The sequence below is a fragment of the Suricata suricatta genome, chromosome 1 (assembly GCF_006229205.1).
Source record: "Suricata suricatta isolate VVHF042 chromosome 1, meerkat_22Aug2017_6uvM2_HiC, whole genome shotgun sequence".
Lineage (NCBI taxonomy): Eukaryota > Metazoa > Chordata > Mammalia > Carnivora > Herpestidae > Suricata > Suricata suricatta.
In genome coordinates, this window is record NC_043700.1 from 36,560,111 (window position 1) to 36,630,939 (window position 70,829).

Consider the following 70,829-nt stretch of genomic DNA (forward strand, 5'->3'; position numbering starts at 1 on the left):
AATAACCCTAAGTGAAAAGAGTGCTTACCGTCCAGGGGCAAGTTTCATCCTGGAAGCTTCTCAGTAAAGTTCATTTCCTCGGAGTCTCCCGTGCTGGACTGTAAGAGATTTGTCAGAGGTGTATACCTACCAACCCATCTTCATTCGAGGCAAAAAGAAATTCCCTAAACCTTTGAATAAAACTGATGTTGAGGGAAGATGGGCCATGTTGGTCATGTGTGACCCAGTTTAAGAAACATGGCAACTGGGGGAGTGCCTCAGACTTTCCCAGTGGGTAATTTTTATTCTAGTTCAATGTACGGATTACCCATTTAAATATTTATACCCATTTAAATACTTATATAAAAGACAGGTTTTTAAATTATTGCTATAGCTTAAGGAGTGATATTGTGCTCTGCTTCATGCATGGGGAGAAATGAAGACCTATACTCTTCAAACCCTATAATTTTCCTCTAAAGCCCTGTTTCCAAATATTTAAGTAATTTTGCTTTGCTACTTTTATCTCCCTACTTCCTGGACTTGTTTTTCCTGCAGAGTAATGTTGCTTTGTGGTTTTCCTCTGCGATAAATTGTGTTGTATACAAACAGATGTGTTTCATACTCCATCGCTCCAGAATTTTCCTGAACTACTGTGTCCTATACACACCCCTGGCACGGTAGGGGAAACATTTCTGCCTCTGTGATCCCAGGATACTTGGAATTACTTCTCCTGAGGGCTCTGAAGGATTTTAAGGTTTCCTAGGTCATAGGAAACAACCAGTCTTGGTCTTTGGATATTCTTAAGTTTATCAATCCAGCTGTTCTGTTTCCTCCTGGACAGCTCACCCTAATTTCAAGGGAAGAACTTGAGAAATAAAGTATCTGGAGTACGGGGCCTGCAGGCCTTGGTGCATGAGATAGCACGTCACCTGTGTAGCAGCCCGCTGAGCCTGGTGGAGAACATGTGACCATCCAGCGATGTGTTAACGCAAGCAGTGCAGGGGTCTTGATCAAGCTGTCCAATTCCAGAACCTGTGTCTAACGTGTGGAAGTATCTCCTGTGCTTAAATCTTAATAAAGTTGAGCTTTACCAGTCCTCTCTGTCCTAAGTGTTTTGTGTTACCCCAGGCAGGCCTCAGTAGAAGCAGTAAGAAATAAATCAGTTTGGGGAAGGATCTTCTCTTCAACCAGTAGGCCTTTAGGCCGTATGTTATAGTGTGATTCTCTAGTTACCTCTGGAAATTGGGCGTGTTGGAATTAATGTCATTTTTAAGGTTGTAAGAGCAAAGGTTAAGATCACAGTTTTCCCCAGTGTGGAAAAGACAAAACCATTCAAGCTGCTGATGGCTACTCTAGTGCTTTCTCCACTTTCTTGACCTTCTTAGGTTGGTCAGTGCAGGCATGAAAGAGAGCTTCAACATCTCTCTTTTTTTCCTTAAACGTTTTAGAGAGCATGAGTTGGGAAGACGGTCAGAGGGAGAGAGAGAATCTCAAGCAGGTGTCACACTCAAAGCAGAGCCTGATGCAGGGCTCAATCCCATGACTCTGGGGGAACTCACGACCTGAGCTGAAATTGAAAATCAGACCCTCACCTGGCTAGCCACCTAGGTGTCCCAGGTCCTAGACTTCTTACTTGTGATCGAGATTTCTTGGAAGGTAAGTCCCTGGCAGTCTTTGTAGAGATGGACACTGGTCATTGTCCCATATCTGTACAGGTGCCCTTCTGGAAATCCCTCCTGGCCATGAAGAGGACTTCTTTCTGTTTACAACCCACAGTGGTTGGTGTTTATTAATACCCCAGCCCGTCTGTCTGAGTCGTTAACATGTCTTCCCCCTGGGTCTGTCAGTCATGGCTGCACCATGGTGCGACCAGGTGGATTTTGTAAAACTTGTACTTTCCTCTGTGGCCAGTAGGTGGTGACTCTGTGCTAGGATGGGATTAAGTTTTTTTTTAATTGTTAGAATTTTAAAAGGGGAATTGAATTCGAAACTCTTAAGCCTTCCCCCAAGATATCAAGTACAGGCTTGTGCGAGTTTTTGGCTTTTGAAGTGAGACATGGAACCCGAGTTTATGACACTGTGATCAACAGGCTTAAGATCAGGGTGACTGTTTCCGTCATCGGAATTCCTCTAAGTCTCCGCCCACTAAAACGTATTGCACAGCTTCCTGATAATCTTTCTTGTTCAGATCTGTTAGCTTCTAGTTGCTTTATTAGCCAACTGGGGATAAGGAACTATTTAATTTCCCCTTATACCCCATTCCCTGGCCTAAGAAGTTCCAGACATTTTATCCTGAATTTCCTAACCCACACTGGGTAATAATGTGTCGTTGCTCTTTGAATGTATTTTAGTATATTTCAAAGGGGTCCATTTGCAGGGCTGGGACCCTGCCCTGTAGTTCGGTCAGTGGCCCCTTGTGAGCAAGCATCTTCGTTCCAAGTCTGCTGTTGCCAGGACTCCATCCAGAGGAATGCTGGTGCCTTTAACTTGGCCCACCCCCAGGAGGCCTTACTGCTTTAGTTCATTTCATTCAGCGGACTCTGCAGAAAAGCTAGTCACGCAAAGGGGAGGGGCTGAACCACCTGAATTCCTGGAGGAGATGGGAGCTGGAGCCGGAGTCTGGCCTGTTACTGTCCTCCACCAGGGTTCCTCTAAAATGGCTGAGGTGCCCTTCCATGTAAAACAAAACCTGCCCCTTGCACAAGGACGTCTAAAGTTAAGAAATCTGTGACTTGTCTCTGCGACCTGCATTTATTCAACTGCTCCATGGACTTGAGCATTTCAGGGAAGTTTGTGTGTGTGTTTCTCCTTCTCTAAATCAAGCTCTTGGGCTTTAGAGGGTGGTTTTTGCTAGCTGAAACTACATACTTCTAAGAACCTCTGCACTGAGCGGTTCTAACAGCCTTTCAAGAGATGGACTACAACCACCTCTCCAGAAGCTGTCCCTGCATACCCAAGGGCAGGCATCTCAGATTGATTCTGGGATCTGGGGTATCGGTGGTGACAAAACCTGGCAGGCAGGCCGCAGCCGGGAATACCAGTCGCATCTCTCCTTGAGAAAGTAGTCTAAGAGAAGCAGAAAACAGCATTACTTAAGTCACATGGACTGGTCTGGGAGTCCATTCTTTCTGATGACCAGGAAAGGGAAGTGGGATGGGAAGAAAATGGCCCAAGTACTAGCCTCTCGTCTGCCCAACGGCAGGATGTTGCTATGCTAGCAAGGTCATGCCTTGCTTCCCCCTCGCTTCTTTCTTCTGCCGTGCTTGCTGTCCGCGGAGTCTCCCTCCCCAGTGTTGCTTTCATTTCGGCCACCTCACTGTCCATGTTCCCCGGCTCCGCTCAGTTCATCACTCCCATAAGCCCCGGGCTCTGTGCTGCCTACAGAATGAAGTCCAAAACGCAGTCTGGTTTCAAAGCACCATCGTCTCAATTCCCATGTTCTTCATGAACTTCACTTCTGACAACCTGTACAAAATCCTGTCCCTACTCCCACTGATCTTTTTGCTCTTCAGATCTTAATATTTTCCTGTGGTGACATTCCTTGCCTCTAGAGTCCCTTGCCCACACCTCTCCACCAGTCCAAATCTTCCCCAACTTTTAAAAGCCCTTCCAGTTTTTTCCTTAAGATTCCTTAAGGAATCTTAATGCAACTGAACGCCAGTAAAAGTTTCTCTCTTAGCCATTTTGTGACCCATCTCTGTTCTACCTTGGTATTTCTTTTTTATTTTAATTGAGAGAGAGAAAGAATGTGTGAAATGTGTGAGCCGGGGAGAGGGGCAGAGGGAGAGAGGCTTGATCCCAACCTGAGATCATGGGATCATGAGCCTTGGATCATGACCTGAGAAGAAATCAAGAATCAGAAGCCCAACTGAAACACACACACACACACACACACACACACACACACACACACACACACACAAAACAAAAAAAGAAAAAAGAAAAAAAGAAGAAGAAAAAAAAAAAAGCCTAACCGAGCCACCCAGGCACCTCTACCTTGGTATTTAAGTACCTTATTTCCCAGTCAAACCAAGAACTGCCTTCTTCCCTCTTTACTGTCCACAGCACTAGTAATGTGGGAAACAAAGGCAGAAGGAAATGACAGATAAAACCAACTTTCCTTATCACCTGCAGCTAAATGACACTTGAGACAGGCAGAATAGAACATTTCTCCAGGAACCCCTACAGTCCTAAAGCTTTGCTAGAGGGAAAAACCTTAGATTGACAATAGCTAGGCCTCCAGTATCCGGTATCCAGTATCTTCTTTAGCATATGAGAATCCCTTTGGAAACCTCCCCTTGACTTTCCCTCCCCTAATGTAATCAGTCTCTCCTCACAGCCCCGGCATCAGCTCTTCCTGCCCTCGGGTCCTGTGCTTTAATAAAATCACCTTTTTGCATCCAGGATGTCTCACGAATGCTTTTTTGGCCATCAGCTCAGACCCCACCACCATTCCAAGATCCCATCACTAGTACATTACGAAGTATTCTGTGTATGTTAAATGAGTGAAAGGAAATATTCAGAATGATTTTAAAGATGTGACTATGAGTAACAGAAATAAATAAGCTGTGAGATACTGCCAATGTAACAAAATTACCCACTCTGATTTGTGAAAAATATATCTGAATTTATTATCTCAGCACAGTATAATACAGGCGTGTGGCAACAAAGTAAAAATGAAAATGGATTGATATAAATACACTAAAGCCTAGTTTATCAGGTATTAAAATGATACAAGTCTCCTGTTTTATTATAAAGTTTATAAAGAAAAAAGATTTACACTATCCTCAAAAGGATTTCCTTCCAAGAGCCGTAGAGTGGAGAAAGGGAAAAGCCAAATACTGGATTTAAAAGATGTTGAGGAACATGATCTGGCCAGCCAGCCCATCCCTTATAGGAGCCCCCGTGGGGCTTTTTTGTGAGTATAAATAGACATTCCATTTCTAATGCCGTCCTTCCTTCCTGAAGGATCTAGATTTTTGTTTTGTTTTGTTTTTACTGCTGAGACACATGCTTTCATCTCTGTGGTCCCATTTCCAACGCTCCACATGTTGACCGATCAGGTTGGGCTTTGGTCTACCTCTCTTCTGCCCTAGATGGTCGCATTCCAGGAGGGATTGGCTTTTATCTGTCTTTCAGCTGACAGACTCCATTCTGAAATCCAATCTTAACCTTTGAAAACTTCTAAAATGTAAAGTACCTGTGAAAACCTATCCTCTCCCCTCTCCTGTCGGTTCCCCCCACCCCGCCACCCACTTGTACTGTGTCATGGCTCATCTCTCTGAAGAGGCACCCCGCCTTGGTGTGTCTTCGGAAGTGGGGGAAGCCCCAGCTTCCCCACGATTTCAGGGAACTGGGCACCCTTGGTCATGGTCGCATATTGTCTTGAATCCAGTCTAGGTAATTCGTAACCTTGGTATATACACCTGGAACATCTTTCTGCCCACAGCCAAGGCCCCAACTGATGATGCCAACCAGAGTCATGTGGTTGTCCTTCATACACACCAAGGGGCCGCCTGAGTCACCCTGTAAGAGAGAGAACAGGGCATTTTGCAAAAAACACAGACTCTAGGGGGAAGTTAGGGCTAATATTTGTAGTTCTACTACTGCATTCTTCAAAGTACTTAGCTCAGAGAGGGAAACTTATCTCAATGATCTTGATCTTGTAGGGGATTAGGTTGTATCTACCTTGCAAAGTAGAATTGAGATAATTGCTCAGACATTTCAGTCCACAGCCCTCATTTTAACTCTCTCCCTTACTAGCTGTGCAGCCTTAGGCTAACTGTGCTCCAGTATTCTTACCTGTAAAATAGACATCATGCTACCTACCCTATGAGGTTACTCTGGAATTAATTGGGAGAGCACCTGAAGAGCTCTGAGAATGACATGTGACATTTTGTAAGACTCTTGGTCATTGTTGGCTGTTACTGTCTTATTGAATCAAAATAATTTCTTGTTTTTGTTTTTAACTTGAAGCTTGCTGATCATAGTTTCACTTTGCATACAACTTTTTATGACTGTTGAGCCAACCATTCAGAAAGAGACAAAGGTTGTCAAGGAACTGAGGGCAGATGCTGATATGATTACCTTATAAGAACAAAGCCCACAAAGTCTTTGATGCAAGAACCCTGCTTCCTTCTTTTTGTTTCCCCTCCAACCCCCAAGGCCCTTGATGGAGAGCCTGGCACACTGTAGGTTTGAAAATGTCTTGTCAATAACAGTGCCTTGGTTATATTTAGGTCCCAATGGCACAGGTTGGTCTGTGTCCCATACACAGTTCCTCAGTATCATGAAAGAGAAGTACTAACTCTGATTAAGGATGCAAAAACACAGTGTGAAATGGTTTTCCTAGGCTAAACACCTCATATTAGGGCCCCTTCTACACGGCAGACCCCAGGTCTCCAGACCCCAGAAGTCAAGAATTGCTTTATTTGGGGGCCCCTGGATGGCTCAGTCCAACTTCAGCTCAGGCGATGATCTCATGATTCATGAGTTTGGGCCCTTTGTTGGCCCTGTGCTGACAGCTCAGAGCCTGGACCCATCTTCAGATTCTGTGTCTCCCTCTTTCTCTGCCCCTCCCCTGCTTACACTCTCTCTGTCTCAAAATTAAATATTAAAAAACTGAATTGCTTAATTTGGTTGCTTTATCCATCACTTTGATAGTCAGTCAATTGCTTGGGCTTACAGGAAACCCTGAACCAGGTGAAGTTTCCGGTATAGACACTGGGGAAATTTCCTGCAGTTTAGATTTCTTAAGGTAGGGTAACTGATCTTTCTCTGATTGTGTGATTCTTTGAGGCCCTCATCTCTAATCTCCAATGCCTCCCCAAGATGAAATCCCTCAGCTCTGGCTGTAACTTTTTTCTTGGTTAGGAACCTGTTGGCCAAGGAACACTTTTACCCTTGGGTGGTCTCAGGGCTTGGCGAGACACTCGTGTTTACCTGGCAGGCATCATGCAGGTTCGCCTGGTCCCCACCGCTCCGTGTGTCTCCAGCACACAGCATATTGTTCGTCACGGTTCTGTTAAACAAGTGTTGTGACGTGCAGCGGCTGGCTGGGTACAGCCTGACATGAGCCTCCTTCAGCCGCTCGGAATAGAAAGGAGAAGCTGAAAGAGAGAAGGGGAAATGTCTTATGGTTTTAGGGAAAGTTATTTGTAAATGCTTTAGAGGGAGAAAGCCAACTTTTCTAATAATGGCTAACTTGTATCAACGTATTAGGTTGCCGCCTATGAAATTGTCAATATTGTTTTGACTGACAAAGCCAGAAATTTTAGAGTTTAGCCCATGGTTTCTCAGTAGTCACACTGTTGACCCTGGGGCCAGAGACTGTGAGGGGGGCTGTCGTGGGCATTGCAGATGTCTGGCAGCATCCTTGGCTTCTGCTGGTATAAACCTCCATCCTGAGTTGTGACCATCAAAGGTGCCTCCAGACATTGCCAGGGTCTGCTGGGGGTGAGTTGGGGGGGGGACAAAACCACCCCAGTTGAAAACCACTGCCTTCACCTACTATCATTTCATTCTCATCACTTAAGGAGGGAGCTAAATCTACCCCCACGTGAGGGGGGTAGTGAGGATTCGGGGGCTTGGGACAGTCTAAAACACCCCCATCCTGGGCCACACTGCTACAAGGTGCAGATCTAGGATTTGGACTTGAGCTGGCAGGACCAGAGAGTCCAAGAGCCACACCCCCTAATCACCGTACTGCACTTCTTATCAGAACCTTCCTGAAGCCTGAAGCTCTTCAAAGCTCTTGTACGAACCAGACTTTTCGTGGCCTGCACAGTGACCCCTGTGAGGTAGGGAAGGCGGGTGAGGGGTTCTCGGTTCGCGGGGAACGTGCCTACATTTACATCAAGGCCTGAACCAGGGCTAGAATGTTCTCGTTACTGCTTTTCCTCTGTCAACAGTGCATGCCTTGCTGTCCCGCAGACAGACAGGATGGGGCCGAGATGTCCTTGCACTTACACGCCTCGTGCTTGCCGTAGCCAGACAGCTCACACTCTGTCCAGTCCGGCAGCTGCAGGTCGGCATCAGGAAGACAGACGGTGCGGACACTGTCGCTCTCCCGGGCACACTGGAGCGAGTCCGACTGCAGCTTCAGCAGTGCTGGGGGAAGGGCGAGAGGGAATAAACCAAGTGTGAAGGGCCACTACTGACTTTAGGGGAGGGAGGCGAAGGAGAAGGCGAGGGTGTGGAAGGAAGGGGTGTGAGTGCACATGTGTGGCTGTGTGGGGCTGCCTCGGAGCAGGCAGAAGGTGACATCTTACCAATATCGTTGTTGTAGGTGTCGTCATCAAACTCCTTATGGGTGATGTATTTTTCTACTTCAAATTTCTGCTCCTCCTCTCCTGGGACCACTCGGTAGGTTCTGCCCAAGACCACCTTAAGGTGGTGGGGCGGATACCTAATGGAGAAACAGCCTTAGATTCTGCTTGCTGTGAGGCTCCTTCTAACAGGCCTGGGTTCAAGGCCTTGGAGTCTAGGGAGACCTAGCAGGTGTTCTGGAGAGCCTACCTCTCCTGGAAGCAGTGTGCAGCAGACAGGACCCAGCAGGAACTGATCAGTATTCCCCCACATAGAAACCTCTCTCCTGGTGACCTCCTGTTCTTGACAAAGATGGCAGCCTGCCACGGGTGAGAGGTGATGTCCGCATAGAGTCCTCCTTTAATGCGGAACTGAGGCTGCTTGTACTGTCTCAGGCCACAGGTGGCTGGGAGAGGAAAGGAAAGAGAAGGAAGAAGATCAGACCTGTGGGCCTCAGGGGAGGTCCTGGAGCACCTATCTTGGTTTCTTCTCTGGGAACCCGAAGCTTCCACAGGCTAACTGCACTTCTCCAGGTGAGCACGGAGTACGAGGACAGTCTCCATGGTAATAAAAACCACGTTTTGTTGAGGACATAGTCCATGCCAACCACCGTTGGTATGTTCTTCTTAACCCTCACGACACGGAACTTCAGATAGGCTGCGAAATCTGTGCCCCACGTCACAACGGCATCTGGCTTAGAACCCAGACCTGCTTGACTCCAAACTAGGGGTCTTTCTGCCACGCTTCCTTACCCCTGGTTTTTTTTCTGCACCTGCTTCCTGGCTGCAGACATAACACGGACTGCAACTTCCTCCCATGGGAAATATCTCCCTCATTTCTTTTCCATCCACTAACTTTACATACTTTTCAAAGCATAGTGAAATCTCATCTCTTCTTAAAGCTTTCTTAGCAATCCCAGCCCGCCAGGCTCTGAGAGAGCTTATGATCTTGCCACTGAGGACCAGCCATGCAGGACCTTGGCTGTGAGTGCATTGGTGGTTTGCATCTTACTTGCCCAGAAATAATATGTTTATTGAAAAACATTCTGGCTGGTATGTGCATTCACAGGAACTGAGGAATAATAATCTATTCTCAGAGAGGCTCCTGGGTGGCTCAGTTGGTTAAGTGTCTGACTTCGGCTCAGGTCATGATCTCACAGTTTGTGAGTTTAAGCTCTGTATCAGGCTCTTTGCTGACACTATGGAGCCTCTTTGGGATGCTCTCCCTCTCTCTCTTTCTCTCTCCCTCCAATCCTCTAATGCTTGTACTTTTTCTCTCTCTCAAAATAAATAAATAAACTTTTAAAAAGTTTATAATAATCTATTCTCAGGCAATTTCTTAAGTACTTTTTTAGCAAAATATGACAACTTGAATTTTCTGTCTCCCACCACCTCCACTAACCCAGTCCCCCTGTGTTAAATGGGTTCTGTGGAAGAGCTCACATCAGAAGTACGAGCTGTGGGGCCAGTGGAGTCAGGCCCCAGCTCTGCAGCTCAGAGCCCAGCGAGCCCACACGACTCCAGAGCTGTTTTCCTCATCAGCAAACTGGATGCAGGAGGGCTGCCTGTCACCATGTTGCCGGGAGCACGCAGTGAGCGCACTTTGCTATCTAGGGAGTCACATATGCGAGCTGTCCTCCTCCACGCTCACCACGACCTCATCATCAGTCATTACGAAAGGCATCTGGAGGGAGAAGTTCAGAGCCTAATAAATTCGAAGAGCAACTGGCAAGTTCTTCTCTTTCCTTTTGCCCCTCCACAACACCGTCAGGCGTGGGAAGTGAGCATCTGCCCTGAGTGTTGTCACCCCACCGCGGCTCTGGCCACCGGAGGCCCCTCCCCACCAAGGCCCTCCTAAAAATCTGGGTCTGAAGCAGGCAGCTGTGAAGACACACGCAGTGGCAGAGGAAATGGCCAGAAGGTGAGGCTGGGCAAAGGGAGGTGGCCAAGGGCCGGTCCTTACAGCACTGAGGCACGTCACAGTATTCCCACGTCAGCTTGTGGTCCTTCATCACGTGGCACCAGGGCTTGGCATCCCCATCTGGGTTCCTAGACGATGAGAGAGGTCACGGTTCTCGATCACATTTCCAGTCCCATCACATGAGCGGGGAAGGAGGCTCAGTAAACCAACGGCAGAAACACGGAGCTGGAAGGAGGGGCCTGAGTTCTGAGCTTGGCTCCATCGGAGATCTCACCATAGGAAAACAGCCTTAACTTTGTTTTCCTTTCAGCAACATGACATGGTCATCTCACAGGTGTGTAGGAAGGTACCGTGAGCAATGCTGTGAGGACACCCTTATGACTCATTGGGAGAAAGGTGCCACAGAGGGACAGAACAATGAGCAGAGTGGCTGTGGGACAGCACCTCTCACCTGGAACATGGGCTCAAAAATTGGGCAACTTCACTCTTCATAACAGGTGTTATTCCAGCAGATGAAGACACGCGACCAGATAATATCCATGGTTCCTTCCCACCCACTGACTCTTTCATACAACTTCAGGCGTGAAATCTGCTGCCCCACGCCCCCCACCCCACACCTGCCGTCTGTCCAGATTCGAACCCACAGCCTCCATGTTCCATACCGGCAGTAGTTGTGTTTGCCCAGGCCCAGTGTCTGGGCACTGTTCTTCCATGCTGTGTAGACCTTGCCTATCAGGGCCATGGAATTCCACTGGAGGCAGGAGGCGCCAGACACGGTGTGGCTAGAGGTGCCACGGTATGCTAGCCCCTTTCCAATGTAGCAATCCTCATTTTTTTCTGGAACAAAAGAAAGTCTCAGACTGACACAAAACCAATTCAATGCTACAAGTAGGCACGTTGGGGTTTGCAAAGGGAGCCGCTGGCCTCAGAGGCTGAAGGCAGCCAGCCTCGCAGTAAGAAGGACGTGATGCCATCTGACCTCCCTGCCTCCTCCTTCTTCCAGCTCTTTTACATAGGGACGCTAAGTGGCTTCTATCTGCTGGGCCACTCTGCACGATTGGATGTGGCTTCCTAGATTGCCGTGTGGAGAGACGCTGAGGTGGATTCACATTCCGCAGAGAGGGATACTGGGTTCATTATAGGTGATTACTGCGGGCTGCTTCGAAAGTCCTAGGGGGTTTCTTGGTTTGTACTTGACAGGTTGTGGTGAAGCAAGGATCTTCAACGATGGACATGTCAGCAGCCCCTACCGCCTCAGAGTTTGTCTGCCAGTGCTCGGAAGGATTTGTTGGGCTTGAGCAGGAGAGGGAATGTGGACCTATTTTCACCTATTTGCCCCGTTTTGCCCTCCTTCCTCCCATTTGGAACTGGCAGAGTGTAGCACTAGACACAGCATACATAACTAAAGGCATCTTTAAGGCCACCTAAACCAGTGAGTCCTAATTTACCAATCCTGGGTGGGGGGAAGATACTTTAGAATTAGTGTAAAGAGCCCTCAGATTCACAGAGATGTGTCAGACTTAGCTGTAGACAGAAGGTACATTATTATTGTATATGAGCAGCTAGAACTTTAAAACCTATTTTTCATACTATTGTGACATCATTATTTGTGAAAATGCCACAGGACTCAGGGTGCATTTTTGTAACTTAGGGTTTTTAAATGTGGGAAATTTTCTCATATTAAACATTTTTTAAAAAGGGAGACAGAGAGAGAGAGAGAAAGAGAGAGATTAAGAAATAGGTCCATTAGTCACAATAGGGAGAATCTCCATTCATCCTCAAAGGGACTGAAAACCACCCATGCAGCCCACCTTCTCCTCTGTAAACGAGGAAACTGAGGGTCAGGGAGGTAAAGAGATGAGCTCAAGGTCAAACAGCTAGTTAGAAGCCAGGCCTGGGTGAAGAGCTAGTCTCCTGACTTTCATCTCTCTGCAGCCAAAATGGCCAACCAGCAGCCCACGCCTCTGTCTCCTGAGTTGTAGAAAGACTACCAGCTCCGTCTTCTTCCCAGGATGCTACCGGGGAGAGGGGAGGCTGCGCTTACCCTTGGGGCAGGCTGGCGTGCTGCAGAACTCGGTGATGTACTGCCCGGCCTTGAAGACGTAGCACCAGGGCCTGGAGTCCCTGTCTGGGTTCCTGAAAAAGCAGCCAGGGAAGGCAGGAGGAGGTGAAAAGGGAAGTCTCCCTCACAGACCCAAGGCCTTTGCATCCTCTTCTGGGGAAAAGCTCAGTGCATTTCGGGTTGGACACGGGATAGTTGTATCATGTTAGGGGCAAGTATGACTTGGCTATTGTCTTCATGTGGAGAGTAAGTAAGGTTTAAGGACGTGTGTCCAGGGATCATGTTGACAAGGGGTGACCAGCGATGGTTAGTTCTATGTGTTAACTTGGCCACAGTGCCCAGTTATTCAAGCAAACATGAGTCTAGGTGCTGTGGTGGAGATTGCTGTGGTTAACAGCCACCGTCTATTGACTTTGCGTAGAGGTTACCCTCCATGTGTGGGCAGCCTCATCCAATCTGTGGAAGGCCTTATGAGCAAAAGCTGAGGAGGAATTCTGCCTCAAGGCTGCAACGTCACAGCCCGTCTCAGCTCCCAGCTCGCCGGCCTCTCTGCAGATTTGAGACCTGCCACCCCCCACAACTGCATGAGCCAATTCCTTATAATAAACCCCTATATATCTTAAAAATTTTTTTTGTTACATTTATTTATGTTTGAGAGACAGAGTGAGACAGAGCGCAAGCAGGGGAGGTGCACAGAGAGGGAGACATAGAATCTGAAGCAGGCTCCAGGCTCTGAGCAAGCATTCAGCACAGAGCCTGACACAGGGCTCGAACCCACGAACTGTGAGATCATGACCTGAACCGAAGTTGGACGCTTAACCAACGGAGCCACCCAGGTGCCCCCTGTATGTTATCTAATGGATGGGTTCTGCCTCTGGGGAGCCCCGGCCGACAGCCTTTCCCCCGGCTGCAGCAGCTCCTCACCAGGAAGCCAACCAGTAAGGACGGCGCCCTCACCTGCAGTAGTTGTGATTCCCGAGACCCAGCGTGATAGCGTTTGGTCTGCGCCCGCTGTAGGGCTTCAGGGCCAGTGCACTGCTGTTCCAGTTGACACACTCGGCTCCGCTTTCTGCTGTGCTCCATGTGCCCCTGTAGGTGATGCCCTGGTCTTTGTAGCATGTGGCACTGGCATCTGATTGAAAACAGGACAGGTGGCATCTCACATTGAGTTCCTCTCTTTCCTTTAGATTCCCAAAGGGCCTTCTCACCTGCTCTGGCGTCACCCTCAAACCAGTGAGGCGCGCTGACTGCTGAGGCTACTGGAGTGGCCAGGGTCGCCCAGCTGGCCAGCGGCAAAGCCAGACTGCCCACTGGCACCCAAGATGGCACCCACTGGGCCCAGCACCTTGATTACCTAACCTACCCTTGGATGACCCTTCTCTCTCTCCACCCCACCCCTGTCACCACACACTTCCTCCCCTTTCTGGGAAGATTTGGGATTCTGTCCCTCTGTCGTACCACCTACACACCACTCACCTATTTCACAGCGTTTCCCCAAAAACCCTTCAGGACACTGGCAGACGAAATCTGAGAAATACAGAGCCTGCCGGCACGTGCCCCCGTTGAAGCATCTCCGTTCGCTGCAACCTGCCAAGTACAAACAAGGAAGCCCCTAATTACTTTAAAGTAGTTCCAAGAATAAAGGAGTTAAGACTTTAAGAGTGAGCTCTACCTGCCAGGCACTGTTCTAGGCAGTTTACAAAATTAACTCATTTAATCCTCAAAGTGCCCGCGAGGATTATTCTTCCCATTGGACAGACGGGGAAGCTGAGGCCAGGCAACTGAAGGCAGAGCCTGAGGCCCCAGGCTCGCTTGTGTGCTCAGCTCGTTCACATTTGCCCAAAGCAGAAGGAGGACTGAACCAGCCCGGACATGAAACACAGGGTTCGGCCCAGAGACTGGACCCAAAGCTCGAAACTTCTACTGGCAGTCCACACACACATTTTTTTAAATATATTTTTTAAGTTTATGTATTTATTCTGAGAGAGTGTGTGTGTGTGTGTGTGGAAAAGCAGCAGAAGAGAGGGAGAGCGAGAATCCCAAGCAGGCTCTGCCCTGTCAGCCCAGAGCCTGAGTTGGGGCTCCAACCAGGAACCGCGAGATCATGACCTGAGGCAAGATCAAGAGTCAGACGCTAGCTGACTGAGCTTCCAGGGCCCCGACACGTACTTCGGACGGGCACCGAGTGGCACAGCGAGCGGCCGCTGTTGCACCGGCAGTATTCCAGCCGGTTGCTTCTGAGCCCCGGGCGCAGCCACGACTCCTTCTCCAGGTACAGCATCTGTGTCTTTTCATCTCTGCAGGTCACTGTAACGAAAGACAGGCCGGCCTCTTGAGGGCACAACTCACCAAACACTGACTCCCACCCCGGTCCCACTGAGAAGAGACCTCACTCACTTTTTTTTTTTTAATTTAAGTTCAAGTTAGTTAACATACAGTGTAGTATCGGTTTCTGGAGTAGAACCCAGTGAGTCATCGCGTACACATAACCCCCAGCGCTCACCCCGACAAGTGCCCTCCTTAATGCCCATCACTCGTTTAGCCCAACCCCCACTCCCCTCCCCTCCAGCAACCCTCAGTTTGTTCTGTCTTTAAGAGTCTCTTATAGTTTGCTTCCCTCTCTCTTTTTCTCTTATTTTTCCTTCCCTTTCCCTGTGTTCATCTGTTTTGTTTCTTAAATTCTGTATATGAACTTCACTTACTCTTAGTACAACCTGTTCCTTCCTTGCTCTCAGCAGGAAGATAACACACACCTATGTATTTGTCACCAAAGTCCACTTTTATTATTTTTCTTCTGATGGGCCCTCATCTGGGAAGAATTTATCTATCAAGATACGTTTACAAAGCAATACTCTAATTTTTCATTATAATTCACCAAAAATATGCACATGTATATATAATTGCCTACCAGAGTTTTTGATCCACATGGGTATTACCACACTGAAATGTCGCACTGCTAGCCCAAAGAAAGAAAATCCACATTTTAGTCCATTGGAAATGTGCTGCTCCACCAGTATTTTGGTACAAACGAAAGCAGTCTAAGTGCTCACATTGATATTCTTGCCCTTTGTCTCTGCGAACCAGAATGCCAACTTCACAAATCTTTAACTTTTTATTAATTAAAGAAGTGACATACGCTCATTGTACATAATTGTTTCTGTTGTTTCCTTTGAGGGTCCTCCGGGGCCAGGACACCCTTGATGGAAATGCTTATCCAACAGCAAAGGCATTAAGAGTTACAGCATGACTCACTCCAGGGAAACTTCCACTTTCAACAAGGTGTTGCCAAGCCTCCCAGACACAAAGGAAGTGGGTCATGACGGACAGAGATGAGGGCCCCAAGTTGGTGGCTTCAGATTTGAACCTGGGCCCAGAATTCTTCCAACCAGAGTCAAGAAAATCCGACTGTTGGCAGGTTTTATGATTGGAATCCTACCTAATGCTCGGGTTTCCGGAGTCGACTCTTAATAGAAAGAAAGTCTTTCCACACCTGTGGGACTCCTGTGAGGTAGCCCAGCTTAGTTACCCCATTTTTACCAAACAGAAGAAATGGAAGCACAGAGATGGCATTTGACAAAGTCCAAGTGGCTCACAGCCCAGAAGAGGACCCTGGAGGACCAGCATGACTACATCTGCCCGAGGGGTGACCATGGGCAAGTCACCGCTCCATCTCCAGCTCTGTTTTCTCACCTGTGACACAGGGCTTTGGGCCACCGAGCTCTGCGATTCCCTGACAGTCTGACTCCGAGGGCACACCTGCTCCGGCACTCTGAGCTCTTAAGCCCTGAATCTGCTCCCCGCCTCCACTGACCCCCTCCATTGATGTCAATGTCATCTCACCTCTGTAAGATCTGGCTCCTCTTCTGAATCGTGGGTGGATTTCCTGCAAACCAACCAGAGGTGGAGGAAGGATCAGCACATGTTGGGTATCTTAGGAACATAGGTGGTTGATCCAGAGACCACCCATGCTTCTGCTGATCAGATGCTACCTGCCCTAAGGAGCCCCTTTTCCCCCTGCAGGTAACTGGCCCCAGGTACAATGTCCACTTCTTGCCTTCTTTTCTAATTCTTCCTCCCCTTCTAGACCAGCGCTGTCAGAATAATTTTCTTTTTTTCTTTTTTTTAAATGTTTTTTTTTTATTTATTTTTGAGAGACAGAGAGAGACAGCGCGAGCAGGGGAGGGTCAGAGAGAAAGGCAGACACATAATCTGAAGCAGGCTCCAGGCTCTGAGCTAGCTGTCAGCACAGAGCCTGATGCGGGGCTCGAACCCACGAACTGCAAGATCATGACTTGAGCCGAAGCCGGACAATTAACCGACTGAGCCACCCAGGCGCCCCTTGAATAATTTTCTAAAGGATGAAAATCTTTAATACCTGTGCTGTCCAATACTGTAGCCACTGGTCACATGTGGCAATTGAGTGCTTGAAATGTGGCTAGTGTGACTGAACTGAAGTTTTAAATTTTATTTAATTCTAAATTTCAATAGCCAGAGGGGTGAGTGGAGTTGTAGCCACACGCCCTTCCAATCCCCTCCATGTAGCCACTCCCACGTCTGTCTCCTCTAAGACCTCGCTGTGCAGGTATTGTTCATTGGCCTTCCATGATGATGCCCTTGTTTGCTGGGCATCTTCAGAGAGCACATCCAAGGACAGCTTCCATCCTAATGCCATAGCGAGTGGCATGGGTGGCTGCCAGGGTCCCTGGCTCACTGTGTAGACACTATCTTTTCCAAACACTTTATGGATTAATTGAAGCACATACTTTAAAAACAGCTCCAAAGAAGGCAGTCAGAGGCAGTTGGGTAGAAATAAGAACTGTTTTCTGAGGTCAGCAGAACTGCCTAGGGTTCTGCCCGCTGGAACCCTGAATCCCGAACATTCCACCCAGAGAGGAGTGTGTGCACTGTGCTGACCTCTGCCTCCCACTCTGGCATCAGCCCACAGTGGGCTCCCAGGCCCACGGGGCAGACACATTCCTGACCCGCACACCCACCTGGCCGGGCAGGGTGAGGGCTGCTCCACAAAGCAGCAGGGTGCACACCAGTTCTGTCAAGTTCTTCATCGTTCCTTCAGAGCGTCCCTTAAATTCTGGAAGAAGAAGGGAAAAAACTCAATCGTGTGACTGAGAGATCAAGGAGCATGACAAAACTCAAGTACCCGTGACTTCATCATGGCCAGTCCCTCCCCTCCAGCATCCGCTCCCACAGAGGGAAATGCCACAAATATCCGGAAGATTTTTCTAATTGTATATATTTCCCATCTAAACCATTGATATGCATGTACAGTTCAGTGACATTAAACACGTTCATCATCACCACTCATCTCCAGAATTTTATCATCTTTCCAAACTGAAACTCTGCACCCACGCGCAACACACTAGCTCCCCACTCCCCCCACAACCGCCATTGTACTCTCTGTCTTTATGAATGTGACGACTCTAGGTTCCTCACATAAGTGGAATCATACGACACACATCTGCGACTGGGTTATTTTACTGGGCATAATGTTCTCAAGGTTCATTCATGTGGTGGCCATGTGTCAGAATCTCCTCCCTTTTTAAAGCTAAAGAAGGTTCCATTGGCTATATTGTTTATCGATTCATCCATCAGTGGACACAGGTTGCTAGAAGATAATTTTGCCCAGAGATCTCTGGGGCTGAATGGCGAGATCATCCCTGGCACTTCTTGGCAGCCTGGGTACCCTTTTCCTAGAAAGTGAATTCCTGCCCTGGAACCTACCAGATGGAACCACAGATATGTCCCTTCTCTGACTTTTTCAGAGGACACCGTAGGGAATCGATTGCAGGGACATTGCAGAGCCAGCCTACCTCAGATTGCCTCAGACCTTCTCCTCTAACTGGCACACCTCCTTGTCCAGCACAGGAAAGGCTTCCCTGCACCCGCTGGCACCCTCTCACTGCTCCCTCGGAAGGACCGTCTCTTATTTTAGACAGGCCCGACAAAGTGTAGGTTGGCAGAAAGGAATGGAGGCATCTGGTTTTTGGTCATTAGACTCAGATCTTCCTGGACCCAAAATTCCCAGTTTCCATGTGCCTTTCCCCAGTGATCCTGCCTTCAGCAGCTTAAAGTAGGTTAGTTGGTCAGGGTGTTATTTTGTGGTCTGGCAGGCCCACTCTGTCCTTTGTCCACAAGAATTAAATCAGGGCATTTCTTCCCTTGACTCATTTCCCTTCAGTCACAACAAGTTTTGGTCCCACCCCACCCACCCCCATCCCCAGGGTCCTAAGGGCCTGGTCAGATCAGGGCCTTCCAGGACTTTCATCCTGGCCTGGCTCTGGCTCCTTCTTTGTGTCTTTGCAAAGAGCTTCCCAGTTGGAAGCACCCTTCCCCCTCACTGGCCACAGGCCCCCTTCAGAGCAAGGATGACAAAGAAAGGGCAAGAGGGGCCATGGGAGGACTTTATGCCCCAGTGCTTCTTCTGGGGCTGCTGAGGACAGGCAGGGGAGGGCAAATGGAGAGGCAGCAGGGGCTGGTCGAAGGGATTCCCACAAGAAAATGCACATGCAGGCTCTCAGAGGGCGGCTGGCCAACCAGCACGGCCCTCCCCCACTGTGAAGGAAGTCAAAAGAAGGCAGGATCTGGGCCTTTGTTCTAATTTGGTGTGTCAAGCAAGGCCCCCCTCTTGGACAGGGTAGGGTGTGCTCTGGGAGAAGGGGGGACAGCTTTCTCACTCAGAGGAGGAAGCTGTCTACCACTCACAGGTTCCCACAGTTTCAGAAGAGAGCAGTAAGGAGCTGTGGCCGTCAGAAACAAGAGCACAGGGCCCTGCTCCGGATTTTCTTTCTCAGCTTTCCTCACATTTCCCTTTTCTTAAAATGTCCCCAATCCCCTCTTCAATTTCCCTTCTTGATTTTATCCCATTTCTTATAATCTTTTAAAATACATCTTCTTACATGCATCCCCCCTCTTTTTTCCCCGATGTTAGTCCCAATTCACATAGTCTATAGATTGTCCCATCCTTGATGATCTGGGCCAGGCCTTGAGGTTAGAGGGACTTTATGAAGAAATTCTGAATGAAACAATGAATGGATGATGGAAAGGGCCACCTATCAGCAAAGAACTTAACCCTTCTACGTGTTAGTGTCAAACCAACCAGCCCTTTGAATAAACTCATTAGCCTAAGCCCAGGGGGTTGGATGCCCACCAGGATACTGTTTACTTCAAGAACTCAGGGGCTTAACAACACAAGGAACTCTGAGTCCTCCTAAATGGAACATCATTCTAGACATCAGCAAGTTGCAAAGTGAGAAGTGAAATATTAACACATTTGCATTCCCTGAACACTCAGGGGAGGGAGACCAGATCAGGGAGGCAGAGTGTGACTGAGGACTGGAGTGGCGGTTCCCATAGCCACATTGTGTTAAAACACTTTGGCGACTAAGGGACATAAGGGTGAAACGAATCTATTTTTGTCTTCTGTTCCCGGGAGAGCTCGAGAGGTCTCTGTTTTGTCTGTCCTTATCTTCCTTCACTTTTTTGGAGGGCCTTGAGCTGATCAGTTGACAGGCTCAAGCAAGGCAGCAGCTCCATCTCGCCACACAGAGACAATGAGAGCAGCTGGACAGGCTGAACGGGGAAAGAGGATGACAAAGAAGTGAGTCATCCCACAAGCAGACCAGCAGTGCAGTCCAAAGACAAGGGAGAAAGAAGAGAAGAGGAAAAAAATGTGTCCTTGTCTTGCCTCCGTTAAAGAGGTGGGCGAGGCGATCTGGGGGCAGTGCCTGGACAAAGAACCAAGTGAATACCAGAAACAGGGGCTCAGACTCTGGTGTGGGGGGCCCCTGCCAGGGCAGACTTCAGCAACATGAACCACAGGCTGCCACCAAAGGCAGAAGCGCCATGTGTTCACGGTGAGGAGGGTGGGAGTGAGATGTAAGGCATAAGGGTAAGAAGTCCTTTGAGGTTCGTTTTATAAATACAAAGACTTGTCATTTTTTCCAGTGTTCTCTTCCTTTTGCTATATTCAATAGTTTCTCAGAGTCAAAGAACTAAAAAAGTAAGGAAGTAAGAGGAAGGAAGGAAGGAAGGAAGGAAGGAAGGAAGGAAGGAAGGAAGGGAGGGAGGGAGGGAGGGAGGGAGGGAGGGAGGGAGGGAGGGAGGAAAGAGAAGAAAGAAAAAGAAAAAAGACAAACCATCAGGATGTCTCACTTTGGTTGGACTGGAATCCCTGAGTCACTGAAAGGCACACCGTGTGAGAGTAATGGTAGAATGGCCATAAGGCCTGTGGTTCCCAAGGTCCTAAGGACCCAGCCCCGGCAGGCCCACCCGAGCATACGAAGTTGATTTGGACAGATTTGCAAAAGGCACCCTCTCTGATGGATGGAGTTCAACAGACATGGAGCTTGGCAAGTTGACAAAGAATCTGTGCAAATTAAACAAACAAACAGAGACACATGGTCAGGCAAATAAAGCATGGCCTGGATTACAAGGATGCATGGACGGGCATCCTTGAGCGGGACTCAGCCGGCACATCTGCGTGTTGCAGCCTCGTCTGCTCCCAGGGCCTCTCTGACCTCCCTGCCTCAAAGCTGCACTGGGTCCTGCTGGCTACAGCAAGAGTGACTCTGTTCACTGGCCCTTCTGAACAGTTCAGTGAATGACGACTGTTCTAGGGGGAAATGGGAACCATGGACTGGTAACCAGGGAGGGGGTTACCCTCCTACAGCCAAGGAAGTGTGCCAGTGTGGCTCAGAAATCAATGGTCATGCCAGCCAGAAATTCAAGTGTTCATTTCTGCAGCGGTAACATGGCAGAATGCTGACTGATGGGCACCCATTAATAGCTGTTTGAGTCTGCACTGGGTGAGTGCCCTGGAATGATAGCGGGACAGCCAGAGGAAGGCCCTAGGGAAAAGGAGATGACCTGTTGTCTTCAGTGCCTTTGCATTTCCCTTTGCATTCCCCTCCGCTGTCCTACCTTCTCCATCTTCCCCCTGAAAAATCTGCCCTCCGTAAAGGAACTGCTACGCTCATTCACAGACGGTTAGAGTGACTTAATAAAAATTGATATGCTGCCCTTTCCAAAAGCATCTATATTTTGAGACATAAAATCTGCTCCCCGGGACACAAAACCAAATGGTTTGGACTCTGGAGGTTTCCTCCAGGGCTAACACTCTGTGGTCCTCGTTGTGAGAACAAATGATATAATGGGTGTAAACTAACACACTTAAAAATGAGAACGAGTACTTTTATTTAAACACAACCATATGCTTGGAAGTAATCTGCAATAAAAGAGCTGCACAAATACAATCAATCAAGTTCTGTGGTTCTAGGAACAAACAATGCAGTTGCCTCAGCTGGTACAGAACTGGAGGACTTGTAGTTGCTACTCTTGCCAGACAAAGGCAGAAATATGAGCAAGCTAGACAGAGGATGGAAATTGCAAGGGAAAGACAAAAGTAAATTGATAGTATGATCAAATTTTACACCGTGTGCAAGGTTTACTACCTTAATCTTTGGTAGAGAAGATTCTTGGGTTATTATTGCTTTGCAAAGCTTCTCTCTGGAAACCTGAGTAGGAAAGAGTCAGTCTCCAAGAATACCAATACTCTAAAATGACTCATGGCTTTAAAACAAACAACAGCCTCCCTCCACCCCCCAACCATCATGGCCCAGAATGGATGCCAAAAAATTAGAAAAAAACTAGTTCTTGGGACAGCAAAGGCATGTCACTAGGGTCAGGGCAAGAGAGGGGGTGACATGGAGAGAGGAGCCGGACGCTGGAAAGGTGGCATGCCCCCACAAAAGCTACTTCCAGAGGGAGCACAGGACAGGGTACCAGTAGCCCGGAAACCCTGGTCCCACATATACAAGTCCTGCTTTTTGCAAAGGCCCTGCTCTCAGAATAAAAACCATTTTCAAAAACTGACACTATGTAAACAATTCTCAACTTTTTAATTCTTCCTTTTCTGTGTGTCCAAGTTTATTTCCTCTCTTCTTGCATAGAGCTCTTTTACAACTGGGGTACAAGAGCCAAAGGGTGTGTTTCTTATCTACTTTGATCCATTCCAATGAGGTGATAGAATAGAATCCTCTCCTATCTCCCACCCATTTCACTAGTTACTCAAGGGCAGAGTTCTCTCCAAAGCCTCTTCAAAATCTAGGCAGATGACTTGGGTCTAAATTAACCTGGCTACTCAGAAAAATCTACCCTGAGCACTGCATCTGCTCCATGTCCCATGCCCTGCCAGGTAATTCTGGATATTTGGAAGGAATGAGGGCATGTTGGTTCTGGGTCTTGGAAAACAGAAGTCTATCCCACCTCCTTTTACCATAAAAACAAAAGAAACCTTTTCCTAATAAACTTACAATCTTGTGAAGAAAAAACAAGGTCCCACTGCCAAAAGCTAACTCAATTAGTCAGTGCAATGAAATGTTAACCCAAAGTCTGAATCTAAACAATCTGATGTTAATCTAAAACAGTGTCTCATTTTAAGTATCTCATATCCCTTCCACTCCCTAATGCAAACATCCCTGCAAGGCAATTAAATATGCAGGAACTTGGCAATTCTTCGGTTTACTTCCAGATCTCAACACACATAAATGAGAAAAGTGATCGGAAGCTTTTATTGTATCATTTTTATTGTATCATTTTATTGTATCATATTGTTTGTCCACATTTCACTGGGCTCACTTGGAAGGGATGTCCTAGTTTATTTTTGAGAACTGTATGAGGATTCACGCCATTTGCTCAACAGGCATTTGAGTACCTACCGCTTGCCAGGCACAGTTTACAAACTTTACAACCCTTTTACAACCATTGAATCGTTTAAGGCAATATTATGGTCTTGTTTTTACAGGTAAAAGAATTAAACTTCAAAAAGGTACAAAGGCCAGGGCACCGGGGTGGCTCAGTTGGTTGGGCATATAACTTCGGCCCAGGTCATAATCATAGTACGTGGGTTCGAGCCCTCAGTCGGGTTCACCGCATAGAGCCTGCTTCAGATCCTCTGTCCCCCTCTCTCTTGGCCCCTCCCCTGCTAGTGCTCTCTCTCTCAAAAATAAGTAAAAATGTTTAAAAATTTAAAAACTAATAAAAAATGTACAAAAATCGACCCTAAGAAGAGACACTTTGTGAGAAGTGGTGTCAGGATTCAAACTCAACACACTTTCCAGCACTCCTTACTGTGTCCTGATGCTGGATTGTAATGTTTTTTTTAAACTTAAAATTTTTTTTACATTTATTTATTTTTGAGAGACAGAGATGGAACATGAACAGGGGAGGGGCAGAGAGAAAAAGAGACACAGAATCTAAAGCAGTCCAGGCTTTGAGCTAGTGGTCAACACAGAGCCTGACGCAAGGCTCAAACCCACAAACCGTGAGATCATGACCTGAGCCGAAGTTGGACATTCAACCAACTGAGCCACCCAGGTGCCCCTGCTTTTTAAAAACTTTAAAAAAATGTTTATTTTTGAGAGAGAGAGAGACAGCCTAACAGTGAGCGAGGAAGGGGCAAAGAGAAGGGGAGGTCAGAGATTCAAAACAGGCTCTGCACTGACAGAAGTGAGCCTGATGTGGGGTTTGAGCTCACAAACCCTGAGATCATGGCCTGAGCCAAACTCAGACGCTCTATAGACTGAGCCTTCCAGGAGCCCCTGGACTGTAATGTTTTGAATGCGCTCAGAATTGTTATTTGAGAAGGGCAGCATGTCCAGCGCAAGGAGCGTCGCCTCTAGAGTCTTAATTTCAAATTCCTGCAACCACTTACAGGTTGTGTGTGGTTTCCTGGATTTTCTAATGGGCTAATCATTCCCGCCTTGATGAATTGTTACAGTAGTTAGGGAAGAAGCAGGCAGAGGCCCTCTTAATGGCCAGTGGACAGGAAGGTCAGCTGCTCTTACGGTCATGAATGTCCTTCAATGACGGGAGCACCATAGTCTACAACTTCTCCCTGGAAAAACTGAAAGCTACCAAGGCAGAGAAGATGCCAGCCTCTATGGGGTTCCCAGGGTGGTCAAGCATTAATACCAAAATCCCGTTTTCTAGATCCCATGGGCATCTTGTGATAACCTGCTACTGGATTCTTTATGACTGAAGGAAAAGTTCACATCCTTCGTGTATGTGCACGAAACAGTATTAACGGGAGCCCTTACTGCCTAGATACGAGGTGGTATCCTTTATCTTATTTTCAATCCGTTTTTTAATTTGCCTTTCCCAGACCTGTTTACACCACACATGCCAGGGCTGCTCTGGACTCTCACAGGAAGCAGGAATTAGCGCCTGAGACAGCTGGAAGACCTGGGCCGTTGCTACTGATAAGGCCTGGCTGATACCGACCACATGGGATGTTCAAAAACCAGAGACATTATGTGATAAAAAATAAGGAAACTGGAGATTCCCAGAAAAAGAAAAAAAAAACAACTTCCCTTTTTCTCTGCAGCCCAGGTGGCAGACACCGGCTCTACAAGGCAAAATAAACCCAGTTTCTCTTTTCTGTGAACATGACAAAATGCGTATAGCTGGCAGAGATCTAGTTGATGGGTAGTCTTTCTCTTTTAGATTACTCATGATAGGCTACTAGGTTTAGCTTCTCTACATCCTGTCCCCAGCCAGCAAAGAAGGCAGCTGACATCACACTGTTCATGCAAAGATCTCTAACAAAGGGGCTTGAGAACCTCTTTTTGAGTGTCGCCCTTGGGTGCCATCTATCAGATCCCTCACCCACCCACCTCTCCCTCAAGCCCCAGCTCAGTCTCATTTCCTCCTTTCTGGAATTCACAGGTGAAGATTTACCAACTGTATGTTTTCACCATCAAACATTTCTGGAGCACCAACCACATCCCATGCACAGGCTCCAGGGTACAAGGACATATATGCTCTATCCTCAGAAACTCCTAGTTTAGGAACGGACAGACAAGTCATTAGGTAATCACAGTCCAGTGTGATCAGCGCTGTGATATGCAGGGGTGTAGGGGTAGAAGGTGGAAATGCAGAGGAAGAAGCGGTCTTGTTGGAATGTGGAGGAAGATCTAGCTCACTTTTTTTGAGGTAGGGGGCAGGTCGAGGTAGGCTCCTGGAATGGATACTGTATAAGTTGTTCTTGAACAGAATGAAGGGGCGGTCCCGACACCCCTCTCAACATGGGACCATTGCGTGGGGCCCAGGATAATAGCAGCAAGCAGCCAGAGCTGCTTATGCTTCAGCACAAATACCTTCCACCGAGTAAAGGAAGTTGATGCACAAACCCCAGCCTCTCCCTTCAAGTGCATCCCTAGGAGGAAGTGTGGTTTGAAAAGCCCAAGAGTTCCAAGGACATAGGAGCCTTTGGGGCATGAGTTCAGTTTTGATTCCCTAATGTCTAGCTGTTAATTAATGGAATATATTAATTATATTGTGACCATATAAGAAACAGAAAAGGCTCTGAATACAAAGGTTTCCCAGTATCTGGGTTCAGCCTGACCTTGAAGTGGTTACTTCAGAGGCTCAAGATGGAATCAGGTCTTATAGATCAATCCCCAACCGACCTCTCCAAGCTGCTGATGCATGCATCTGGAGCCCACATAGCCAAATCATCCTTTGTAGTTCAGCTGGGCATGCTAGCCAAAAGTCACCCTCTGGATCATGGCTGTTTGCACACAGAGTGCTAGGCAGCATGTTGCATTAGTTTTAGAGGAAGAGGAGCTAGTTAGCACTTTCTGGGTAATCATGATAAGTACCAGCACCTGCCCTGAAGCTACAGCTAGACCTGTTCTCCCTGCAAAGCTAATGACCAAAGAAGGAATGAATGGAATATTCATCCTAACTATCTTACCAGAGCAGAGCTGCAACTCACTCACAGAAAATAGAAATATTACTCTGAGGCTGCAGGTGCACAATGCCAGATAATCAAGTGAAACTGAACATTTCAACTCCAAACCCCAATTTTTCCTCACCACCAGATACTCAGTATTTCTGAGAAGTGTATGGACTTTGTATTTTGACTATGGACTTTGTATTTTGACTACAGGTAAATTCACTACCATTGCTATGAACCGTGTTGCCCCCTCATCTGGCTGGTAGAAAATAACATACACACATACTAGAAGCTTTGGAAGTCCTAAAGCTAGCACTGCTCCTTCCAAATGATGATCTTAGCCAGAGGGCCCCTTCTGTAGCTGTAAAATCCCATAATCAGAAAAGTTGTTGCTTGCAGATTTAGTAATAGGCCTCCCCTGGACAGTGAGTTTCCCCAAATGCTCTGTGGTCCCAGTCAGTTATTTACAAAAGCCTTAGATGGGCATGGTCACTAGATATGGCTGGGCTGTTGGTTGCAATAGTCTGAAATGTACTGAGCATAGTTCCACTCAACATGATAGGACCCAGGGAAATAAAAGCCAAGTCCCAGAGCCCCTCCTCAAAGAGCACAAAACCCTGCATTCCTGCCGTCCCTCAGCTACTCCCAGGCTGCAGGAGCTGTCCCAGTGAAGCCACTGATGAGTAGCATAGATACCCGGAGTATCTGATAAAAGGCATCACAAAATAAACTGAGTTGGTCTTAGGCAGTCTGGACGGAGACTGAGCCATTGGGCAGCGGGGAGCTACCATTTGCTCTTGATGAGATCCAGAGCTCTGAGGCTGCATCTCTGAGAACACTCTAGGTAGAATAAATTGATGGGTGGAATGGAGCTATTTCTGTTTCAGTATTCACAAATCCCTGCTGGTGCCCCGAGTCTGGCTCTGCTCTTACAGAAAGCGCTCAGGCCGACTGCAATGTATTAATTCTGGACAAGTCAGTGTTGAGATCCCAGGATGAGTCCTCCTGGCCATGGGCAAGAATTGCTAGGAAGTCACCTTTGAGGGGACTCCACTCAATAGTCATATTTGGAGAACTTCTTCATGGAATTGCAACCATACACACACAAACACGCACACACAATTTTTTTCTGTCATCAGTCCACTGCAGGAGACCACCATTATTATTCCAGCGTGGTCACCAGCTCAATCCTCGTTACCACAGTTCTTTGCATTTCAGTTTGTCACTAGTTACCTGGGAACTGGCACGTTTTCTTGCTTTCCTGGCTCTCTCCTGTCCTCTCTCCCAGTGAGGTTAAGAAAATAGAGATAATAACAGTGAAAATCTAGAAAGTCCTGATGTGCTTCCTGCAGAGTGCTCTTGAGGGGAAAAAAGCCATTGATGTTATTTCCCCCCTGTAATTGAAAAGTCCTTAAAGAGGACCTCACACTTGCACACTGGACAAAATGCCAGAGGACAAACTGACCAGTGGAGATGGGGAGGGAGTTGTGGGGGAAATTAGGCCTTTCTCTGACTGTCCTTCTCTTTCCCAGCACTTCCCATCTAATTAATCTCGCTCTGAGGCAAGTCGACCATCCCACATCCCCAGCCCTGATTTCTTAAAGGTCTTAATGGGCTCCTTTGGGAGCAGGGGCGGGGGATTAGGGAGGGTAGCCTGACACGGCCAGGGACCCTCCAGGCTCAGATAGCCCCAAGTCCCGGAGGCAGCTGAGTTCACATTTCTTGCCCATTAGTCATGAGGTGCTCCCATTGTCTATTCACAACACTTCTCTACAATTCTTTTCACTTTCCCCTTTACGCTGCAAGCAGTGATTTCTTCTCCAAGAAATAATCCCTCCTATTCTCTCTTCCCCTGACCACCTCGCCCCTCCAAAACGGCTTCAGCCTATCCCAATGTAATGCAGATACAGAACGAAGGCTCCATTTGGGCACCGATTCTGGCTAATCCTCTTTTTGCCTGCATCACAAAGTCAGTCCCTCATTAAGCCATTCCTCTATTGGCTCAGTTTGCCAGAAAGACTTTTAAGAGAGAGAAGAGGAGATGGGCGGGCTGAGAGGCGCAGAATTCAACCTACCGCCACTGTTTGCCTTCCTTTCCTCCCTCGGAGAGGCTTTCTCTTCTGCCCTGGGCTCTTGCAGGACCTCAGCTCCAATCTCCCAGCACAGCTCCGGCCTCTTTTAAATTTCAAGGCAGGGGGTGGGGTCGGTGGCCATGGGTGGGCGGGTTTTTCTGCAGCAGCAGGATGCCCAGTGGTGAGGGCCAAGAGGGAGCCAAACGGGGCGGGCCTCTTTTTATAAAGAGGGGGAGGAAGTTTGTGATGGAAGCCGCACTGCCCGGCCTGGCTTCGGGCCAGGCTGATTATTCACAATCCTGATGTCATCGAATCACAGGAATTTGGGTGTTGGACGGAACCTTAACGATCATCTTCCTTTAAAGCCCTAGTCTATGACCTAAAAGAGACCACCGGGATCAGCTGGCAGTTAACCTATCTTGGAAAGAGTATATTCTAAGTGTATATTCTAAGAAATATACACTGACGAGGCTGAGGGGTTCTTCTGGAATCTCCAGCAGTGACTCTGCCTCTCTGGGCACAAGAGATTGGAAAGACTATACAGGTGGGCCAGTTCCTTCCAGGCACGGAAGTGCCAAGATCGAAGCACTTGGGGAAAGGGGGGCGGTAAACAAAGGCAGGCAGGGCTCCTCTGCAGTGGAAAGTAACCCAGCCTGGAGTCCGCATAGAGTACCTGCCCTGGCACTCATTTCACTTCTCTGTAAAGTGATAGCTGAGGTCTTTTCAGCTCCCCATTCCCTGAGTGGGACTGTGGAATGAAGGCAGGGGAGCCTGAGCCAATGCTCTGTCTAAATATTTTTTCTGCACAGCCTTGCCTTGAAATTCTATCATTAGCCATCCATCCCTTAAACGGAGGGAAGCTTTCCCATGTTCTGGAGTTTGCTCTTAAACATAAATTCTCCTAGAAATAGACAACCCGTTTGACTTGTTAATACCTGCAGATGACTGATAAAGACAAGCAGTAGGCGTGAGGGAAAGGCTTGGGCTTGGATCAGCTGTACCAGTAACGAGGGTGTGACCTCAGTCAGGGTTTGCAGTTATGCTGAGCTCTCACATCAGAGGTCACATGTGCAGATTAGAGAGTGACAATGTACATAAGATCCCTGGCATGTCGTAGGACTAAATGTGTGCTATCTGTATTATTGGCTGGTATCCGGCTCAGACAAGGCAGTGTGAAAGAGCGAGAAGGAAGAAGGATGCCAGGAGAAGGAGCAGGAGACTCAGGTTGGCAGAGGAAATTGAAGATAACCAGCTCTCTTGGGAGAAGCCAGATTTCGTATATTCTGATCCTAAATGTGCTCACGTTTGTCAAATGATGAGAGCTGATTTTGAGGTTGGAAAATAAGGCAGTTGGGCCCAAAGTCAAGCTGTTCCATATTTTTATCAAGCCATAGCTCTGCCAATGGCCATTATAGAAAATAGGAAATATGACGGCCAGGTTAGCTGCAAAGAAATGGAGCTAGGACATCAGAAGCTGTACAAAGGGTAGCCCTGTCCTATGGAGACATGTCTATTTTCCTGTAACGTGGGAAGCCATGATAAGGGTCAGAGGCTTGTTCTGGCATTTTGGTTCAGCAGGGATGGAGGGGTAGTAGAAAGAATCTTTAATTTGAATACCTGTAGAGGATGGTTTGCTCCCAAATGATTACATTTAAATCCGTGGATCACATACAGTCTGCAGCCTGGGTATTGGGTCTCAAAGTCTGAGCAGTGGGGTGGGATATATGTGGCAGGATCTATGGCAGTGGGAGGGAGAGTCCTGTCCCACCACAGGCCAGGACACCTACAAGTCCACCTAGAGAAATGCATGTACCTTAGGTTTTTAGCCCCCAGTTAAAATGCAAATTACACTTAATTACAATCTTCAAAGTAGTCTCCGGTGGGAGGACCTGTTTCTTGGCCCTTTGGGTGCTGCAGGTATGGGGTCTTGAGGGAGGGAGGGGTAAACAAAGAGCAGGAAATTAACAGGAGAGGGCTTATGGTGCTCTTGAGCTTTGCTAAAATACACCCAAATGACTCAGACCAGATAATACCCTGCTAGGAACCTAGGAACTGGGGGCCTTTGTGTTCCTATTAAATATGAGATTGTTTTCCTTTTCACAGACTCCAGGAAAGCCTAAGAAGGAGGATGTAGGTGTTGGGAAGCTGATACAGCGACAAGGAGGTCCTTGATTTTAGTGAAGGGATTGTTGCCCACTGTGGGAGGGCGGAGGCGGGCAGCAGGGGGAGAAAAAAGAAAAGAAAACTCTCAGTGAAATCACATGCTGGGAAAATTGTATCAAAAAACCCTTCGCTTTCAAGGAGGAGAAATAAAACCCAGGCCAGATAACAAGGAGACCAAGTGGGCGCAGAGAAGCTGTAAGGAAGTATTCATACAGCGCTTTCCCAGCCTGGCGCTGCTTCTGCAGTGACATCTCCCCCCCACCGCCGCCCCCCAGAATGCGTGAGTCACCAGCAGGGGTCCTCTTATCACTGGAGTGGGTGTAGAATGGCCCAGGACAACAAGGACCCAACCAAGACCCTAATCGGTTGACTAAGAAATGGTGTGACATATGTGGAAACTCCTGAGATGAGACAAGAGGGATGAACAAGAGCTGAAGGACCAAACTTCTGGTTTAGGGCCAGAAGACAGATGTTGTCTACAGTTGAAGGAGGTTTAATTCTGTTAGCCATCGGACTTTGTAGGGAGGGGGCTAAACGTCGTAATGCATGTTATGTGGCATGCATTGTCAGGGCCTTCATCTCCACTAGAGACTCCGCTCAGCTGTATCGGGATTCTACACGGACACTGCAAAACATCCAATGGTCAGGCTGATGCCTGGGAAGTGCCCTTAAATATGGCTGTTTTTGTTAAGAATCATTCAACAAGTGGTACAGGAGTTCTTTGTACTATGTTGGCAACTCTTCTCTAAGTTTGAAATTACTTCAAAATAAAAAGGTAAAAACTGGGTTATTCTCTTGGAGAAATCATTTTACTTCTGAATAGGGATGCCAGTCCCCCACACTGTTGAAAATCCAAGGATACTTTTTGGCTCCCCCTCAAACTTAACTAGGAATAGCCTACTGTTGACTGAAAGCCTTATGGATAACATAGTGGATGAACACATCTTTTATGTGTTATATGTATTACATACTGTATTAGGACAGTAAAGTAAGCTAAAGAAAAGAAATGTTATTAAGAAAATCATAAGGAAAATGGGGCGCCTGGGTGCCTGGGTGGCTCAGTTGGTTAAGCGTCTGATTTCGGCTTTGGTCATGATCTCACCACTTGAGAGTTTGAGCCTGGTGTCAGGCTCTGTGCTGACAGCTCTCTCTGCTCCTCTCCCGCTCATGCTCTCTTACTCTCAAAAATAATTGTTAAAAAAATTTTTTTTAAATCATAAGGAAGAAAAAACATTTACAGTACTCTATTTTTTTTTTAATCCACATATAAGTGGACCCATGCAGTTCAGAAATGTGCTGTTCAAGGGGCGCCTGGGTGGCTCAGTCAGTTAAGCATCCAACTTCGGCTCAGGCCATGATCTCATGGTTCACGTGTTTGAGTCCCACATTAGGCTCTGTGCTGACGGCTTAGAGACTGGAGCCCATTTCAGATTGTCTCCGTCTCTCTCTGCCTGCCCCCACCCCTGCTTGTGCTCTGTCTCCATCTCTCTCTCTCTCAAAAAATGAACATTTAAAAATAATTTTTGAATGTAATTTTTAAATGTGTTGTTCAAGTGTCAGCAGTATTTAGCACAATGAAATAAATTTTTTAAATTCCCATAAAAGAAACCATAGGTATAAAACATTATTTTGGCTATCTAAACCCTGGAAATAACATATGCCCCAAAATAGGGCACTAGTACTATAAAGCATGTTACTATAATGCAATATTGCATGGCCATTATGATGATTGATAATATAATTATATAGAATAACAAAACTGATCATAAATTACCTTAAAGACATGGACAACAAATACGTGTATGTGTAAGCACCCATGTATATATACTGACATATGTATATGTACTGTACCGTGCTGACAGCTCAGAGCCTGGGGCCTGCTTTGGATTCTGTGTCTCCCTCTTTCTCTGCCCCTCCGCTGCTCTCACTCTCTCTCTCTTTCTCTCTCTCTTCAAAATAAATAAAAACAAACAAACAAATAAAACTAAGAACAATTTTACCGCACAAATTCATGATGGGGGAAACTGTGGGGGGAAAGAGAAGGGTATGTGGGGAAATTCCGTACTTCCCACTCAATTTTTTCTGTAAACCTAAAACTTCTCTAAAAAGTAATGTCTATTAATTTAAAAAAGATTTATTTGAACATGTAAAATGCAGGAATTTCTGATATTATAAAGTTGTATTTTAATATTATATTTATGTGTACATAAGAATCTAGTCGTAGTTTTTTCTTGTAGAGATCAGTTGGTCTGTGAAATCAGCCCCTCACATTTGCTTATGTTTAGGCATAGCTTACTTAATCAGTGTCTATTAAGTATTCTATCAACATCTTATGATTTCCAGGGTGGCTGTGCTCAATCATATTTAAGTGAATTGAGCTGTTCTAATGCCTTACTTTGTGCTTGAGGACACTGAGAAGTGGTTGCCCTAGGTGACAGCGGCAGTGCTGGAACGCTGCTCTCCTCTGTTTCCGTCTGTCCTTGTCCTACTGTGTGTGGTGCCACCAACCCTAGCAGCCTCCTTCAAGTACTTGATTCGTCTCCTTTCAGCCTTTCTGGTCATTTCTTTTTATTTTAAAACAGCGATAGCAGCAATAACCAAAACCAAATGGGCACAGAACACCCCATCAGGTCTGCCCCCATGCTGACCCCAAAGTGTTAGTTAGGTCATTGCCGGGTCGGGGACAGGCTCCTTGGGGAGAGCCACCAGGACCTCTTCACCTCTGCATCATCGCTGATCGGGGAGGCGTGCTGACTGACGCAAGGTAGGCTCTGCATCAGTTCTGGTCACCAGCTGGGGAGCGGCACGTGTCCGGGCGACAGGAACGGACTGTTTACCCTGGACCCGCCTTCCCACTGGACTGTGCTCCGGTGGCCTTCTTCCTGAGTCAGGCATTTTTGGCCTGTGAATCCAGTTCTGGTGTAGCTTTCCACAGCTCCCCGCGCCTCCAAACTCCACCCTGGGGAAATGATGCATATTTTACGAGATGCTCTTTTAATTCTTCCTGACTAAAATGTATTTCTTTTCCCCTATGAGGGGTTTGCACCAATCTGAGCCACCTTGAGATCTAAAGTTTTCCCTATCCTTCCTTTATCTATGGGGCACAGTGTTTCCTGTTTGATTTTAGATTGATAGCTATAATCACGTTCCAAATGTCACCTGTCCTATCTCGCTGTGTTGGTTCATGAGAAGGGTGGCTCTGTCCACAGCTTTTCTTAGAAATTAAGGGATGGACACCTGGCTGGCTCAGTCTGTTGAGCATCTGGCTCTTGATTTTGGCTCAGGTCAGGATCCCAGGATGAACCCTGTGTTGGGCTCTGAGCTGAACACCGAGACTCTTTGGGATGCTCTCTCTCTGTCCCTCTGCCTCTCTACTCCACTTGCAGGCTCTCTTTCAAATTAAAAATTAAAAAAAAAAAAAGAAGAAAGAAAGAAATTGAGAGAAGTTGCCAGAACTCAGAGCACTGAACAAGCTCTTCTTGATTTGAATATTCTGACATGATCTCCAATTTGAAAGAAAGTCTTTGTGAGCCCCTACTTACCTACCTGTGGTGACCACCCCAACTGTAACAGGTCAAGGCCACAGACCTACCCATTCTCAAGTCAAGTTACTATTTTGGGGCTAATATAGAAATTACCTTGGAATGTGAAGAGCTACATCAGGTTACAAAACACTGTGGTGCTGACTTATAACAAAACACACTCCCCAAAGGGTTAACAGCCTAGGAGAGGCTGTAGCTAAAGATCTGAGAAGCAATTGCTCTGAAATCATATTTGAAACCAAGGAAGTAGGTGAACCTCTCAGGAGAGAGAGTGCCAACGTCCAAACTTTGGAGTCAGAATAAAATTTTCTAGCATGAGAATTTCCAGCACGTAATGGGCCCCGGAAGATGGGTCTCTGTGTCCAGTTTGGCGGACGGCAAGGGGTCAGGGACGGGGACAGAGTGGGGCGGGAGGGGCTGGTGCTGAAGAGTAGTGGAGATCCGAGGACCAGGAGGTGGGGAACCGCAAGGCTGTGGGGGCAGGTAACACAGAGCTGAGAAGGAAGGCAGTCGTCGGGGAAGTGAACGGTAATCTGAGTCATAAAGGAAAGTAGAAATGATTTCTGAAGACTGATGCTGATCATGCAGCCCTCCTTTTCACCATGGCACAGCTGTGGTACCCATGGATGGTGTCTATTTGGAGAGAAGATAGAGGGAGGAAGGATACTTCAAGCAAGGAGAAGCCAGAATCTTCCATGTGAGCCTGCCTTGACTTGCCATGTGGTTGTGGCTACTAACTGATTTTACATAGTGCTTGGTCCTTTATGAAGCTCTTCCATATATACCCTCACGTCTGTTCTTCACAAATGTGATATCCTATGAGAGGGACAGAGGTGGTGATCTACCCAATTCACAGGGCAAGAAACTGAGGCCCAGAGAGGACTTCCCTCTGGCCACAAAACTGCTCACTCATAATGAGGGAGCCCAACAAGTTCATCCAAAATAAAACCTGGGCTCCAGCCCCGACCCCACGCAGTAGAGCTACTGTCATCCTTTTGGTCACCTGTCATTGGCCAAATAGGAACCCAACATCAGCCTCCCATAGGAGGCCCACTCAAGTGACCATTGAGTTTGTTGATGTTTTTGTCTGTCCTGCAACCAGGAGAGCCCACGCCACATCAGAAACAGGCCCTCATGGCATGTTGGCCAGAGGGATGCTGTTGTGGTAGGTCTGCATGCCAAGTGGCTTCCTGTAGCACACGCCACCCCTCAGCACTTCGTGTCCTCAAGGCAGAGCCTTCTAGCGGGCTCTTGTCTCCACAGAATGTCCCCAAAACTGCATGTTAAATTTTCTCCTGCTTGTCTGCCTCACTAATGGGTATGACTTCCCCCACATCTCTTCCTGGGTATCTCAGCTCCCACCCCCTAGTTGGGTACCCCCTGGGGAACCACTGGTCCAAAACTGCCACAGCCTCCTGGTCATGGGGAGGGCATCAACACCCAGAAGCTGCAGCCACAGTGGCGCTTTGCCCTTCCCACCTGCCTCCGCCCTGTCGAGCCTGGGACAGATCACTCTTTTTCCACCCCTAGAGATGCCAAAGGCATGCCCTTGCCAGAGTAATTAAAGTTGTCCTTGTAGATGTGACCTCCCATTGGGCACAAGCCTCACCAGGGTGGTGGGTCCTCCTGCCCTGTCTATACTCTGTGAGCGGCCAGAGTGTGGGAGCCAGAGAGTGCTGTGTTCTGTCTGCCTGCTGCCCTGGGGCCAGACTGGGGAAGCTGCTCTCTAGCTGAGCGAGGCAACAGGAAGCGAGTGGGATGAACAGGCTCACATCTGGAACATATCCGCCCAACGGCCCAGACAGCCTGTAATAGCACCGACACGGTACAGAGGACAAGCATCCCAAGTTCTCAGAGCCAGCTTCCTCATCTGTAAAATGGGAATGAAATCCAACACTGCCTACTGTTAGAGGAGTTTTGGAGGACCACATGGTAATTGGTGAGACATTGCTATGTAAACAAGTCATTTCTTTTCTTAAGTAAGCTCCACGCTCAACATGTGACTTGAACTCATGACCCAGAGTGAAGAGTTGCACGCTCTACCAATGAGCCAGCCAGGTGTCCCCAATAAGTCAAAGTATTATTCCCTATGAAGTACCTTCATAAAGGGTACAGGCCCAAAAGGATGGCAGGGGGCAGGGAAGGTGGGGACGGAAGTGCAGCTACCATGCACATTCCACCTGCCAACCCAGCTCCTCGGGACCTGCTTCAGGCCCCCCTGGTGTCAGGTAGCTATCCAGATGGGGCTGTCTGTCCTGGGGGTCAACAGTACAGAGAGCAGAGGGCTAGAAAGGCTATCTGGCACCATATCCTTTAAACACTCTGCTTCTCCTAAACAGGAAATGGTGCCCAAGTGCTGGATTCACATAAATAATTCAAGGCAAAGCAATAAGCAAAAATACATCTGAAGTGGTTCTATCCGGCTGGGAGTTGGACAAAAAGTTAAACAACTGTTTACTGATGTAGTCGTGTCCTCCCTGAAGGGAGACCGTCGATCAGTGAACAGTCTAATCTTGTTCAGCTGTGGCAGAGGTCGAAGAGCTCATGACCCCCAGCAGCAGGCATCAGCACACTTCTGGAACCCAGGAACCTGCATTTTTATATTCTAGCGGTTTTAGACCCTGGCACGACCCTGCCATCCGCAAACGCACAGCGCTGGGGTCCTGCAGGCCCTGTTGTGCCCCGACCTGATGATTGGTGAGAAGTGGCTGCCGCTGGGGTCCTGCTGCTTGCTAGGCCCAACAGAATGACCGCTGACATTCCTGCTGTCAAGGTTTCAAGCATTTTGCCACCTCTGGCTCCCTTGATCTGACCATAATTTTAAACACCATTTTTATAGGTCTATTAAAAGGAAGATCGGAGTGGGGCGGGGGCGGCTGGGTGGCTCAGTTGGTTAAGCATCGACTTCCCCTCAGGTTATGATTTCATGGTTTGTGAGTTCAAGCCCCGTGTTGGGCTCACTGCTGTCAGCACAGAGCCGGCTTTGGATCCTCTGTCTCCCTCTCTCTCTCTCTACTAAAAAATAAATAAACATTAAAAAATATTTTTTTAAAAAAGAGGATCGGGTTACAATGGAGATGTGAATCTCTACCTCTTATATAGCACTTTCCATCCGTAGGCGCTTCATAGGCATTTAATTCTGTGAGATTGGTGCTGCAATTGCCCCCATTTTGCAGACAAGCAAACTGGAGCACTGAGAGCTGCAGTCACTCGTCCAATGTTGTACAACTAGTAAGTGACAGAACCAGGATTTAATCCAGCCTGACCAGAATCTGCCTGTGCAGCCGCAATGCGACACTGCCCGGTAAAGACAGGTGCTCCGGGATAAGACCCGCCCAGGGAGAAAGGAAAGGCCAGTAAAAAAGCAGCAAGCACTCGTGCCTACGGTAGATAGATGCCTGGCGGGCTGTGAAAAGTCCGGGACTCAGCCCTGTGCTGGTGCGGTCTGGTCCCCGTGAGCTCTCTTGAGCAGTGGGATTTACCAGCAGGGGCGGTCAGTAAGGGGCTTGAGGGGCTACACACCCGGGTCTTTGCTGGCCGTCTCTCCTCTTCTCTCTGCGTGACAGCTCCTCTCAGGCCGGCTCCAGGGGACACAGATGTGACAGCTGGCTCAAATTCTCACAATCCATTACCTAGGAAGATTCTGGGGACTGGCTCAGCCGGGTCCTATGTCTATGTCTGTTACCAGAAAGAGGTGTGAGAAGACTAAGGCAGTAGACACAACATCCTGCCGCTTGAGACCAGTTGGTGCTCAACCAGTTGAGGGTAGAACCGGGTTGCCAGTTGTCTTGACCCAGCCCCCTCTCTCTAGAACACCGTGAAATAAACCTCACTGCCCCATAGAAATGAAATTAGACGAAGTTAAACATGGCCACAGGATAAGAGCTGCTGTCTATCTGAGGAAAGGCTCAGTTATGATCCTCCACAAAAATAGGCATAAAAAGCCCCAGTATGGGACACCTGGGTGGCTCAGTCAGTTGAGAGTCCAGCTTCAGCTCAGGTCATGATCTCGTGGTTCAGGGGTTCGAGCCCTGTGTCAGGCTCTGTGCCTGGAACCTGTCTTTGGATTCTGTGTCTCCCTCTCTCTCTGACCCTTCCCTGCTCACGCTGTCTCTCTCTCTCTCTCTCAAAAATAAATAAAACATTTAAAAAAATTTTTAAATAAAGAACCCTAGTTTAATATATGAAACCCTTATCACTTTCATGACAATTAATTTGATCACTTGCTTTCCCGCTTTATAAAATCTGAAGACATAACTCCTCTTCAGACAGACGAGACAGAAGCAGGTGCACACAAGTGCCGTCGCCCCCCTGTCCTTCCGTCTTAGAGTCTGTTCTGCACTTCTGGGGTATCTTAGGAGCTGTCCTCAGGAGCACTTTGCAGAGAGCGAATCTTTTATGTGCTTGTACTTTCCATGGTCCAGATAAACAATGCTATTTTATTTCACCATTCCATTCTGAGGTACATATTGAGGCCCGGGAAACCTCAGGTCTCAGGGGCCTGTCTCAGGGAGACAGAAGAAGGCCTGTGCATTCTGAGTTATGTGCTCAGTCTTTCACCTCTCGAACATTTACCGCGTTCTTTGCTCTGTGCCAGGCAGTGTGCTGTGTGCTGGGGTGACAGAGGAGAGTGACACTCACTCTGCCGCCAGGGAGCTCCCAGTCTAGGGATGGGAGATGAGTTTGTACAGCTGGCCCTTGAACAACATGGATTTGAACTGTGTGGGTCCACTTAGATTCAGGTTTTTTGTTTTGATAAATTCAGTACAGGACTGTAAATTTATTTTCTCCTTCTTACAATTTATTTATTTATGTATTAAGGCTTTAAAGATTTTTTTAATTAAAAACATTTTAAATATTTATTTTTGAGAGAGAGACAGACCACTAGTCAGAGAGGGATACAGAGAGAGGGAGACACAGAATCCAAAGCAGGCTCCAGGCTCTGAGCTGTCAGCACAGAGCACGACACACGGCTCGAGCCCACAGACTGTGAGATCATGACCTGAGCTGAAGTTGGGCACTCAACCCACTGAGCCACCCAGGTGGCCCAGTTTTTAAGTAATCTCCACAGCCAATGTGGGGCTCAAACTCACAACCCTGAGATCAAGAGTCACATGCTCCACTGACTGAGCCAGCCAGATGCCCAATCTTCCGACTTTCTTAATAACATTTTCTTTTTTCTAGCTCCCTTTATTGTAAGAACACAGTACATGATAATATAGCAAACAAAATACGTGTTCATCAACTGTCGCGTTATGGGTAAGGCTTCTAGTCAGCAGTAGGCTATTATTAGTTACATTTTTGGAGAGTCAAAAGTTATACTCAGAATTTCAGTTGCACAGGAGGTCAGCGCCCCTAACTATACTAACTATACCATGATAGTTTTACAATGTTAGAGAAGTCGGCAGAATTCTTCGGTAAAGGGCCAGGTGAGAAATACCATATGGCTTTACAGGCCATGCAGTCTCTGTCATAATACACAATGTTGTCACTGCAGCATGACAGCAGCCACAGACAGTACGTATGCACAGAGTTAGCTGTGTTCTGATAAAACTTTATTCACAAATCGGGCAGCGGGCTGGATTTAGCCCAAGGGCTGTAGTCTGCCAAAGGCTGGACAAAGACGTAGCTGTACAGGATGGAAGGAAGCCCTTGGCTCACAGGAGGGAGTTGTCACTTCTACTGTGGGAAGCACGAGGCAAAGTAGAGTTAGGCAGCCACAACCCAGGGACTGGGGGGAAACGGGGAGCCAGCAATGAGGCTAGAGAAGAAGTTGGGGCCAGCTCAGAGGCTCCCGAGCCACCCTGGGGACTTCGATCCCTGTCTTCAGGGCAGAGGCGGGAGAGAAGCAAACGTGCTGAACCTTCTGTCTTTCAGCTGCTATTCTAGATAGTTTACATAAACAATTTCATTTCATTCTCACAAAATACAACGAGTAATGTATTATATTATCAGCCTGGTATTATTAATTCTTAATAATCTGGTATTACTCATTAATTTGTGATAGGAACATTTGCCCAAAGTTCATACTTCCCATGAAGCAGCAGTCAGGATTCAAACCCAGATCTATCTGGTGCCACGCTCTTGGCTGCCTCCACACGCTACCCCATTGGGGCGGGGGGAAGCACCGGGGAGCCTTTCCTCCCTTGCTCCGCTGCCAGCAGGAAAGGTTTAGAGAATGCCACTGATGTCTCAGAGCTGGCGGGACTTTATGGGGAAATATCCTGAGAGTGTGGAAAATAAAATGGGGACTTGAGGAGGGGAGGCATTGGCTAGTCACCCCGACAGTCAGGCAGGGACTGAGCGGTTCCGCCTGGCACTGGAGGCAGGCTGGGAGCCAGGGAAAGCCTGGGCGCCTGCTGGGGAGAAGGCGGTGCCTTCAGTGCAGTTTGTGCGCCTTGGAAGGGCCAGCTCCTCAGGACCTGAGGTCATGAAGCGAGAGGAATTCCTGAGATTCCTCCTGAGGCATCATCCCTGGCTCTTCTCCTGCCGCTCAGTTTACTCGGTTGCTTAGCTGCTGAGCATTTTGGTTCTTCGATTCCACCCTCTGAAAGTTAGGGTAATTCAGCAGAACAGATCTATTTTTCCTCTGTCATCCATGCCAGGCAACAAAATAAATATTTGTTGAACGAAACAATTAAAATTAGAGGCTATCATGTCTATAAATATCCTTCATTTAGTTTTTCACACTTGCTCTACACCAAGACCTTCTGAAGCCGTTTCGCAGAGGGTTGTCCTTTATGGAAGTCTGGCTTCTAAGAACTCCAAGAGGTGTGGACACCCACTCGGAGGGTCTCAGGCCTCCCCAGACCTCCTAAATCAGAGTCTCCATTCTAATCAGATCCCCGGGTGATGCAGATGCACAGTTGAGTTTAAGAAACAGCAGTACCTGATTTTGCCTCTATACCTAAAAATGGTCTCTAACCCCATACTTTGTCCTCAGAAGCAATATTCTTTATACATTCTGAATCCAGCTATAGTCTGAGTCCTCTGAGTCCAGAAGACATTATTAACCCCCGCAAGTTTCTCCCCCTTCATGATTTCTTCCCTTGTTTGTATCTGTCCCCTCCCTACTTTTAGTGGCAGTGATAGGTGGCTAGGTGAGAAGGAAGTGAGAGTAGAAAATTTTTGAAGTGACACATTTGAGGGTCAGAGCCAAATACCTCACCTCTGAAATTCCCATCTTACATAGCTACGGATATCCTGTTTCTTCATTCCTTTGCCAAGCCTTTGGAGGTTTAGAGTGAAAAGTGAGGTGACTTTTCCAATGTCGCACAGCCAATAAAGTGGCAAGGGCTGGGAAGGAGGAAGCGAATCCTCTAGTTGCACCACTGTCCCTGGAAAGACAGCAGAAATCCTATGGCCCTTGGTCCTCAGCTGGTCGGCTTCTCTGCACAAAAAGCAGGGTCTCTTCATGGCCATTGCTTGGGGTAGAGAAAATGCTGGCTTCAGAGTCAACACACCAGTTGTGAACTTAGTTTCACAATTTGCCAGTGGTGGGGCCTTTAGTGACATACACTCTCTCTGAGCTTGTTCCTCATTTGTAAAACAAGGACAATATTTACTCTACAGACAATATGCACTCTGAGGCTCAGAGAAAGAAATTCCCCCCGGCCTGCCAAGAGCCTGGCACTATAGGATGCCTCAAATTAGTTGTTATAATTTCTCAGATAGTGGTTCCCATGCATATCCCAACGATGCCTTCTTCAGACTGTCACCTTGCTCCAGAACATTCTCTGTCTCCCTGCTACTTACAGAGTAATGTGCAAACTCTTTACGACTCAAGCCCTGCCTGGCCCTGAGCTCCCCTTTCCAGGCTTCCATCTTGCTTCTCCTTTAAAGTTTTGTGTTTTTTTAAGGTTTATTTATTTACTTTGAGAGTGAATGAGCATGAGCAGTGGGACAGAGAGAGAGAGAGAAGGAGAGAATCCTAAGCAGGCTCTGTGGCACCAGCCAGGAGCCCAATGTGGAGTTCAAACCCATAAATTTCGAGATTATGACCTGAGCTGAAATCAAGAGTCAGACGCTCAACCAACTGAGCCACCCACATGCCTCTATCCCTTTCCTTTAAATGCAGGTTGCTTAAAAATCCAATTTTCTTATTTCTAACTTATGTAAGTAGTATTTCTTCTTTTAAAGAAGTTTTTAAAGTTTATTTATTTATTTTGAGAGAGACAGTGAGAGCGAGCACAAGCAGGGGAGGGGCAGAAAGAGAGAGGGGGACAGAGGATCCGAAGCAGGGCTCTGTGCTGACAGCAGAGAGCTGGATGCAGGGCTCGAAATCACGAACCATGAGATCCCGACCTGAGTCGAAGTTGGATGCTTAACCGACTGAGCCACCCAGGGGCCCCGAGTATTATTTCTTCTACAAATGTGTCCAATAGTTTGTTAAAGAGTACTGACTGATTATCAGAATTGAGCCACTTAATCAATGCCTGCTATTACATCAACTGGAGTTTTGGGCAGTTTTATTTATTTAAAAATAATATCTCCTATCTCAAGAGACTTGTACCTCCTTTTCCTATTAATTTAAACTTGAGGTTATTATTGTGGAAAGTGCATTTAAAGGTTAACCTGAATCCCACTTTGGACAGTTGACTATCTCTAGGCGGAGTTGGCCTCTCCCCCTCACTAATAACCCCTCTCACTGTGTTGCAACATAGATGACTTTACCGTATTAATTGTTCATGAGTTGTTCATTTAGTTACGGGATTTCAAGCTGGTAAGATTTGGGGTGTAGGGTTCTGGTTAATGTTTATGCCGAAGATGTGAGTGTTAGCTTTTGCTAACTTTTACAACCCCTTTGTCATTTTGTTACAGCTCTTTCTTAAAATCCTTGATGTTCTTTTCACTTGTAGAAGCAAACATGGTTTGAGGAAGTGTTAGGCACACTTTAATTAGACTTAAGAGAGGACTAGGGTGAGTTCAGAGTAATTAGGGGTCCCCTAGATAAATAAGGTTTTGGAGTAAGCTCACAATTGGATTCATTCAAGGGCCCTTTTCAGTCTGCTTACCGTGATCTGATTCATCTTCTCTCCAAGTCTCAATCAAGCACATTGTACTGAGGACAGAGTGAAGTGGTGTGTGAGGGTTTTATACAGTTTTTATTGATTATTAAACCTCCTTCGGACTGTTTAGCCATGGAGACTTTCATAAGTACTTGTGCTCCACAGAATGTCATTTGTTCTTTTTTTAGTTTTTAATATTTGAGAGAGAGAGAGAGAGCATGCCAGTGGGGAGAGGGCCAGAGGGAGGGGGAGAGAGAGAGAATCTTAATCAGGCTCCACATTCAGCACAAAGCCTGACACAGGGCTCGATCCCAAGACCTGAGGGTTAATGACCTGAGTTGAAATCAAGAGCTGGACACTTAACAAACGGACCCCTTCAGGTGCCGCAATACCATTTTATTTTTAAAGAACACATTAATTTTACAGTTGACCTCCTCCCCCCCCAAAATGAAGGAGCTGAACCCAAACGCTGCACCTTTTCCTGCTGGATTTATGACTGTGCATGAACAGTCTGAACAAAGGCTTTGCTGTTATAAGGGTAAGAAAAGAAGTGAAAGACACTGTCGGTTACAGAACAGACTCTCAGAGACCTATAAAAATCACACATTACTTGAGTTTGAAGCTGTTACTAGCAGTAATTCAGCAAAAAAATGCTTAGTTTAGGATAAGCATCTAATTCTCATCAGGGTCTTGGCTTATGTATTCTCTAATACTAAAGTCATTTTCTTAACTCACCAATTTACACCCCCAAAGGTAAGAATTTGTTCAGTCGATCATCGATAGATGCTAAAAGCATTAGGTGGGAGATTAGTAATGAGCAGAATATTTTCATTACACCAAGATCCCATCCTAAGAATAGTTATGAGTTGCAAAGAGAAAGCGTAATTTTATTATGGAGCGATCTGGTGGTCACCATTTTTTTTTCTTAAAAGGTTTTATTTTCTTTAAGTAGCCGTAAAGAAACAACATAGGGCGTGAACTTGCCACCCCAAGATCAAGAGCCACACGCTCTGCAGACTGAGCCAGCCACATGCCTCTGGTGATTACCATTGTATTTTTTTCCTTACTATTTTATTTTTTAAAACATTTTATTCATTTTTGAGAGATACGGAGAGACCAAATGTGAGTGGGGAAGGGGCAGAGAGAGAGGGAGACACAGAATCTGAAGCAGGCTCCAGGCTCTGAGCTGTCAGCACAGAGCCCGACATGGGGCTCGAATTCACAGACTGCGAGATCATGACCTGAGCCAAAATTGGACACTCAACTGACTAAGCCACCCAGGTGCCGCTTATCTTATTATTTTTTAATGTTTATTTATTTTTGAGAAAGAGAGAGACAGAGTGAGAATGGGGGAGGGGCAGAGAGAGAAGGAGACACAGAATCCAAAGCGCACTCCAGGCTCTGAGCTGTCAGCACAGAGCCTGATGAAGGGCTCAAACCCATGAACCATGAGCTCATGACCTGAGCAGAAGCTAGAAGCTTAACTGACCCAGGCGCCCCTTGTGACCATCACTCTAATCAAATGATCAAGATCAGCCTCACAAATTGTGTGACAATCTGGGTATGTGCATCCTAACATAATGCAAAAAGCACACAAAATCAACACAAAATAATTGCCTAGAATATTCATCCTGAGTCTAATCAAGAATGTGAACCTAACTTCCAGTTAACAGGAAGTACAGGGGAGGGAGAAAGGTTAAAAAACATTCACCAGTCAATTAGACAAATCTAGGCAAATCCTGACTATGGAACATTCCACAAGACAATTGTCCTGGACTCATCAAAAGGTCAAGATTGCTAAGGAACAAAAGGGGTGGGAGAACTCTGGGTGGAAAGAGACTGAAGAACATGTAACAAGTACAAGGCAACAGAAGCTACAAAAATATTCTTGGGACAATTTGGAAATTTGAATATGGATTGTATAGAGAGACCATTATGGAATGATTACTAGTTTTTCAGGTGTGACGAAAAGTGCTTCTAGTTATGTAGGAGATTGTCTTTATTCTTAGAGGACTCATCTTGGAATATTTAGGGATGACCTGTAATGTCCACAACTTACTTTCAAATGACATAGCAAAATATAAACATATGTTATACAGCTGTGCATCTATCTATCGATGTACCGATCAGTCTACCTATCTATCTTTTTTTTAAATTTTATTTTTATTTATTTTTTATTATTTTTTTTACTTTATAAAGTTTCGTATTTTTTAAACATATGCAGTTATTTTCCATCCTTTACAATACAGTAGTTGCAATGACACTCAAAACAGAAAAGCAAAGTAAAAAATCAAAACACCAACTTCTGTTTCATGTAATTAGACTTATACAGAAATTAGAGGGTTTAGTAACAACTAGTTAATCACCTAATTTCACAGCTATCTGAAGTGGCAATCGTTATATAGCAGCTTATCTATGATACGGCCTATCTATCTTTTGATCTACCCCTGAACCTAAGAGACAGAGGCAGAGATCGAGAGAGAAAGAGAGGGCGCACCAATGTGGCAAGCAAAATGTTAGCAGTTTGATCTGGGTGGAAGGTATGAGGATTTTCATGGCATCGTGCTTTCAGCTTTTCTGAGTGTTTGAAATCCACCCCCTCCTCCCCTAAAAAAAAGGGGGGGGAGAAAATGAAGCCTCTGCCATTATAGTTTAGCTGGAACTATCCACAGTACTTAAATTTTAACTTCACTTTAAAATCTTAGGCATGCTTTACACAAGGAAGTGTCCGTTAATTCAATTATATGAACTCAATTGCTAGCATAAAATTGACCACTTTAAGGACAGCTTAGTCAAACTCTCATTTATTGTTTCGTTTTTTCTTTAATCACTGCTGGTTCCCTGGAGACACAGTCAAGTACGATGCGGCGAGGTGCCTTGTGGTGTTCTGGGTGCTAGGGCCTTTCGGTTTCCAGCGAACCAGACATGCTCCGCATTGGTGTGCCGGGGCTTGTGCATGGGATCCTAACGGTACGCAACTAACAGTGAAGACAGGCCTGACCTCTAGGTTTACAAGCCTATAAAAGCCCCTCTGGGCATTTCCATTGTCCCAGCTTTAATAGAAGCTAAGTTAACTCAGGAGGCTTTTGCATTCTTTGTCCACAGTGAAGCATAAAATCGGATGATTTACATAAATGTCAAAATAAGGTAAAAGTTCTGTAAGATGCATTAGTCATTTCAGCATTATTTATACTTAAAAATTAGTCTTTTAATGCAGGATAATAAGTATTGCTCTAATCGGACTGTAGAAGTCTAACAAGGTATTAAGAGTAATTGGGCTAGGTAATTCAGGAAAGCACAAGGGTTTGCAGCCAGCAAATTAAATAAATTTAATTTTACAGAGAGAGAGGGTGTGAGTGGGGGAAAGGAGTAGATGGAGAGAGAGAATCTTAAGCAGGCTTCACTCTTTATGCAGGGATCAAATCCCATGACCCTGGGATCATGACCTGAGCGGAAATCAAGAATGAGATACTTAACTGAGTCATGTAGGTGCCTCAGTTTTTTAAATGTGGAATCTGAGGTTCCAACCCAATATTGAGATTCTGCATTTTTTAATGTTTATTTATTTTTGAGAGAGAGAGAACGAGTGGGGAGGGGGCGGGGGGGGGGACAGAGGATCCCAAGCAGGCTCTGTGCTGACAGCAGAGACCCAATGTGTGGCTCAAACTCGTGAACCGTGAGCTTATGACCTGAGCTGAAGTCAGATGCTTAACCTACTGAGCCACTCAGGCACCCATTGGGTGCCCCAATTTTATACTTACTTTGTAAGTATAACCTATTTCTAGTTTATATTTAACTAACTCATATGCATTTGTGCCCATGTACATGTCTTCATTACACATTGATTTTCACAAAATAAAGATTTGTTTTATTTTACTTCACACAAGCATTAAGTAGATAGCATTTATAGATTACATGCGCAAGTTCTTAGACTCTATTTAGGTTTTTATGGACATATCTGGATTATAGCATCTCCCTCATTTAATAAGATACCAGGTGATCTGAGTGGTGTCAATCTGTACTCTTATAATTTATGTGCTTTTCTGTATGTGTATTAAGGTTACTTTAAAACAAAATAAAACAAAAGATGGAAACACAGTTATGTGTGACTATGAACCAATTAGTCATGAATTCATTGTCATGATGTTTTATTTAAGAGGAATTAAGGGCAATTTTAGGTTGTATGATCTTGAAAAAAACTATGCATGACTCAGTTTAGAAACTGCTTTGAAAGTCTCCCTGCTAGCTCAGTCAGTAGGTAGAGCATGTGATTCTTGATCATGGGGTTGTGAGTTCAAGCCTCATGTTGGGCAGAGAGCTAACTTTAAAAAAGGAAATCAACTGGATTTAATATAATCAAAGGAAAACGTCTGTGGTGTTGAGAGGTGCCTGGCTAGCTCAGTCGGTGGAGCATGTAACTCTTGATCTTGGGGTTTTGAGCTGAGCCTCACGTTGGGTGTAGAGATTACTTAGAAAAAGAAGAAGGAGAAGGAGAAGGAGGAGAAGGAGGAGAAGGAGGAGGAGGAGGAGGAGGAGGAGAGGAGAATCTGCTCTGAATGATGGGCCAGGACCGAGAAGAAAAATCTTCTCCAACAGGGTTGCTGTTTTTTGTTGTTGTTGTTACTATTATTTTTTAGAAGTTTACTGATTACAGAAAGAAAGTAGGTGTGATATGCATGGTGAAAAGACTTCCAAATAGTATGTGATAGGACCCATCAAAAGAGTAATCATACTTTGTCTTTTAAAAATGCTGATGTGGGGCACCTGGATGACTCGGTAGATGAAGCATCCAACTTTGGCTCAGGTCATGATCTCAAAGTTCTTGAGCCATGATTTCACGGTTCGTGAATTTGAGCCCTGCCTCAGGCTCTCTGCTGTCAGCATAGAGCCCACTTCAGATTCTCTGTCTCCTTCTCTCTCTGCCCCTCCCCCCCTCTTAAAAATAAACATTAAAAAAGATGTAATTGAAAAAAATTAATTAAAAATGCTAATGCAATAAATATGGCAAAATGTTAACGTTCATGTTTAAATTAGTAGCGGATATACAGCTGTCATATTATTTTCTCTACTCTCTGAAGGTTAATACATTTTACAATTTATCGTTTAAAATTATACTGGAAAAAGCATTCCACTAAAGTGAAGTAGTAAAGATGACACAGTAAAAAGGAAGGATGAGACTTGGCTCCTCTCTTACCATGTCTTGTTAATCATTAAAAGCCGTGATTAATAGAGCTCAGGTACATGAATAAAATTGCTTTAACATAAGCATGTGTTTACATGTAAAAGATTTTTAAGTACTTTGTTTAATTCCAGTTGGTATTATTATTAATTCTAGTAGGTAGAAAGTTGAAAAATCAACAATTAAAAATGTTTTTAAAATAGGCTTTATTTTTAGACCAGTTTTAGGTTCGTAGCAAAATTGAAAGGAAGGTGTAGAAAGGTCCCATACACTTCCCCCTCGTACGGTCTCCCTCCACCGTCAATATCCCCTACCAGAGTGGTACATCCGTTACAACTGACCACAGTACACAATTATTGCCCAAAGTCTGTTGTTTTCATTAAAGTTCACTCTTGACGTTAGACATTCTACGGATTTGGACAGCTGTATCCACCAGTATAATATACAGAATAGTTTCATTTCTCTAAAAATCCTACGTGCTCCACCTTCTCACCTCTCCCTGCCCCCAACTTCTGGCAACCACTGCTCTTTTACTGCCTCCATAGTTTGCCTTTTCCAGAACATCACGTAGTTGGAATCATACGGTCTATAGCATTTTCAGGTTGCCTTTAGTAATATGCATTTTAATTTTCTCCATGTCTTATCATGGTTTGATAGCTCATATCTTTTGAATGCTGACGCTGGGGAGGGTCATCAAAAAGACACAACTGCCAGTTGACCTATGAGCTGGAGGTGGCACTCAGAGCTTCCTCACCTCCTTCCCTGTCCTTGAAATGTGGGTTCCTCTTGCCTTTATTGATTTCAGAAGTTGCTCCAAGGACAGAGCATTGAGATAGTGATGTGGTGTTGAAAACACCTGCGCAATAGACATGACTGTACCCACTTATAAAAAGATATAAACTTTTAAGATTTGGGGTGGTGGGGGTGGGGGGTGGTACAAGGATCCTTCTGTCTTGCTGCCACCCACCCCTTGTATGTAAGTTCCCTCTCTTATTAAAACTGCCACTTCCCAACCTGGAGCGGCCTGCCTCTTTCTTCATTCTCTCCCTGCCTCTGACTAGAGGGGCCAGTCTCCAGTTATACCCAGGAAGCTCCCAGGAGGGTTGCAAAGCAACAGCTGAATACATTTCCATTGTTCGATGTACCACAGGTTATTTGTTCCTTCACCTACTGAAGGACATCTTGGTTGCATCCAAGTTCTGGCAATTATAAATAAAGCTGCTATAAACATCCGGGTGTGGATATTTGAGTAAACCCCAAGGAGCAGGATTGTGGGATCATATGGTTAAAGTATGTTTCATTTTGCAATAGATGAAATAAATAAACTGTCTTCTAAAATAGCTGTGCCCTTGCATTCCCACTAGCAGTGAATGAGAGATTTCCTGTTGCCCCACATCTTTGCCAAGATTGGATATTGCTGGTATTTTGGATTTGGGCCATTCTAATAGGTGTGTAGTGGTATCCTGTTGTTTTAATTTGTAATTCCTTAATGATGTATGATGAGGAGCACCTTTTCATATGCTTATTTGCCATCTGTATATCTTCTTCGATTAATTCCAGTTGGCATTATTGTTACTCTTAACATGTCAAAAGTTGAAAAAGGAACTATTTTTAAAATATAGTTTTTTAATAGATTGCTGTAAATAGTGTTGTCTCAGCTCATAAACAGAGGATTATGGTTTAAGTGTTTGGTTTTGATTTGTTTCCTTTTGTTTTCTTTTTCTTTGGGGATATTAGATTCAGATGGTGTAAACAAACACAGTTCCTACTTTGTTACTGGAATGAAGTAAGGTTGTTAGTGGAAGAATTCTACAGTAGAAGGCAGTCATGACCAGAGGCCACACTGTGGTGATTTCGTAGGTACATCAAGTAATCCCCAAATGGGTATCCAAGTAGCATTGATTCTAAAAATTAGCTAGGCCTGAGTGTCTCAGTCAGGTGGGTGTCCAACTTTGGCTCAGGTCATGATCTTGTGGTTCATGAGTTTGAGCCCCACATCGGGCTTTGTGCTGACAGCTAGCTCAGAGCCTGGAGCCTGTCTTTGGATTCTGTGTCTCCCTCTCTCTCTGACCCTCCCCTGCTCACTCTGTCTTTATCTCTCAAAAATTTAAAAAAAAAAAAAAAACCTTAAAAAAAACAAAAATGTTAGATAGGGGTGCCTGGGTAGCTCATTTGGTCAATGGCTCAACTTTGGCTCAGGTCATGGTCTCAAGGTCTGTGAGGGTCAGGATGTGTGCTGGTGGCTTAGAGCTCAGAGCCTGGAGCCTGCTTCAGATTCTGTCTTCTACTCTCTCTGCCTCTCCCCCATTCATGCTCTGTCTCTCTCTCGCTCTCTCAAAAATAAACATTAAAAAAATTAGCTAAAAGTTTATGAAGTAGGGTTAGTTATAAAATTTTCAAAACATGATTCAAAGTGACTTTTTCTTTTTTGAAAAATGTTTAATGTTTATTTATTTTTGAGAGACAGAGTGAGCAGAAGAGGGGCAGAGAGAGAGGGAGACACAGAATCTGAAGCAGGCTCCAGGTTCTGTCAGCACAGAGCCTGACCCAGGCCTGGAACTCACGAACTGAGATATTATGACCTGAGCAGAAGTCGGACACTTAACTGACTGAGCCCTCCAGGCACCCCTGGCCTTTGGTATACAAAGGCAATGCTGCCTCTGCTCATGGTGCCCCCTTTCCCTGCTGGTCCTCAGAGCCTCTCCCAGCCACTCCTGAAACTCTCTAGGAGGGCTAAGGGTCACTGGAAACTGGAGACACCTAGTCACCATTTCCACGTGCCTGCTGTGGAACCAGGCTTGGTGAGATGGGCAGGTCATTCAGGACACAGATCTGTGTCTTCTCCGTTCTTGGAGCCCCAAAACATCTCTGGAGGTGTCAGTCCCACCACTCGGCTGAGTTGTGGTTAAGATTAATAACAATAATCACTGCTCATCAACATGATAGACAGAATGTCAGCTAACAGAGCCACCTATGAAATTGCGCTACCACTGTAGTGCTGCCTGAGGCCCCTTTGGTGTGAGGCTGAGTCAGATCCCAGGACTGAGGTCTGTACGTGCAAGTGAGTACAGTGATGGACTGGTGTTCAGAACATTAAAATAAGAATAAACAGGGACACCTGGCAGACTCAGTCAGAAGACCATGTGTGACTCTTGACCTCAGGCTTGTGAATTCAAGCCCCCTGTTGGGTGTAGACATTACTTAAAAATAAAATCTTAAGGGGCATCTGGGTAGCTTAGTTGGTTGAGGGGCCAACTCTTGATTTTGGCTCAGGTCATGACCTCACAGTTTGTGAGTTTGAGTCCCGCATCGGGCTCTGCACTGACAGTATGGAACCTGCTTGGGATTCTCTCTCTCACCCTCTCTCTGCTCCTCCCCTGCTCATGTTCTCTTTCTTTCTCTCTCAAAATAAATAAATAAATAAAACTTAAAAAAAAAACAGGCTGAACTCAGATGATGTAGGATTTTAATCATTGAGCATATTTGGCTTTATTAGCAGGTATCTCATGAGCATATTCTTTTTTTATATATATATTTTTTAAGTTTTTAAATTAATTAATTAATTAATTTAGAAAGAACTGGGGAGGGGCAGAGACAGAAATCCCCACAGGCTCCATGCCGCCAGCATAGAGCCCAATGCTGGGTTGAGCTCCCAAACTGTGAGATCATGACCTGAGCCAAAGTCAGATACTTAACCAACTGAGCCACCTAGGTGCCCCACTTTTTCATTTTTTTTTTAAAACGTTTATTCATTTTTGAAAGAGTGCAAGCTGGGGAGGGGCAGAAAGAATGGGGGACAGGATCCAAAGTAGGCTCTGTGCTGACACCAGCAAGCCTGATGTGAGGCTTGAACTCACGAACCAAGAGATCATGTCCTCAACCGAACACAAAACAGACTGAGCCGTCCAGGTGCCCCTATTTTATTTTATTTTATTTTATTTATTTATTTATTTTTTAAGATTTTATTTTTCAGGAGTGCCTGGCTGGTTCAGTTAGTGGAGTGTCCAACTTTGGCTCAGGTCATATCTCACGGTTTGTGAATTTGAGCCCTCTGCTGTCAGTGCAGAGCCCCCTTCGGATCTTCTGTACCCCTCTGGCTCCCTGACCTTCCCCTGCTCATGTTCTCTCTCTCTCCTTTCAAACTGAAAAAAAAAGATTTTATCTTATAATTCTTTTAAGTTTTTATTAATTTGAGATAATGTGAGTGGGGGAGGGGCAGAGAGAATGGGAAAGAGAGAAGCCCAAGCAGAGCTAGCAGCAGAGCCCAATGGGGGCTCAAACTCATGATACCGTGAGATCATGACCTGAGCCAGAACCAAGAGTCAGACACTTAACCGACTAAGCCACCCAGGTGCCTCCTTTTTGCTTCTTTTAATCCTCTTTATAATACTACTATGTTGGGATAACAGTTATTGAAAAAAGGAATTTGTAATTAAGTGTATATATTAAATTGTCACCTATGCACGGATTATCCAGTCACAGAGGGTTGCTCTCTGTAATTGAGCTGGGGCCTGGAACGCAGTATCTGGACTGAGGAAATGCAGTGACAATTATTTCCTAAACTGTACCAGGCTGGACTGAGCACTGGTCTGTATCTATTCCTGTATTCTACTTTATATTCTAATGAGGAAGGTTTTCTGTTGCGTGCAAGAGACTGATCTGAGCATGTGTTGTTGCCAAAATGATTTATTTTCAGAGTTCCACAAGAATAATAATTTATATCTATTTATTAATTTAAAGCAGAGTTTGTATTTCTCATTTCCTCCTCATGCCAACCTAGTGAGACAGTTATTAATCGATTAACCTACTGGGTTAGAGAGGTTGACCTCAGGTCAGAACCAGGCTGGACCTAGGTCAGCCGTGTGTAGGGCCCAGCTGGAAGGTACACCCTGAACCTCCAGGTGAAGGCGGTGAAGATAGGGAGCCAGCTGCTGACTCTGCTGCAAACGCAAAGATGCCTTGTGGTTCGTTTTTCTTTTATTCTTTTTAAAGATTTCTTATTTTTAAGTCATCTCTACACCCAACATGGGGCTCAAACTCACCACCCCAGGATCAGGAGTCGCATGCTCCACTGACAGAGCCAGCCAGGTGTTCCTTGTGGTTCATTTTGATTTTCGAAGTCCCTGTCCCGTGCAGAGAAGTATGTGTAAGAAAGCCACCTGTATTCTTCAAGCTGGCCACGTGGTTGTGAGACAGTGGCTCTCTCAGTAGTGGCCTAAGGAGTCCTCTGAACTTGCCTCATGGCAGGTTCCTGGGCGCCTCCTTCGAGGGTCCGATCCCATAGGCTGGGGGTGAGGCTCAGGAACCTGAACTTTTAAGAAATGAGTGGTATGCTGGACACACTTTAGAGAAACAATGCAGCCTCTACATTGGAGGAGAACTAGCATGGACTTTGAAAAAAATGTTTAATTGCAGTAAAATACGTATAACATTAAATTAGCCATCTCAGCCATTAAAATTTTTTTTTGTTTTATTTTTGAGAAAGAGAGAGAGAGAGAGAGAGAGATTGTAAGCAGGAAAGGGGCAGAGAGAGAGGGAGACACAGAATCTGAAGCAGGCTCCAGGCTCTGAGCTGTGAGTCCAGAGCCCAACATGGGGCTCGAACTCACCAGCCATGAGATCATGACCCGAGTCAAAATCAGATGCTTAACCGACTGAGTCACCCATTCGCCCCATCATCTCAGCCATTTTTAAGTGTACAGTTCAGTGGGATTAAATATATTCACATTGCTGAGTGACCGTCACCAACACACATCTCCAGGACTCTTTTCAACTTGCAAAACAAAAACCGTGTACTTGTTAAACAATAATTCCCGACTTCCTCTTTCTTCAGCCCTTGGCAACCACCTTTCTACTCTGTTTTTATGGCTTTGACTACTCTAGGTACCTCGTATAAGTGGAGTCATACAGTCTTTGTCTTTTTGTGACTGGCTTATTTCACTTAGCATAATGTTCTCAAGGTTCATTCATGTTGTAGTATGTGTCAGACTTCCCCCCAATTTTCAAGGGTGAATAACAATCCATTGTGTTTATGTAGCACTTTTATGCATCCATTCATTTGTCAATGGACACCTGTGTTGCTTCAATCTTTTGCATATTGCAAATAATGCTGCTATGAACATAGGTGTCCAAATATTCTTCAAGTCTCCGCTTTCAATTACTTGGGGTAGCACCAGAGGTGGAATGTCTGGAGCATGTGGTAATCCTATGTTTAATTTTTTTAAAAACTACCATACTGTTTTCCATAGATACCCACCGCTTTACATTCTCACCAATGGTGTACAAAGGTTCTAATATCTCCACATCCTCACCAACATTTGTTACTTCCTGATATTTTTCTGTGGATTTTTTTAAATGGCAGTTATCTTTTAATAGATGTGAGGTGTGATTTCATTGTGGTTTTGACTTGTATTTCCCTAATGATTAGTGATGTTGAGCACTTTCATATACTTTTTGACCATTTGTATGTCCTCTGGGAAAATGTCAGCTCAGGTCCTTTGCCCATTTTTAAATTTGATTATTGGGCTTTTTTGTTTGTTTTTGTTTGTTTGTTGTTTGTTTGCTATAGAGTTGTATATGAGCCACCTTCAGTTAATTTTTTATGTGGTACAAGGTAAATGTCCAATTTCATTCTTTTGTGTGTGGATATCCAATTTTTCCAAGATCATTTATTGAAAAGACTGCCCCTTCCCGAGCATAGGCTTTTGAGTCAGTGAGACCTGGGTTCAGATAGCGACTGCCATACTGATCTCTCCAGCAATACATAGGAAGTCCTCAGGAAAATCTCCTACAAATGAACTTGCCCTCTGAGTGGCAGTCAGTTGGAAACACAGGCTGTGGTCAGTCTGTTTTCCTAAGCCAGCGGTACCAAGCTCTGTGTGTCTTTTCCCAGACCGAGGGCACATCTGCAACTTAGGAGATGATTAAAGAACATCGGCAAAGCCCTGGCCTAAAGGGGCTCTCAAGCATTTGTTTAGAAATCACACTTAAAAAAAAAAAAGAAATCACACTTTTTACAATTCTCTGCACATGAGAAATAGCTCTCCGTTTCCCCCCCCCCCCCACAAAGATTGGAAGACACCAGAGGTCTGCACCTTCTGAGCTGAGGAAAGCAGGTCGGTCAAAACAGGTCAAGAAACCTCATCCCCTCAGTACCTCAAACTGACTGTGAGCTCCCTGGTTCAGCAGCACGTCAGGTCGCTGGCCACCTGTCAGCAGCGCCCAGGGGCCACCTGGCTCTGGGGCGGAGAAGTCGTTGGGTGGTTGACAGTCACACGACAGGCAGAGAGTAGTGTGGGCTCTACCTGCACACCACCTGCTAAGCGTCTAACAGAAAATAAAGAGTGAGGCCCTGTCTCCAGGATCCTGTAGTTTCATCTTACTGTGATCACAAGAGAAAGACTCAGGCTGAAAGGGAAAAGGCATCCCTTAGTTTACCAGACACAAGAGCCCTCACACAGAAAATGCCTGAAAACTTAAACATTTTAGAAAGCAATTTGGCAATAACTATCACAACATTTATGTCTGCATATTTTTTGAACTGCCAATTCCACTTCTAGGGATTTTATGAAACCCTCGACATGTGTACAAAGATACAGGATGTTTCCTGCAGTGCGTGTCATGGCGGACATTTAGAAGAGCCGTAAGTGGGGAAATGGTGATACATCCATCCGACAGGATATGCAGCTGCCATTAAAAAGGACAAGAATGGTCAGAGATATAGTTTCAAGACATGGTATTAAGTAGAAAAAGATTGCAGAAAAAAAAAAAGAAAAAAAAGAAAAAGATTGCAGAAGGGTATGTATCTCTGTGCATGGCCCTGAGGGCGTTTTCACTTTCTGTACTATACATTGCTATATTGTTCTGATTTTCCCCCTGAAATATATTGTTTTGCATTTTAAAAATACATTTAAATAGGAAAAGCGTGTGTAATGAAATTGATGAATGAAGACCCAGTTTATACATGTATAAATTTATATTAAGCCCCTAGCACAGAGCGCCATGGAGCGACGCTCACTAAATCGGCAATGTCAGTAAACATAGATACTTTCTTGATCTTGTTCCAGAAACCCACAGCATCTCAGCAAGGAGAGCCAGTGAGAAACAGTTTCTCAAGTAGTTTTTTGTTTGTTTGTTTGTTTGTTTGTTTGTTTTTTGGCCCTATGGCTGTCCCTATCACAGCAATTGCAAGTTTCCCAACTGGTTCTTTAGATCGTTGACACAATCATTTGTCCTGCTGGTCATTTTTACCAGACAAGTGTTCAGTGACTATCAGGTGCTGCTGAAATAGGGAGGATGCTCTCTAGACGCTCTGGTCTATACCTCCTGCTTCCATCACAGGCATCTTCGGTCATACGGCACACCGGCCGTAATGCGATTGGACTCTACTTTTAAGAGACCCAGGTATCGTCTCCAAATATGAACCACAAAACAGATTAGTGTAGAGGCCACTGTTAGGCAACCAACTTGAACAATGAAAATCTGAGTACGAAGGGCCCACAGTGACCTCCAGCCCCCTGGATGAGGACAGATAGTCCCATGAGGTGACCCACTTCAAAATATCCGTCAGCCCTAGCTGACCCATGGGTTATTCACACCTGGACACGGGTACCAAAAAAGGGAAATTCCGTACGTTCCCTTACCTCTTCACCTCCCCCTCCAGCTACAGCCCCCCATCACTGCCTCATGACCACAGTCTCTCCCGCGCTGTCCTTCCTGCCACTTCCTTGAGGTATATTCAGTCAATTTCTGTCTCCTTTGTTCTGCTTTAGGTGAATCCTTTCACTGCCCACGCCACCAGTCTCTACCCAATTGTGTCACCCCACATTTGGTGGCCCCCATCTGATCAGGAGATTCTCCTCTGGAAGGAGCAAATTTCACAATTGCAGAAAAACTCTGCTTTCCTAGAAGATCTTTAAAGAGTTCTTTTCAACAGAAACTCTTTCTGGTTCATATGAGAAAGGATTCACTTTATAAAATTGGTTAATACAACCTTTCGAAACATCTACTACATAGATCAAGGAATATCTCCATTAACTGGGGTAGACTAAGATTAGCTGCAAGAGTTTTATCCTTGGGGGCGGGGCAGGCACAGGGCAGGAGGCAGTGCTCACAACGCCTCTGAAATCCTAGTGAGACTTCAGAACCTACTAGCCCTGCTGCAAGGCAGTGCATTCCAACAAGCCCTGAAGAGAAATGGAGAGGCTGGGGCAGGGGGATGAGGGCGTTCTCCTACTTGCCTCTAGTCTGGGGCAAGCTCTTCCATTCCTGTTCCATTTCCTCATTAGCAGTGATGGGAGGAATATTTTCATGTATAATCTTTTCCATTCATTATCTGTCATCTGTTAAGGCATATTATGTAGCTACAATAATTGCAGTAGTTCTCCCCCTCCCCGCCGGAGAATAAGAGAGAGCTGAACTGAACAAAATAGAGTTCAGAAATAGACTCAAAACAAACAAGAATGATAAAGGTGGCATTTCAGTGGAGTGAGATATAAGATGGATTTTTAAATAAATGGCTGGAACAATAAGCTAGCCCCTTGAGGGAGAAAGACCATGGAATCCCTACCTTATTCTTCACACAGAAAGAACTTGTAAATGGATCCTTAACCCTAGGGGCCCCTGGGTGGCTCAGTCGGTTGAGCGTCTGGCTCAGGTCATGATCTCACAGTTTATGAGTTTGAGCCCCACGTCAGGCTCCGCACTTGACAGTTCGGAAGCCTGCCTGGAAGTCTCTCTCTCTCCTTCTCTCTCCGCTCCTCCTCTTCTCTTTCTCCCTCAAAATAAATAAATAAACTTAAAACAACGAATTGTTAACCCTAAAAAAAAAAGAAAGAAACTACAAAAGTGCAATGAGAAAATAGTAGGGAAGGGTTGTCTAATCAGAATATAAAGTCCAGAAGCCACAAAACATCAGTAAATTGGCTAAAGCAAATGCTTAAAAGTTTTTTCACAAAAAACAAAAAATCACACTAAGCAGTATCAGAAAACAAGCTAGGAAAAATTTTGTTAAAAGGCTAATTTTCTCAATTTACAGGAAAGACATATATATCAATAGGAATAAACAATATATATACTTAAGAGAAAACATGTGACCAGGAGGTTTGAAATACATATGGCCAATAAACCAGTGGAAGATATTCAACATCACTTGAAACACAAGAAACCATATTCAAATTGATAAAATTTTAAAACTTTGATAGTATCTACAGTTAGGAATATTTGGATTAATGGACATTCCCATACCCCCTTGATGGGAGTACATGCAACTCAGTGTAACTTTCTCATCTTTCTGAGGAAGAATTGGAAACATATCATATTTTTGAGTGTATAAACTTGATCCAGTTTTTCACTGCTAGCAATTTGCTCTACAGAGGCACTTGGGTGACTCAATTTGTTAAGCATCCGACTTCAGCTCAGGTCATGATCCCAAGGTTCGTGGGTTTGAGCCCCATGTCATGCTAACGGCTCAGAGCCTGGAGCCTGCTTCAGATTCTCTGTCTCACTGTCGCTCCTCCACTCATGCCCTGTATCTCTCTCTCTCTCTCAAAAATTAATAAACATTAAAAAAATTAAAAAAAAAGAAATTTGCTCTACAGACATATTCCCAAATAAACCAAGATATATGTGCAAGAACATTCACAGCAGCATACTTTTGTATTAGCAAAAAAACTGGTAGCACTCCAAATCTCCGTTGAAGGTGATTGGTTATATAAGTCATGTTACATACATACCATAGAATAACACCTAGCTGATAAATCAAGTAGGTGAAAATGTATGAGCTGATAGCAGCATGCTCTTGGTTTCCAAATATCATTCTCCACTTAAAGGGGCCAGGGCTCCTGGGAGAAAAGGCTGATTCCAGGGCTGTTACATAGAAAGTGTAAGATGATCCTAAAACATCCTGTTGCACCAGAATGTAAGGAAGAGCTCAAAGAATGATGGGGACATATCAAAAGGACATTTAAATTTCAAGTGGCAGGGCGCCTGGGTGGCTCAGTCGGTTAAGCTTCCGGCTTCGGCTCAGGTCAGATCTCACGTTCGTGGGTTCGAGCCCCACGTCAGGCTCTGTGCTGACAGCTAGCTCAGAGCCTGGAGCCTGCTTCCAGTTCTGTGTTCTCCTTCTCTCTCTGCCCCTCCCCCTCTCATGCTCTGTCTCTCTCTGTATCAAAAATAATAAGTAAAACATTAAAAAAATTAAATTTCAAGTGGCTTTCACTGACCATCCAGGACCATCTGAGCATCAAAATAAGTAAAAATAATGGTATTGGATTATAACTCATTGAATAATATAAGAATCTAAGAGTTTACACCAATATAAACCAACACAAATAAATAAACGGCAAAGAAAGGAAAGTTCTTTTTTTGTAAATAGTACAACAGCAGCTAAAACAATCAGTTTCTTTACTGTAGAATTCCAACCATAAGAAAACCACCCATGGGTGCTGAAATGGACGAAAGTTTGATGAGGAACTGGACATTTACACAAATCACCTTAATTACAAATCTCACCTTAACCAAACGATCAAAGTCAAGGGCACCAGAAATGGATGCAATGCAATGACATCGTGTGCCCCCCAAGGTGCTACTCTGAAAAAGACCCAACATCACGTCAGACAAACCCATATTCTACAAAATAACCGGCACGGGCTCCTTAAAAAATGTTAAAATGAAGGAATACAAAGAAAAGCCGGGGAAACTTTCCAGAATAAAGGAGACTAAGGAATAAGAAATCAAATGCAGCATTTGATCCTGGATTGAATCCTGGACTGGGGAAAAATAGCTAAAAAGAATATTACTGGAACAACAGACAGAATTTTAAGTACAGACTGTGAATCAGTTTTGTATCAGTATTAAGTCTCCTGATTATAATAAATGAACTGTGGTTATGTAAAAGAAAGTCACGTTCTTAGCAAATACACACTGAGGAAATTAGGGGTAGGGGTACAATGTCTCCAACATACTTTAAAATGGCTCAGGGGATGCCTGGGTGACTCAGATGGTTAGGTACCTGACTTCAGCTCAGGTCATGATCTCACGGTTTATGAGTTCGAGCCCTGCGTTGGGCTCTCTTCTGACAGCTCAGACCTTGGAGCCTGCTTCAGATTCTGTGTCTCCCTCTCTCTCTCCTTGCCCATTCACGCTCTGCCTCTTACTCTCTAAAATAAATAAAGATTAAAATATTTTTTAAAAATAAATAAAATGGCTCAGAAAAAATAATATGTAGATAGATACAGAGAAAATGATTTGGTAAAAAGGGGCGAAATGTAAATAACTGGTGAATCTTTCTATTATTCCTGCAGGTTTTCTTTAAGTTTGAAATTATATCAAAATCACTATACATGCTGGCATGGAAAACACTCCAAGATGAACTGCACAGTGATAACAGGAAGGTGCGGAGCCATGTCCATATTATGTTGCTTTTAAACAATCTCCTCCCCCTCCTCCATGCACAGGACATACGAGAAATGTGTGACAATGTCAGCTCTTGGGGGACAGCCTAGGAATCAAGACCTGGAGAGACAAGTTTTTACTTTTCATTTTGCATCTTTCTTATTGTTTGAATTTTTCTTTCACTCTGGTAAAAGATGTTCAATACATGTTAATTTACTTTCTTCTTTTCCTTCTTCCAATTAAAAATCAAATGCTCCAACAAAGGGCCCCACTCATAGAAAAGGGCCTGAACTTGGAGACAGAGACCAGCGGAGAAAGGAGCTGGATGCACTGAGATAGTGCTCCCAGCGCCGGATCTGGGAAGCGATGGTGGCCAGTGGACGAGACCCAGTTTACCTATTGGGTGATTTGGCAACCCTGAATGGCCCACAGAAAGGAGAAGTTGAGACTGGCAGGTCGGTGGGACAGAGCCCTGACAAGGGGAAGTGCCGAGGGCAGCCGAGGCTCACGATGGGTTTGGGTCTGACAGTTGGATTGCAACACAGCCCTGCCTGTAATTAAAGTTCCCATCTTGGCTGGCTGTGTGGCCCTCTTCCCCACCCTAGACGGTGCACTCTTTTCCCTTTCCTCTCTGTTCCTCATTTTTGGCAGAAACATCGCAGGCTCAGTGATTGGCATTCCTTCCCGCCTGGGCTAGCTCAGCCTCGAGTTATTCTGAAGCCCTTCCCTGTCAGGTCAGTTTGGTCATCTCTGACTTCTGACTCTTCGTCATGAGAAATCCAGCCCAACCCAGCAGTCTGGCCACACCTTAGCAGTTCTCTAGAGCTGGTTACTAAGAAGTTAAAGTAAAATGGGCCAAACTGCAAAACTGCATGCCTGTATCAGTGGTTGCCCGGGGCTGGGGGAGGGAGGTTATGGTGAGGGAGTATGGGGTCATAGACATGTTCTGTAGGGTGGTTCTTAACAGTAGTCATTAGGCTACAGACAATTGTAAAATAACCCATTAAATTGTGCACTTAAAATTGGTAAATTTTATTATATGTAAATTATAGCTTTATAAGCCTGAGTTTTTAAAAGGACCAAAATGAAGTAAAGACATTGTCTATGTATTTAAATTATATGACATCCTCTGATAACAAAATGAGTAGGAGTCTATAGTTCTTTCTCCCTAAGGAATCATCCCATTTTGCCCACTTTGCAGACCTGCCCACTGGACCAGTGTGAATTGATTCAGGTTGACATTTCTGTCCTCTAAGGGGAGGCATGATTCCTAGCAAGTCACTACAGGTCCCTTTTTCTTACAGTGGCTGGGCAGGGACACAAAAAGAAATTAGACACAGCACAGATGGCCTGTTGAGCTCAGAACTTGCCCATGCCAAGGGGAGGCCTTCAAGGGGTCGAAGAGGGTCTAGAATGGGTCATGTCAGCCTGAGAAGCTGCAGCTTGTGAGCTGGTGGATGTGGCACCACCAGGAACAAAGCAGGCTTTGGGCTGCAGCCTAAGGCAGTGGGAGTGGGAGCCATAATGCAAGGTAGAGGCTGTGCTGGCCATCTCACAGCCCCTGGTTGCAAGCTTCTGTTTAGGACCTAGCTGAGGTGGGGGGTTGTGGCTGAGGAGAGCTGATTGCTATGCCTGAAAAACCTGAGGGATCTGTTCTTTGATCAAGAGCAGGTGGTCTGGGAAGCTGGGGGTGGGGAGGGTTGGCAGGGGCTAAAACCCAAGTGGTAGAAATGGGAACTTCTAGGAGCATCTCAATGGCTCAGTTGGTTGAGTGTCTGAATTCAGTTCAGGTCACGATCTCACAGTTTATGGGTTTGAGCCCCATGTCAGGCTCTATACTGACAGCTCAGAGCCTGGAGCCTGCTTTGGATTCTGTCTTTGTCTCTATCTCTGTCTCTCTCTCTGCCCCTCCCCCACTCACGCTCACTCTCAAAAATAAATAAACATTTAAAAAAAAACACAAATAAGAGAAATGGGAACTTCTAGAGAGAAATTGTCTGATGTTTAATTTCAAATTGTTGCAGCACCGTGATGTAGTTCTTTCCATCTTGCCGGACCTTTGATTAAATCTGCAAAATACCAACTCCTCCTGTGAATGATCATTGGGATGAATTTAAAGAAAAGGGCTGACTTTCATGCCTGGGCGAAGACCAGGCTTCACAAGCCCAGGATAGCAAAATGATCCAGAAACTGATTACATTCTTCCAATACAGAGAGAATGACAGAGCACCCACCATGCAGTCATAAATGTTTGCTGTTAGGATGATGATGTTGTAGTTGTAGTAGGTGATGTGGGGCATGGAATAGGCAGGCAGGAAGCTGCCACCAGGCGGTGGGCAACAAACAGTAAACTAATGTTGTGTTAAATATTTCTGGAGCTGTGCTAAGGTGTTCAGTCCTTCCAAGGAAGGCTGAGCTGGAGGAAGGCCCTTGCTTCAGGTGGTAACTAATTAGCACCATGGCAGGCACCCGCTAGCCTGGCACTCACCGGCACCACTTTGAGCCCGCCAAGTCTACTCAGTCCTTGAAGGGGATCGGAATACATAACCCCAAATTATGCCACTTTGGCTTGTAGATTGTTTGGAGCTCAAGGCAGTGGAGACCCAGCAGACTCAGGAAAAACTTCTACCTCCCCCTTAACTACCTCAAAGAATTTAGATGGGCAGTATGGCTCAGAGAGAGTGCTGGTACCAGAGACAACTTTTATCTGAATGACCTATCTGGGTGGCAGGGTAAGCCTCTTATTACCAAATACCTGCTCTTCTTATTGTCCTGTGACTCATCCTGGCCAAGGTCAATATCAGGAACTTGGAGCTACAATTTAGGAGCCAGTACTCTGCCCCAGGAGGAGGGCAAACTACCACCACAACTGTTGCCTCATCACAGAAGAGCCTGGAAGCAAAGAAAGAAGCAAGGAGGGGTCCAATGATGACTTTGGTCTTTATGATTAGAACTCTTTTGTAACATGTTCCATTAAAAGCTGAACTCTCTAGAGGCGCCTGGGTGGCTCAGTTGGTTAAACATCCGAGTTCGGCTCAGGTCAGGATCTCTCAGTCAGTGGGTCTGAGCCCCACATCAGGCTCTGTGTTGACAGCTCAGAGCCTGGAGCCTGCTTCAGATTCTGGGTCTCCCTCTCTCTATCCCTCTCCTGCTCATGCTCTGTTTCTTTCTCTCTCAAAAATAAACATTAAAAAAAAAAAAAGCTGAACTCTCTAAAACAGATTAGTAGTGCTCTGAAGGACTAGACTAGAGGTATAGGGATGAAATAGCCAGTTATGGTAAAGAGAAGGAACTATTTTATTTTTATTTATTTATTAAAAAATTTTTAATGTTTATTTATTTTTGAGAGAGAAAGAGACAGAGTGCGAGTGGGAAAGGGGCAGAGAGAGAGGAAGACACAGAATCTGAAGCAGGTTCCAGGCTCTGAGCTCTCAGCACAGAACCTGACATGGGGCTGGAAACCACAAACCATAACATCATGACCTGAACCAAAGTCAGACACTTGACCGACTGAGCTACTCAGGTGCCCCCCGCCTTTATTTTGTTGAAGTTTATTTATTTGTTTATTGAGAGAGAAAGGCAGAGAGAGAATCCAAAGCAAGCTTCACAGGGTCCTTGCAGAGTCCAATGCAGGCTTGAACTCACTAACCACGAGATCATGACCTGAGCCAAAGTCAGATACTTAACTGACTGAGCCATCCAGAGGACCTATTTTAAAAGGGTGATTAAGAACTTTACAAAAGTAGGAGATCAGAATCTGAGGTTACTAAGAAACATGCCACCCACCTCACCCACCATCACACACTACCACCTCTTAACACCAAATTCCTGGAGAGATGCAATAGGTGCACAGATTTGAAATCTTTCACTGTAAGGGGCAGAGGGAGGTTCGAAATCCTTTCGTTTTGAACCACAGAAGACAGGGACTTCAGCTGACTTTGGGATTATTGCATTTAAAAAGTAAGAGCATTAATAACTACTACTCAGAGGGTCTAATAAGCACCAAGCTCTATACTAGACACTTTGTATAAATAATCTCATTTATACCTTAGAACCTTGGGGAGTAAGTTTTATCAGCCCCCATTTTACAGATGAGAAAACTGAGGCGCGTTGAGGTTTAATAAACTGCCTGAGTCCTTGAAGCCAAGAAAACGCAGAGCCACCATTAGAACCCACATCTCTCACGGGTACCTGGGTGGCTCAGTAGGTTAAGTATTTGACTCTATCTTGGGTCATGATCTTATGGTTTATGACTTCAAGCCTCATATGGGGATCTCCACTGTCAGCACGGAGACCGCTTTGGATCCTCTGTCTTCTTTCTGCCCCTCCTTCATCTCATACTTGCTCTCTGTCTCTCCCTCTCTCTCAAAAGTAAAGAAACACTAAAAACAAGATAAAGAATCTCAGACTCCAGATACCCTGTATAACCAAGTACTAAAGTACACAGCATCTTTACATTGGCCAGTTCGTTCATTCATTCAGTCAGCCAGCCAGCCAGTAAATTTACACTGAGTTACATCTCTATCGTGTACAGGAGTTGGGAATGTGGGAATGTAGCAGTGAACCAAATCTCTGCTTCCACGGAGTAAAAGCGTAGAACGAAAGTGAGAAATGAAACAGACCCGCCAGGTGATACAAACACACACACCCGGCCCACATTCATGGTTTCCCTGCCATCATTGCCAAGGGGGTGGGCAGCTGTGCTTTAGTTACTTCTTCCTCTTTAACTTGATTTACCAGAATAAAAATATGCGTGTGTAAAAATGAAGGGAACATGCAAAGTGTTTTCCTCCTTCAAGCTATCTTTCCCCAGAAAGGGTGACTCAATGCCCTAAATCCTCTGCTTTCAGTGCTTCATGCATGATTTGAGGCACAGTGACCCAGCAAGGGTTGCTTCTCTACAGTTTCACTATTGGCCCAGATCTCATTCACACAGATGTAAGTTAGCCACATGTTCTTTTTCCTTCTTCTGCAGCTAGCTCTGTGCAGATCCCCGAGGGGTCCTGGGTGACGTCTCCACCAGTCCTCCCCCATCTCCCACCAACTCCCCTAGAAGAAAAGCGGTTTCTTCATGCCTTCCATCTAATGAGTCTTCTAACTTTTCCGGCAGAATTTTTGTTTGTTGAAGGAGCAAGTCCTGACTTGCAGAGTCTTCTCTCCGCAGGGCTGGGGTAAAACAAAATTGGGGAGATAATGAGAATTGCTGAGATCACTGAACAGCTGAGACTCTCTGGGGGGCTGGGGAAATCCTTCTCCTTATGTTCTGAGTGGTCTGCTTTATTGCCTTCCTATCTGTTAAGCTGGTTTCTCTTAAAATGACTCAGCTCCCAGATTGTTCAGAGAACAATTCTTTCCTCTTTCATAAGAGCTCAGTACTGCTTTGCCTGCCTGCGATTAGGTGAGAGAGCAGAGTTTTCTCAACTGATTACATAAAAAGACTACGTAAGAAGATGATTATCTTTGACTTACCCTAAGAAGAAAAATTTATTTTAAAATAAACCCCTTAGAAAATGCATTCTTATCACTAGTATTGTACTGCCCCCACAGCAGAACAAATTAGCATGGATTTTTTTTAATTGCCTGATCCTAATTACTCATCACTTGATCGCTCTCTACGGGTCTTACATCCTCAGTAAGATTCTAGGTGCCTCTGCTGGGAGTTAGGGTGCTTATACCCCCTGTGCAAGAGGTGCCTGGAGACTGTGTGAGGCACTCAGGCTGCTCCGTGTTTCTCGATTACCCTGTAGTCACTGCTAAAAGCACATTAAGCCCCAAAGCAGAAAAAAAAAAAAAGAATATTTTTCTTGCTGCATCTGAAAATATTTTTTATAAACAGTCTTTCTAGAGGAGGATAGAGAACAGATGTAGGCAGTGGACTGTCTTATCTGGAGGGAAAATGGGGCTTAAGATGATAAATTCGTGGGATATGATAAAATCTGGAGGCCCCTTTCTGGGCCATCATCAAACGCTTAAACATCTAAATTTATGTGATCTTACCAGAGAGATTTATATTCCATTGAAAACCAAGTTATTCTGAACTGAGCAATTGAGAACTTTTTTTTTTTTAAGATTTTGTTTTTATGTAATCTCTATACCCAATGTGGGGCCCGAACTCACAACCCCGAGATCAAGAGTCACATGATCCAGTAACTGAGCCAGCCAGGTGCCCCCAGAACTCTTAAATTATAATGGTGCAGAATAAATTTTTGGCAGATCTGTGAATATCTTGCTAAGTTTCTCAAGGACAGTGATTTGCAGAAGTGACAGGACAGAAGATAAATTATTTTATGATGTCATCTAGGAAATAGACTTTAGATAGACATGTGGGTGCTCAATAAATGTTTTATGTATTAAATAAAAACTTGTATTGCATTTAGAATGCTTTACAACTATTAATGTTCATTTCTCTTCTTCCTTTGAAACTGAATATGTTCATTAGCAGTGAGGATAGGGTAAATTGAGAAATACCAGGTGGTCCTGGGTACCCATGACCCATCTCATCTATTTGGGTTGACATATTTTCCTAAGAGTTAACTTCAGCCTCAGGCTCTGTGCAGTCACGAGTGTCCTCCGTGTCAGGCATAACTATTGCCATGAACTCCTCCGTCTGCAATAACCCTGCTGATTCCTTTCTCTGACTTGTGTGTCCTCCTGTCCTCCAGTGACTCTTAGGCTGAGCCAGATGAAACCACTTAATGTTTCTTGCTGTATCAACTGTTTTTTTTTGTTTGTTTTTTAATTTTTTTAATGTTTATTTTTCAGAGAGAGAGAGAGAGAGAGAGAGAGAGAGAGAGAGAGAGAGAGAAAGACAAAGCATGAGTGGGGGAGGGGCAGAGAGAAACACACAGAAATAGAATCTGAAGCAGGCTCCTGGCTCTGAGCTGCCAGCACAAAGCCCGATGCAGGGCTTGAACTTGTGAACTAGGAGATCATGACCTGGGCGGAAGTTGGATGCTCAACCAACTGAGACACCCAGGCACCCCTGTTTGGTTTGTTTTAAAGTTTATTTATTTTGAGGGGCACCTAGGTAGCTCAGCCGGTTAAGCATTTGACTTTTGCTCAGGTCATGATCTCTCGGGTTCGTGAGTTGACCCCTGTGTCCAGCTCTATGCTGACAGCTTGGAGCCTGAAGCCAGCTTTGGATTCTTTGTGTGTTCTCTCTCTGTGCCCCACCCCCTTGTTCGCACTTTGTCTCTCTCTTTTAAACATAAATAAACAGTAAAAACATTTTTTAATAAAATAAAGTTTATTTATTTTGAGAGAGAGCTGGGGAGGGACAGAGAGAAAGGGAGAGAGAGAATCCCCAGCAGGCTTTGTGCTGTCAGCACAGAGTCTGACACCAGGCTCAAACTCACAAACCCCAAAATCATGACCTGAGCTGAAACCAAAGAGTCAGAGGTTTAACCAACTGAGCCATCCAGGCGCCCCACAACTGTTTTTGTTTTATTTAAAAAATCACAATTTCATGCAATTCAACCTAATGTTGTCTACGTTTTAAAGAAGAGTGGTTGGGTACACCCCATGCTAGATGTGGTTAAGTAATTGGCCCTAAAGCCTCAAAGTAATCAATAGCAGTGTATTAGTATTCAAAACCCAGTTTGCCTCCCTTTGAATTTCTTAGTATGCTCCTTTTAACCACATCGTAACACCTTGGGCCCAAGAACCAGCTGCTTGGGTTGGAATATCAGTTCATCCACTTACTGGCCTGTGACTTCGAATTTTTTTCCTCTCCATGCATGTTTTCTTTTCTGTGTAAAGAGCTTAACAATAATGCAGTTACTGTCCAATTGCAGGGTTGCCTCCAGGACCAAACACGTTCTAAGTACGGAGTGTAGCTGGTGCCTGGCACTTGGTAAGCACTCTATAAATGCGAGCTATTATCTTCGTGTTTCCTTTAAAACTTTTTTCCTGCTTGAGTAAATCTAACCAACAGACATAGACACACTGATAATGTAATGCCGCAGAACCAAGAAACTCAATAGCAAAGACCTTTATGTCAAGTAGGTAGGAGTTGAACCATGAACCTCAGGGCTGCGAGCTTCTCTCACAATTTCCCTACATCACTGTGGCTGAAACTGCAGTTTCGTATGAACCCTACTAGACATTTTCCCCTTTTTCTTTATGATTTTTTTAAGCGGGTGGGGGTGGGGGGCTGTCACTTCTAGGGAGTACAGCTGCGATTTACCATTCTTGATACTGAGCCAAAAATCCTCCCGATAAGGAGATGCAGCATAGGGAGAGGAGGCCTGCGGCAATTCTTGTAAACAGTCTCTAAATCAATCCAGGCGGGGGCGCGGGAAATTCCACCTAGTTAAAAGTCTAGGAAGCCTGTCAAGTTCACCCCAGGAGGACTCCCGTGAGGAAATCCCCAACTCCCGGGTCCCAGAAACCGCTTTAGGTTAAAGTCGCTGTCTAAAGAGAGCGCGGGCGTATTCGGGTTCATCTCAGGGCCGCTCTTTTATCTTAAGGAGCGCTGCCTGTCCAAGCCCGACCGGAGCCGTCTATAAGCCACACACTGCCCTCCCGAATCACTTGGCCAGGGCCCCGGAGTCCCGTCAGGCCGAGCGGCCCAGGGTGGCGGGCAAGGGGCGTGGCCTGGGCTGGCGCCCCCTGCGGCCCCTTTAAGGGCCGCGGACCACGTGCTCCATGACGTCAGAGCAGGAAGTGTTTGAGGAAGTCGCGCTGGGCTACCAAGTTTAAGATTCCCGCATTTTAATGTCTTCGGGGAGGTGCCCGAGCCCCCGGTTTTGCCACCCCCGACCCCGCCTCCCCCGCCCCTGGGAACGGCTCCCCTGCCCCGCGTCCCTGACGACAGGTGAGTCCCTCCGGCGGCCGCGGGGACCCCTCGTGCCACTAGCAGACCCTGCGTCTCCTCTACCACGGCGAGTTGGCACCTCCCTCCTCACTTGAGGCTTCTGAAGAAACTTCTGTCGAGTTTATAAATCGGGGTTTTCCGGTCGTTAGAAGCCTTTCTCTTGTGCGATTTGGACTTGGGAGGCCCAGAGCAGCCCCGTCCGGGTCGGTTCCAGGTGGCAGCATCGAGGTGGGTGGCTTTGGGAAAGAGCCGTGATTCATTTGGACTGAGTGAAGACAACACGTGACCGTGGGGAAACTCAGCAACAGATTTTGTCCCAGCCACCTTGGGCAGAATGCGCGCGGGGCAGGGCGCCCCTCGCTGGAGTCCAGGCTGGGATGCCCATTCGAGGTCAGAGGGTGCGGAGTATCATCTCTTTCCAGTGACCTTTCCTCCCTGCCTCCTTCTACAACAGCCGAGGTGGGGGGAGGGGGACAGGCGAGAAAAACAAAAGTTTGACACCAAAGCCCCAAGATTAGCCAGACAACCTGGTTTATTTGCAAAATGAAAACCAGCTCAATTTTTTCTTCTCTCTTGTTGAAGGTCAAGGGTATCTCTTACCTTCTCCGTCTCCTTGAGTTCCATTTTTTCTTACCCTTAATCTTTTGTCCCCCACACCAAATTGCTTTACAGAGTTAGCACGGCCTCAGTATGAGCTGGTCACCTTCGCTGCCAACCCAGACATGTGGGGCCTGGGAGATGAAAGAACGACTTGGGACAGGGGGATTTGGAAACGTCATTCGATGGCACAATCAGGTAGGGACTCTGCAGCTGGGAAGAACCAAGGGCGGGCAGGGGTAGGAGCTGGGGAAGACAGGCTCCCGCAAATTGCCTCTGCCCCACACTGTGCTGGGTGGGAGGATGGGGCTCATCTTTGGCCATGGGCTTCTTGAGTGAGAAAGGGGAACTGGGAAGGGGCTTCAGGGCTGCTGAGCTGACTCTAAGTGGTCTCCAAGCTTTACTGACTATGCCCCCCAAATAAATGGTAAACATATATTAACTTTTCCAATTATATATATTTTAATTATTATTGTTTTTGATATTTGTTTTTGAGAGAGAGAGTGCGAGACCACAGGAGGGGGAGGGGCAAAGAGAGAGGGAGACGCAGAATCCCAAGAGGGCTCTGTACTCTGAGATGTCAGCACACAGCCACAGCCGGAGGTGCAGCTTGAACTCCTGAAGTGGGATGCTTAACCGACTGAGCCACTCAGGCTCCCCTCAATTATATAGATTTTAAATTAGGATATGTTGCCATATTCTATCATGCACTGATATCTTGTATACTAATATGTTACATGTTCTAAAACATACAAAAATAGAAAAATTTAAAGGATGAGCATAGTGAAATATACTGAAGTGTTTAAAAAATTAACTTAAAAACATCTTAAATTCATACCAATTATGATGTCTTCCCAGTCTTGTTTGCAGTACTGCACAGCACACAATATACGGATCCAGATGAAAGAATTTTCGTGGGCACCTGGGTGGCTCAGTTGGTAAAGCATTCGACTTCGGCTCAGGTCATGATCTTACAGTTCATGAGTTCGAGCCCTGTATCAGGTGCTGTGCTGACAGCTCAGAGCCTGGAGCCTGCTTC

The 70,829-nt window shown here is 45.7% G+C and overlaps 3 protein-coding genes across 12 annotated transcripts in view; 2 read left to right on the forward strand and 1 right to left on the reverse strand.

Annotated features, from left to right (window-relative positions):
• AP3M2 (adaptor related protein complex 3 subunit mu 2) overlaps window positions 1–1,075 on the forward strand; it is a 22,695-nt gene extending 21,620 nt beyond the window's left edge. The window contains exon 9 of the mRNA XM_029936473.1: window positions 1–1,075. This exon is cut by the window's left edge and continues 1,177 nt beyond it. The gene's annotated coding sequence lies outside the window, so the exon portion shown is untranslated.
• A 3,510-nt stretch (window positions 1,076–4,585) lies between these two features.
• On the reverse strand, window positions 4,586–28,209 carry PLAT (plasminogen activator, tissue type). 3 transcript variants are annotated; one of them, XM_029939848.1, is made up of 14 exons: window positions 28,097–28,209; window positions 17,263–17,357; window positions 16,109–16,151; window positions 14,438–14,575; window positions 13,745–13,855; window positions 13,226–13,400; window positions 12,251–12,342; window positions 10,869–11,043; window positions 10,249–10,334; window positions 8,497–8,692; window positions 8,250–8,386; window positions 7,948–8,088; window positions 6,922–7,088; window positions 4,586–5,505 (listed from the first exon to the last, which is right to left on the reverse strand). In XM_029939848.1, the coding sequence occupies exons 2-14, from the start codon at window positions 17,329–17,331 to the stop codon at window positions 5,347–5,349; spliced, it is 1,689 nt and encodes a 562-aa protein (XP_029795708.1). In that variant the 5' UTR covers window positions 17,332–17,357; window positions 28,097–28,209; the 3' UTR covers window positions 4,586–5,346. The 3 variants fall into 3 exon arrangements, with proteins under 3 accessions (XP_029795708.1, XP_029795849.1, XP_029795784.1); XM_029939989.1 differs by lacking the exons at window positions 10,249–10,334; window positions 10,869–11,043; XM_029939924.1 differs by lacking the exons at window positions 16,109–16,151; window positions 17,263–17,357; window positions 28,097–28,209 and adding an exon at window positions 15,177–15,217.
• Window positions 28,210–69,030: 40,821 nt separating this feature from the next.
• The window catches only part of IKBKB (inhibitor of nuclear factor kappa B kinase subunit beta), an 85,166-nt gene continuing 83,367 nt past the window's right edge, over window positions 69,031–70,829 (forward strand). For 3 of the 8 annotated variants that reach the window (XM_029936496.1, XM_029936525.1, XM_029936521.1), the window contains exons 1-2: window positions 69,032–69,193; window positions 69,866–69,988. In XM_029936496.1, the coding sequence (XP_029792356.1) occupies window positions 69,884–69,988 (105 nt within the window). In that variant the 5' untranslated portion in view covers window positions 69,032–69,193; window positions 69,866–69,883. Of the gene's footprint in view, window positions 69,194–69,249; window positions 69,422–69,479; window positions 69,584–69,865; window positions 69,989–70,829 lie in introns of those variants that run through there. The other 5 variants (XM_029936530.1, XM_029936537.1, XM_029936542.1 and 2 more) reach the window with 4 other exon arrangements.

Bases quoted from the DNA above. Each gene is read 5' to 3' on its own strand.
- PLAT (XM_029939848.1), bottom strand. From the start codon at position 17,331: ATGAAGAACTTGACAGAACTGGTGTGCACCCTGCTGCTTTGTGGAGCA. The intron at 16,152-17,262 runs GTGGGTGTGCGG...GTTGGTTTGCAG, and splicing joins CCCTCACCCTGCCCGGCCAG to GAAATCCACCCACGATTCAG. The intron at 7,089-7,947 runs GTAAGTGCAAGG...TCTCTCTTTCAG, and splicing joins CTACGGCAAGCACGAGGCGT to CTTCTCCTTTCTATTCCGAG.